The sequence below is a fragment of the Triticum aestivum genome, chromosome 6A (assembly GCF_018294505.1).
Source record: "Triticum aestivum cultivar Chinese Spring chromosome 6A, IWGSC CS RefSeq v2.1, whole genome shotgun sequence".
In the NCBI taxonomy this organism is placed as follows: Eukaryota; Viridiplantae; Streptophyta; class Magnoliopsida; order Poales; family Poaceae; genus Triticum; species Triticum aestivum.
Genome location: NC_057809.1, coordinates 10,873,977 through 10,946,065, shown reverse-complemented (window position 1 = coordinate 10,946,065; position 72,089 = coordinate 10,873,977). Strand labels below are relative to the sequence as shown.

General features: G+C 45.2%; 1 protein-coding gene and 1 pseudogene across 1 annotated transcript; one reads left to right on the top strand and one right to left on the bottom strand.

Annotated features, from left to right (window-relative positions):
• Positions 1-53,997: 53,997 nt before the first annotated feature.
• LOC123129962 (disease resistance protein RGA2-like) lies at positions 53,998-58,400 on the top strand (annotated as a pseudogene).
• Positions 58,401-60,177: 1,777 nt separating this feature from the next.
• Positions 60,178-62,011, bottom strand: LOC123129960 (uncharacterized). The gene is made up of 2 exons (XM_044549917.1): positions 61,570-62,011; positions 60,178-61,182 (listed from the first exon to the last, which is right to left on the bottom strand). The coding sequence occupies exons 1-2, from the start codon at positions 61,923-61,925 to the stop codon at positions 60,552-60,554; spliced, it is 987 nt and encodes a 328-aa protein (XP_044405852.1). The 5' UTR covers positions 61,926-62,011; the 3' UTR covers positions 60,178-60,551.
• Between the last annotated feature and the right edge of the window lie 10,078 nt (positions 62,012-72,089).

Here is a 72,089-nt window from a genome sequence, read left to right as displayed (position 1 = left end):
TTAACCATAATGTAAGCAAGCAAAATTTTCAAGAGCAATAGGCTGCTGAGGATTTTCGGAAGATCGAATGGTATTTTGAAGATTGGTGACGTACATGAATCCACTGTGGATGAGTGGATACTCAGTAGGTGCGAGAAATTATCCGTAGGGGTTTTCGATTGAATGGAATTGCAAAACTGATGGCACAAAGTATTCTTGGACAACCATGAGTATTTCGGGGTATCTTGTAATAACAAGCGCAACTAGGGACTGATTGTAAGAAGGACAAGTGTACGTGGTTATCCATAACGATTTATCAGTGGGCGGGAATAACAGAAGTGGTGGGCACAAAGTCTCGAGAGAATATCAGGGAGTATCTTTGAAATCTTCTGGTGAAGCAGGCCATCATCTGTGATAAGGGGCTCTCCGGGTGAAAGTGATCACGAGATCCTAATGTTAGATTTTAGCAAATTCGTTTAACCCGAGTAGAAGAGAGTTCAGAGTCCTAGAGTATAGACAAGAGTAAAAGACTCTAATACCACCCAATGGCGACGTGGGCCCGTAAGCCACACAGCCATGTTAGTAAAAGTTTTTCAATGACTAGACTCGACTTTGGCCAAGGAGTGTGGAAGGGGGATTCCTACAGGCAGTCGGCTCTGATACCAACTTGTGACGCCCCCGATTCATCGTACACTAATCATACACACAAACGTGTACGATCAAGATCGGGGACTCACGGAAAGATATCACAACACAACTCTACAAATAAAATAAGTCATACAAGCATCATATTACAAGCCAGGGGCCTCGAGGGCTCGAATACAAGAGCTCGATCATAGACGAGTCAGCGGAAGCAACAATATCTGAGTACAGACATAAGATAAACAAGTTCTCCTGCCTGGGATCCTCCTAAACTACTCATGGTCGTCGTCAGCGGGCTGCACGTAGTAGCAGGCACCTCCCAAGTAGTAGTAGTCATCGCCGACGGTGGCGTCTGGCTCCTGGGCTCCAACATCTGGTCGCAGCAATCGAGTATAGAAAGGGGGAAAAGGGGAAGCAAAGGAACCGTGAGTACTCATCCAAAGTACTCGCAAGCAAGGAGCTACACTACATATGTATGCATTGGTATCAAATGGAATAAGGGTATCATATGTGGACTGAACTGCAGAAAGCCAGAATAAGAGGGGGATAGCTAGTCCTTTCGAAGACTACGCTTCTGGTAACCTCCATCTTGTAGCAGGAGAAGAGAGTAGATGGTAAGTTCACCAAGTAACATCGCATAGCATAACCCTAACCGATGATCCTCCCCTCGTCGCCCTGTGAGAGAGCGACCACCGGTTGTATCTGGCACTTGGAAGGGTGTGTTTTATTAATTATCTGGTTCTAGTTGTTATAAGGTCAAGGTACAACTCCGGGTCGTCCTTTTACCGAGGGACACGGCTATTCGAATAGATCAACTTCCCTGCAGGGGTGCACCACATAACCCAACGCGCTCGATCCCATTTGGCCGAACACACTTTCCTGGGTCATGCCCGGCCTCGGAAGATCAACAGGTCGCAGCCCTACCTAGGCACAACAGAGAGGTCAGCACGCCGGTCTAAATCCTATGGCGCAGGGGTCTGGGCCCGTCGCCCTTTGCACACATGCACGTTGCGAACGCGGCCGGAGAGCAGACCTAGCAACCTCCATTACAAAGGAAGTTGCGTTACACGGTCCAACCCGGCGCGCGCCGCTCGGTCGCTGACATCATGAAGGCTTTGGCTGATACCACGACGTCGAGTGCCCATAACTGTCCCCGCGTAGATGGTTAGTGCAGATAGGCCAGTGGCCAGACTCAGATCAAATACCAAGATCTCGTTAAACGTGTTATCTTGAAATAACCGCGAACGCCGACTAGGGCCAGGCCTACCTCTCTCCTAGGTGGTCTCAACCTGCCCTGTCGCTTCACCACAAAGATCCACACAGAGGGCCGTTGGGACAAAGGTCCTTTCAGCCCCCAATCCGTGAATCACTCGCGGGTGCTCCACAAGCCGACCTGACTTTAGTCACCACATGTATCATGTATAAATTATATAGTATATACCCGTGATCACCTCCCGAGTGATCACGGCCCGATAGTATAGCATGGCAGACGGACAAGAATGTAGGGCCACTAATGATAAACTAGCATCCTATAATAAGCATTAGGATTGCAGGTAAAGGTAACAACAGTAGTAGCAAGGACAGGCTATGCATCAAGATAGGATTAACGGAAAGCAGTAACATGCTGCACTACTCTAATGCAAGCAGTATAGAGGAGAGTAGGCGATATCTGGTGATCAAGAGGGGGGGCTTGCCTGGTTGCTCTCACAAGAGATAGGGGTCGTCAACTCCGTAGTCGTACTGGGTAGCAGCGGCGTCGGTCTCGGTGTCTAGCGAGAGAAGAGGGGGAAGAAACAATAAATATTTAAGAAAACACATGCATAGCGATGCATGACATGACAAGCATCGGTGCTAGGGGTGCCATAATGTGGTATGAGGTGATACCGGCGAAGGGGGAAAACATCCGAGAAAGTATCCCCGGTGTTTCGCGTTTTCGGGCAAAGGAGCCAGAGGGGGAAAGTTGCGAGTTCGATAGGTTAGGGATGCGTGGCGGATGAACGGGCTACGTATCCGGGTTCGTCTCGTCGTTCTGAGCAACTTCCATGTTGAAAATAATTTAATCCGAGTTACGGATTAAAAGGTATGATTTTCTAAAGATTTTATTAATTTCTGAAATTTAATTAATTATTTAATTTAATTCGAAATTGGGAATTATGACATCAGCATGATGTCATGCTGACGTCAGCAGTCAACAAGGGTTGACTGGGTCAAACTGACGCGTTGGTCTAGTGGGACCCACCTGTCATACACTGTTAGGTTAATTAGGGTTTAGTTAATTGATTTGGTTAATCTAATCAGGATTAATTAGTTTAATTAATTCTTTAATTACCTAATTAAGATTAAATAAATAAATTAATTTATTATTCATTATTTGAACCTTTTTTTAACGTTCTGGGCGTGGGCCCCCTGTGTCATTGGGAGGGGGGTCTTGGCGGGTTTGGGCGTAACGGGCGCGGGCGCCCGTGCACCCGAACGGGAAACAGGGGGGCGCCGGCGGAGGCCGTAGCCCAGCGCGGCGGGGCAAGGCACGCCGGCCGGAGCAGCATCGTCAGCCAGCGGTGGAGGAGCCCTAGCGGCGAGCAGCAGGGGCGGCGCGGGGGCGGACGTGGCAGGGCAAAGGCCAGGGAGGCAGAGGAGGGCCGTGGGCGTTGGCAGCGGGGCGAGGGTGAAGCCAGGGCGCTCGCCCGCAGGGAGTGCGGCGAGGCTAGGCCGGTGGCCAGGGCGGCCGCGGTGCTCGTCGGCGCTGCGGCGATAGGGTGGCAGGGAGGCGGGGGAGCAGCACCAGGGGTGCGGGGGCGCGGCTGAGCCCCGAAGCGAGCAGCAGGGGCTTCGGCGGCCGCAATCGCCGATGACGGCGAGTGCGGGGTGCCGCCAGGCTACGGGGGCGGGCGTCGGGCGCGGGCCAGGCAGCGGAGGAGCGCGGCGGCAACGCGAGCAGGCGGCGCAGGGATGGAGGCGGAGCAGGGGAGTCCAGCGAGCTGCAGCAGGTGGCGACGGCAGCGGGCGCATGCGCGGTCGAGCGGGCGCGGCCGTGGCCGTGGTGGCCACGAGCCAAGGCGGGGCGCGGTCGCCGTGCGGTGAGCGCAAACGCATGCGCGGGGACGTGCAGGGGAGGAGAGGAGAGGCTCACGGCGGGGAGTAGGGGAGTGGCAGCGGGGGTCGAGGTGGTGAGTCGGGGACGACCAAGCGACGGGGAGGCAGGCCGGCGACGGTGTCCTGGCGAGGGGGCGGCGCGATCGACGTGGCTCCGGGCGCGGGGCGGCGTCGGGCGTCGTTGCGACCTCCTCTCGATCCCGATCCAATCGGGGGAGAGAGGGGGGGCAGATATTTCGCGGGGGGGAGTGTGGGGGTGATGGTGGGGGTCCGATGGAGTGAGGGGATAAGGGAGTGGGGGCGCGGGGTGGGTCGGCCCATTCGGGTGGCTGGGGGTCCACGTGGATGGCCAGCTGGGCCAAAAGGCCCAGCGGGGGGGAAGGGGGGGCTTTTCCCTTTTTTCTGTTAGTTTGTTTTCTCTTTTGTATTTCCTTTTCTGTTTTAATCCATTTTAAAATACGTTGGCACTATATAAAAATGTGTTTATTACACCATAACTAAATATGCAATTTATGGCACTGCCCGAACATTTTTGTTTTAACTTTTGAAAACTTTTATAATTTAACTTTATTTTAAATTTGAATTCGACTCGGTTTGACCTAACGGTAGATTATCAACAGTAACCATGGTGACATGGCATGATTAGCGTTGGATTACTGTAGCGCGATTATCCTGGCGTTACAGATATTTAGTTAACTCGTTTTGCAGATGATTAATAGATAAATTACTCATGTCCAGAAATTTATTTGAGAATTTTTGGGATTCCAGATCTTGCGCTAGCTACAGATTACTACAGACTGTTCTGTTTTTGACACATTCTGTTTTTCGGGTGTTGTTTGCTTATTTTGATGAATCGATGGCTAGTAAAATAGTTTATAAACCATAAAGAAGTTGGAATATAGTAGGTTTAACACCAATATAAATAAATAATGAGTCATTACGGTACCTTGAAGTGATCTTTTGTTTTCTTTTGCTAACGGAGCTCACGAGATTTTCTACTTTAGGTTTTGTGTTGTGAAATTATCAAGTTTTGGGTAAAGATTTGATGGATTATTGAACAAGGAGCGGCAAGAGCCTAAAATTGGGGATGCCCATGGCACCCCCAAGATAATCTAAGGACACCTAAAAGCCAAAGCTTGGGGATGCCCCGGAAGGCATCCCCTCTTTCGTCTACTTCTATCGTTAACTTTACTTGGAGCTATATTTTTATTCACCACATGATATGTGTTTTGCTTGGAGCGTCTTGTATGATTTGAGTCTTTTCTTTTTATTTTAACACAATCATCCTTGCTGTACGCACCTTTTGAGAGAGACACACATGATTCGGAAATTATTACAATACTCTATGTTCTTCACTTATATGTTTTGAGTTATATAGTTTCGCTCTAGTACTTCACTTATATCTTTTAGAGCGCGTTGGTGGATTTGTTTTATAGAAACTATTGAACTGTCATTCTTCACTTAAATAGCATGGTAATTTGCTTAAATAATCCTAATATGCTAGGTATTCAAGATTATCAAAAACTTTCTTATGAGTGTGTTGAATACTAAGAGAAGGTTGATGCTTGATGATTGTTTTGAGACACGGAGGTAGTGATATTAAAGTTGTCCTAGTTGAGTTGTTGTGAAGTTGAGAAATACTTGTGTTGAAGTTTGCAAGTCCCGTAGCATGCACATATGGTAAACGTTATGTAACAAATTTGAAACATGAGGTCTTCTTTTGATTGTCCTCCTTATGAGTGGCGGTCGGGGACGAGCGATGGTCTTTTCCTACCAATCTATCCCCCTAGGAGCATGCACGTAGTGCTTGGTTTTTGATGACTTTTAGATTTTTGCAATAAGTATGTGAGTTCTTTATGACTAATGTTTAGTCCATGGATTATACTCACTCTCACCTTTCCATCATTGCTAGCCTCTTCGGTACCGTGCATTGCCCTTTCTCACATTGAGAGTTGGTGCAAACTTCGCCGGTGCATCCAAACCCCGTGATATGATACGCTCTTTCACACATAAACCTCCTTATATCTTCCTCAAAACAGCCACCATACCTACCTATTATGGCATTTCCATAGACATTCAGAGATATATTGCCATGCAACTTTCCACCATTCCGTTTATCATGACACGTTCATCATTGTCATATTGCTTTGCATGATCATGTAGTTGACATAGTATTTGTGGCAAAGCCACCATTCATAATTCGTTCATACATGTCACGCTTGGTTCATTGCATATCCCGGTACACCGCCGGAGGCATTCGTGTAGAGTCATACTTTGTTCTAGTATCGAGTTGTAATCTTTGAGTTGTAAATAAATAGAAGTGTGATGATCATCATTAATAGAGCATTGTCCTAAATAAAAAAGAAGAGAAAGGCCAAATAAAAAAGGGGAAAAGGCCAAATAATAAAATAATAAAAAATAAAAGGGACAATGCTACTATCCTTTTTTCCACACTTGTGCTTCAAAGTAGCACCATAATCTTCATGATAGAGAGTCTCTTGTTTTGTCACTTTCATATACTTGGGGGAATTTTTCATTATAGAAATTGGCTTGTATAGTCCAACAATGGGCCTCCGGAAGTGCCCTAGGTCTTCGTGAGCATGCAAGTTGGATGCACACCCACTTATTTTCTTTTGTTGATCTTTCATATATTTATAGCTCTAGTGCATCTGTTGCATGGCAATCCCTACTCCTTACATTGAAATCAATCGATGGGCATCTCCATAGCTCATTGATTAGCCTCGTTGATGTGAGACTTTCTCCTTTTTGTCTTCTCCAAGTAACCCCCATCATCATATTCTATTCCACCCATAGTGCTATATCCATGGCTCACGCTCATGTATTGTGTGAAGGTTTATAAAGTTTGAGATTACTAAAGTATGAAACAATTGCTTGGCATATATTGGGGTTGTGCATTATGGAAGCATTATTGTGTGATGAAAATGGAGCATGACTAAACTATATGATTTTGTAGGGATGAACTTTCTTTGGCCATGTTATTTTGAGAGGACATAATTGCTTAGTTACTATGCTTGAAGTATTATTATTTTTATGTCAATATTGAACTTTTATCTTGAAGCTTTCAGATCTGAATATTCATACCACAATTAAGAAGAATTACATTGAAATTATGCCAAGTAGCATTCCACATCAAAAATTCAGTTTTTATCATTTACCTACTCGAGGACGAGCAGGAATTAAGCTTGGGGATGCTTGATACGTCTCCAACGTATCTATAATTTTTTATTTCTCCATGCTATATTATCTTCTATTTTGGACATTATTGGGATTTATTATCCACTTTTATATTATTTTTGGGACTAACCTATTAACCGGAGGCCCAGCCCAGCATTGTTGTTTTTTGCCTATTTTAGGGTTTCAAAGAAAAGGAATATCAAACGGAGTCCTAACGGAATGAAACCTTCGCGAACGTGATTTTTGGAACGAACAAGATTGAGGAGACTTGGACCCTACGTCAAGCAACCAACAGGGAGGCCACGAGGTAGGGGGTGCGCCTACCCCCCCCCCCCCAGGCGCGCCCTCCACCCTCGTGGGCCCCCTGTTGCTCCACCGACGTACTTCTTCCTCCTATATATACCTACGTACCCCCAAACAATCAGAGACGGAGCCAAACTGTAATTCCACCACTGTAACGCCCTATATCCACGAGATCCCATCTTGGGGCCTGTTCCGGAGCTCCACCGGAGGGGGCATCGATCACGGAGGGCTTCTACATCAACACCATAGCCTCTCCGATGAAGTGTGAGTAGTTTACCTCAGACCTTCAGGTCCATAGTTATTAGCTAGATGGCTTCTTCTCTGTTTTTGGATCTCAATATAAAGTTCTCCTCCTCTCTTGTGGAAATCTATGTGATGTAATCTTCTTTTGCGGTGTGTTTGTTGAGACCGATGAATTGTGGGTTTATGATCAAGTTTATCTATGAACAATATTTGAATATTCTCTGAATTCTTTTATGTATGATTGGTTATCTTTGCAAGTCTCTTCGATTTATCAGTTTGGTTTGGCCTACTAGATTGATCTTTCTGGCAATGGGAGAAGTGCTTGGCTTTGGGTTCAATCTTGCGGTCTCCTTTCCCAATGATAGTAGGGGCAGCAAGGCACGTATTGTATTTTTGCCATCGAGGATAACAATATGGGGTTTTCATCATATTGCATGAGTTTACCCTTCTACATCATGTCATCTTGCTTAAGGCGTTACTCTATTTTTATGAACTTAATACTCTAGATGCATGCTGGATAGCGGTCGATGTGTGGAGTAATAGTAGTAGATGCAGGCAGGAGTCGGTGTACTTGTCTCGGACGTGATGCCTATATACATGATCATACCTAGATATTCTCATAACTATGCTCAATTCTGTCAATTTCTCAACAGTAATTTGTTCACCCATCATAAAATACCTATGCTCTTGAGAGAAGCCACTAGTGAAACCTATGGCCCCCGGGTCTATCTTTATCATATTAAATCTTCCAATACTTTGCTTTTATTTTACTTTGCATCTTTATCATAAAAAGACCAAAAATATTATCTTATTATATCTATCAGATCTCACTCTCGTAAGTGACCGTGTAGGGATTGACAACCCCTTATCGTGTTGGTTGTGAGGATTTATTTGTTTTGTGTAGGTGCGAGGGACTGGTGCGTAGCCTCCTACTGGATCGATACCTTGGTTCTCAAAAACTGAGGGAAATACTTACGCTACTTTGCTGCACCACCCTTCCCCCTTCAAGGGAAAACCAACGCAAGTGCTCAAGAGGTAGCATGTCTTTCCTTAGGTGCGGCTTGAAACCGTGCAAAAATTCCCACACTCAACATGATATCCGCTCTAGATGCACCAAGGTAAAGCAAGGAGCCAATCATGGAGAGATATACCTTTTGATCCACTATTTTACCATTGGGATCTAAGTCAAGTTGGCATTTGACAGGCATTGGAGTGGAAGCCGGCTTGACATCACTTAGCTTGAATCTCTTGAGCATGTCTTGAGTGTATTTCGCTTGGTTGATGAATGTTCCTTCTCTTCGTTGCTTGATTTCAAATCCGAGAAAGAACTTCAACTCTCCCATCAAGGACATCTTGAACTTCGAGGTCATGAGAGCAGTAAATTCCTCATTGAAAGCTTTGTTAGGAGAACCAAAGATGGTGTCATCAACATGTAGTTGGCACACAAACAACTCCCCTTTGACCTTCTTAGTAAAAAAGAGTGGGGTCGATTTTCCCAATTTCAAACCCACGATCTTGCAACAACTCGTTAAGGTGGTCATACCACGCACGTGGGGCTTGTTTAAGGCCATAGAGTGCCTTATCGAGTTGGTACACATGATCAGGGAAATAGGGATCCTCAAACCCGGGAGGTTTTTTGACATACACCAACTCATTAATTGTACCATTAAGAAAAGCACTCTTCACATCCATTTGTTGCAACTTGAAGGTATGAAGAGAAGCATAAGCAATCAACGAACGAATAGATTCAAGGTGAGCAACGGGAGCAAAGGTTTCACCGTAGTTGATACCCTCGACTTGGGAGTAGCCTTGAGCTACCAAGAGAGCCTTGTTATGGAAAATAATCCCTTGAGCATCTTGCTTGTTCTTGAATATCCACTTGGTTCCAATGACATTATGGTTCCCCATTGGCCTTGGCACCAATCTCCACACCTTGTTGTGCTCGAAGTTGTTGAGTTATTCATGCATGGCATTAAGCCAATCTGGATCTTCGAGCGCCTCATAGACCTTTTGGGGTTCAACACAAGAGACAAACGGATTATTTTCACAATAGTTTGCCAATTGTCTACGAGTGCTTACCCCCTTTCGTATGCTTCCAAGCACATTTTTCATGAGATGACCATTGGTAGATAGCTTGGATGCAATCTTGGCGGCACGGCGCTCGAATTCCTCCTCAGGAGTGAGTTGAGGAGCGGTTACTTGATCATCTTGAGCGTTGTCTTAAGCTTGTTCTTGATCTTGAGCTTTCTCTTGATATTGAACTTGCTCGGATGAGAGAACTTGACCTTGGGCATCACTTGGTGGTTCAACACCATATTGATGTTGATCTTGACATTAGTCTTGTTCATGAGGTTGAGGGCCTTCACTTTGTTCTTTGGAAGCATGTGAGTCTTGGGTTGGTGATGGTTCCACTTGAGTGGAACATTGTCCTTCTCCTTCAGCCACAAGGGGTTCCTCAATGGGTAGGATAAAACCAACACCCATTATTCTTATGGCTTGGGGAGGAATTTCATCACCTACATCACAAGTACCACTTTGCTCCACTTGGGAGCTGTTATTCTCATCAAACTCCACATTACACGTCTCCTCAATAAGTCTCGTGGACTTATTGAGGACATGGTAAGCATGAGAGTTTGTAGCATAACCAACAAATATGCCCTCATGAGCTCTAGCCTCAAATTTAGATAAACGAACACCTTTCTTGATAATGAAACACTTACACCCGAAACACCCGGATGTACTTGAGGTTGGGCTTGTTATCGGTAAGTATCTAATATGGACTCTTGTTCAAGCCTTTGCGGAGGTAGAGCCGATTGGATGCATGACCGACAGTGTTCATGGCTTTGGCCCAAAAGTTGTTTGGAGACTTGAAATCCTCCATCATGGTTCTTGCCGCATCCATCAATGTCTGGTTCTTCCTTTCCGCTACATCATTTTGTTGAGGGGTGTATGGTGCGGAATATTGGTGTTTGATCCCCTCATCACTAAGAAACTCATCCAAGGTGTATTTCTTGAACTCGGTGCCGTTGTCACGTCTTATTGTCAAGATCTTTTCATTGTGTTGACGTTGAGCTTCATTTGCAAAATTGATGATGGTTTGTTGGGTCTCACTCTTCCTCTTGAAGAAGTATACCCAAGTGTATCTTGAATAATCATCCACAATCACCAAGCAATACTTTCTACCACCAAGACTATCAAAGGATGGAGGCCCAAAGAGATCCAAGTTAAGGAGATCCAAGGGCCTCTTCAAGTAGATGATAGTCGTGGGAGGGTGTGCATTCTCATGTAGATTTCCTTCAATACAAGCACTGCAAGCACGATCTTTGCCAAAACTAACATTTGTTAGTCCACGGACATGGTCCCCTGATACGTCTCCAACGTATCTATAATTTTTTATTGTTCCATGTTATTATATATTCTGTTTTGGATGTTTAATGGGCTTTATGATACACTTTTATATTATTTTTGGGACTAACCTATTAACCCAAGGCCCAGTCCAAATTGTTGTTTTTTGCCTATTTTAGTGTTTCACAGAAAAGGAATATCAAACGGAGTCCAAACGGAATGAAACCTTCGCGAGCGTGATTTTTGGAACAAACGTGATCCGGAGGACTTGGAGTGGACGTCAAGCAACCAACAAGGATGCCACAAGGCAGGGGGCACGCCTACCCCCCTGGGCGCGCCCTCCACCCTTGTGGGCCCCTCGTGGCTCCACCGACCTACTTCTTCCTCCTATATATACATACGTCCCCTGAAAACAAATTTCCATCGCCGCAACCTTCTGTACCCGAGAGATCCCATCTTGGGGCCTTTTCCGGAGCTCTGCCGGAGGGGGCATCGATCACGGAGGGCTTCTACATCAACACCATAGCCTATCCGATGATGTGTGAGTAGTTTACCACAGACCTTCCGGTCCATAGTTATTAGCTAGATGGCTTCTTCTCTCTCTTTGGATCTCAATACAATGTTCTCCTCGATCTTCTTGGAGATCTATTCGATGTAAATCTTTTTGTGGTGTGTTTGTCGAGATCCGATGAATTGTGGGTTTATGATCAAGATTATTTATGAACAATATTTGAATCTTCTCTGAATTCTTTTATGTATGATTGGTTATCTTTGCAAGTCTCTTTGAATTATCAGTTTGGTTTGGCCTACTATATTGATCGTTCGTGCAATGGGAGAAGTGCTTAGCTTTGGGTTCAATCTTGCGTTGCTCGATCCCAGTGACAGAAAGGGAAATGACACGTATTGTATTGTTGCCATCGAGGATAAAAAGATGGGGTTTATATCATATTGCTTGAGTTTTTCCCTCTACATCATGTCATCTTGCCTAATGCATTACTCTGTTCTTATGAATTTAATACTCTAGATGCATGCTGGATAGAGGTCGATGTGTGGAGTAATAGTAGAAGATGCAGAATCGTTTCGATCTACTTGTCACGGACGTGATGCCTATATACATGATCATGCCTAGATTCTCTCATAATTATGCACTTTTCTATCAATTGCTCGACAGTAATTCGTTCACTCACCGTAATGCTTATGATATATTAAGAGAAGCCACTAGTGAAACCTATGGCCCCGGGTCTATTCTCCATCATATAAGTTTCCAATCTATTTTATTTTGCAATCTTTACTTTCAATCTATATCATAAAAATACCAAAAATATTTATCTTATTATTATTATCTCTATCAGATCTCACTCTCGTAAGTGACCGTGAAGGGATTGACAACCCCTTTATCGCGTTGGTTGCGAGGTTCTTATTTGTTTGTGTAGGTACGAGGTGACTTGCGTGTGGCCTCCTACTGGATTGGTACCTTGGTTCTAAAAAACTAAAGGAAATACTTACGTTGCTTTGCTACATCACCCTTTCCTCTTCAAGGGAAAACCAACGCATGCTCAAGAGGTAGCAAGAAGGATTTCTGGCGCCGTTGCCAGGGAGGCGTACACCAAGTCAAGTCAAGATTTGATATCCCACGGACGTGCGATTTCTGGCGGCGTTGCCGGGGAGATCTATGCCAAGTCAAGACATACCAAGTACCCATCACAAACTCTTATCCCTCACATTACATTATTTGCCATTTGCCTCTTGTTTTCCTCTCCCCCACTTCACCCTTGCCGTTTTATTCGCCTCTTCTCCGTTCGCCTCTTTACCATGTACCTTCTTTTTCCTTGCATCTTCACTTGCTAAAAGTTTATGGATCCTCATCCGCTTGCCAATCTTTTTAAGAGATCCAATTATGATGAACCAATTGCTAGTGAGTTGAGTGCACTAGATTATCTTTATGTGGTTTTTCTTGAAATTCGTGAATCTAAAAATTGTGATAAAGTGATTCACGATAGATCTTTGAATAAAAAGCATGATTGCAATGATGTTATTATAAATTCTTTTAATTTCATTTGTGCTAATAATATGCAAAACCCTAAGGTTGGGGAGGCTTGTTTTGCTATGTCCACTACTTGTTCCAATGATCATGATTGGGGTGGTTCTTCTTTTGATCTTGAAAAGTTATTTAAGCCCCGTGATGAATATGAGATTGATAATAGTGTTTGCAATAATATTGAAAGTGGGTTTGGAAGAGTGTCAACTTTATATCCCACATATTTGGAGAATGTTCAATCTTGTGAAGTTTTTGATAAAAGTGGGTTTGGAGAGGTCATGACTTTAGTTAATGTTAATCCCGCTATTTTGGAAGAGTGTCAACTTCGCATGCATGTGGATCGTGTTGAGAATATGTTATGTGATAGCTATTTTGTTAAATTTGCTTATGATACTACATGTAATTATTATGAGAGAGGAAAATATGGTTGTAGAATTTTCATGTTACTAAATTACCTCTCTTCATGATGAGATTGCTATTGTCTCTTTCTTCTTCCTTGCATATGCTAGTTTTTGCTTTCCTTGATAATTTGGTTGCCTATAAGATGCCTATGCATAGAAAGTATGTTAGAATTAGATGTGTTTGTCACATACTATATGATGCTCCCTTTGTGCTTCAATTCTTGTCTTTCGTGTGAGCATCGTTGAAATTTTATGCCTAGCTAGGGGCGTTAAACGATAGCGCTTTTTGTTCCTGTTTAGTAATAAATATTTTGTCTAGACTCTTTTATGGTTGTGTTTTTTGCGTTTAATTAGTGTTTGTTCCAAGTAGAACCGTTGGGAAGACTTGGGGAAAGTCTTTGTAATCTTGCTGTAAAAAACAGAAACTTTAGCGCTCACGAGATTAGCTACAACTTTTTACTGGAGAGTGATATTTAGTTGATTCTTTTTGCAGATGATTAATAGATATATTCCTCACGTCCATCAGTTTATTTTAGAATTTTTGGGGTTCCATAAGTATGCGTTTGATACAGATTACCACAGACTGTTCTGTTTTTGCCAAATTCTGTTTTTCGTGTGTTGTTTGCTTTTTTTGATGAATGTATGGCTAGTAATAGAGTTTATAAACCATAGAAAAGTTGGAATACAGTAGATTTAACACCAATATAAATAAATAATGAGTTCATTACAGTACCTTGAAGTGGTGTTTTGTTTTGTTTCGCTAACGGAGCTCACGAAATTTTCTGTTATGTTTTGTGTTGTGAAGTTTTCAAGTTTTGGGTAAAGATTTGAGGGATTATGGAACAAGGAGTGGCAAGAGCCTAAGAGTGGGTATTCCCAAGGCACCCAAAATTAAAATCCAAGGAAAACCAAAATCCTAAGCTTGGGGATGCCCCGGAAGTCATCCCCTCTTTTGTCTTCGTCCATCAGTAACTTTACTTGGAGCTATATTTTTATTCACCACATGATATGTGTTTTGCTTGGAGCATCTTGTATGATTTGAGTCTTTTCTTTTTAGTTTACCACAATCATCCTTTCTGTACACACCTTTTGAGAGATACACACATGATTCGGAAATTATTAGAATACTCTATGTGCTTCACTTATATCTTTTGAGTTATATAGTTTCGCTCTAGTACTTCACTTATATCTTTTAGAGCACGATGATAGATTTGTTTTATAGAAACTATTGAACTCTCATTCTTCACTTAGATTATTTTGAGAGTCTTAAATAACATGGTAATTTGCTTAAATAATCCTAATATTCTAGGTATTCAAGATTATCAAAAACTTTCTTATGAGTGTGTTGAATACTAAGAGAAGTTTGATGCTTGACGATTGTTTTGAGACACGGAGGTAGTGATATTAAAGTTGTGCTAGTTGAGTTGTTGTGAAGTTGAGAAATACTTGTGTTGAAGTTTGCAAGTCCCGTAGCATGCACGTATGGTAAACGTTATGTAACAAATTTGAAACATGAGGTGTTCTTTTGATTGTCCTCCTTATGAGTGCCGGTCAGGGACGAGCGATGGTCTTTTCCTACCAATCTATCCCCCTAGGAGCATGCACGTAGTGCTTGGTTTTTGATGACTTTTAGATTTTTGCAATAAGTATGTGAGTTCTTTATGACTAATGTTTAGTCCATGGATTATACTCACTCTCACCTTTCCATCATTGCTAGCCTCTTCAGTACCGTGCATTGCCCTTTCTCACATTGAGAGTTGGTGCAAACTTCGCCGGTGCATCCAAACCCCGTGATATGATACGCTCTTTCACACATAAACCTCCTTATATCTTCCTCAAAACAGCCACCATACCTACCTATTATGGCATTTCCATAGACATTCAGAGATATGTTGCCATGCAACTTTCCACCATTCCGTTTATCATGACACGTTCATCATTGTCATATTGCTTTGCATGATCATGTAGTTGACATAGTATTTGTGGCAAAGCCACCATTCATAATTCGTTCATACATGTCACGCTTGGTTCATTGCATATCCCGGTACACCGCCGGAGGCATTCGTGTAGAGTCATACTTTGTTCTAGTATCGAGTTGTAATCTTTGAGTTGTAAATAAATAGAAGTGTGATGATCATCATTAATAGAGCATTGTCCTAAATAAAAAAGAAGAGAAAGGCCAAATAAAAAAGGGGAAAAGGCCAAATAATAAAATAATAAAAAAATAAAAGGGACAATGCTACTATCCTTTTTTCCACACTTGTGCTTCAAAGTAGCACCATAATCTTCATGATAGAGAGTCTCTTGTTTTGTCACTTTCATATACTTGTGGGAATTTTTCATTATAGAACTTGGCTTGTATAGTCCAACAATGGGCCTCCGGAAGTGCCCTAGGTCTTCGTGAGCATGCAAGTTGGATGCACACCCACTTATTTTCTTTTGTTGATCTTTCATATATTTATAGCTCTAGTGCATCTGTTGCATGGCAATCCCTACTCCTTACATTGAAATCAATCGATGGGCATCTCCATAGCTCATTGATTAGCCTCGTTGATGTGAGACTTTCTCCTTTTTGTCTTCTCCAAGTAACCCCCATCATCATATTCTATTCCACCCATAGTGCTATATCCATGGCTGACGCTCATGTATTGTGTGAAGGTTTATAAAGTTTGAGATTACTAAAGTATGAAACAATTGCTTGGCTTATCATTGGGGTTGTGCATTATGGAAGCATTATTGTGTGATGAAACTGGAGCATGACTAAACTATATGATTTTGTAGGGATGAACTTTCTTTGGCCATGTTATTTTGAGAGGACATAATTGCTTAGTTAGTATGCTTGAAGTATTATTATTTTGAGAGGACATAATTGCTTAGTTAGTATGCTTGAACTATTTTCAGATCTGAATATTCATACCACAATTAAGAAGAATTACATTGAAATTACGCCAAGTAGCATTCCACATCAAAAATTCAGTTTTTATCATTTACCTACTCGAGGACGAGCAGGAATTAAGCTTGGGGATGCTTGATACGTCTCCAACGTATCTATAATTTTTGATTTCTCCATGCTATATTATCTTCTATTTTGGACATTATTGGGCTTTATTATCCACTTTTATATTATTTTTGGGACTAACCTATTAACCGGAGGCCCAGCCCAGCATTGTTGTTTTTTGCCTATTTTAGGGTTTCGAAGAAAAGGAATATCAAACGGAGTCCAAACGGAATGAAACCTTCGCGAATGTGATTTTTGGAACGAACAAGATCGAGGAGACTTGGACCCTACGTCAAGCAACCAACAGGGAGGCCACGAGGTAGGGGGTGCGCCTACCCCCCCCCAGGCGCGCCCTCCACCCTCGTGGGCCCCCTATTGCTCCACCGACGTACTTCTTCCTCCTATATATACCTACGTACCCCCAAACAATCAGAGACGGAGCCAAACTGTAATTCCACCGCCGTAACACCCTGTATCCACGAGATCCCATCTTGGGGCATGTTCCGGAGCTCCGCCGGAGGGGGCATCGATCACGGAGGGCTTCTACATCAACACCATAGCCTCTCCGATGAAGTGTGAGTAGTTTACCTCAGACCTTCGGGTCCATAGTTATTAGCTAGATGGCTTCTTCTCTGTTTTTGGATCTCAATACAAAGTTCTCCTCCTCTCTTGTGGAAATCTATTCGATGTAATCTTCTTTTGTGGTGTGTTTGTTGAGACCGATGAATTGTGGGTTTATGATCAAGTTTATATGAACAATATTTGAATATTCTCTGAATTCTTTTATGTATGATTGGTTATCTTTGCAAGTCTCTTCGAATTATCAGTTTGGTTTGGCCTACGAGATTGATCTTTCTTGCAATGGGACAAGTGCTTGGCTTTGGGTTCAATCTTGCGGTCTCCTTTCCCAATGATAGTAGGGGCAGCAAGGCACGTATTGTATTGTTGCCATCGAGGATAACAAGATGGGGTTTTCATCATATTGCATGAGTTTATCCTTCTACATCATGTCATCTTGCTTAAGGCATTACTCTATTTTTATGAACTTAATACTCTAGATGCATGCCGGATAGCGGTCGATGTGTGGAGTAATAGTAGTAGATGCAGGCAGGAGTCGGTGTACTTGTCTCGGACGTGATGCCTATATACATGATCATACCTAGATATTCTCATAACTATGCTCAATTCTATCAATTTCTCAACAGTAATTTGTTCACCCATCGTAAAATACCTATGCTCTTGAGAGAAGCCACTAGTGAAACCTATGGCCCCCGGGTCTATCTTCATCATATTAAATCTTCCAATACTTTGCTTTTATTTTACTTTGCATCTTTATCATAAAAAGACCAAAAATATTATCTTATCATATCTATCAGATCTCACTCTCGTAAGTGACCGTGTAGGGATTGACAACCCCTTATCATGTTGGTTGCGAGGATTTATTTGTTTTGTGTAGGTGCGAGGGACTGGTGCGTAGCCTCCTACTGGATTGATACCTTGGTTCTCAAAAACTGAGGGAAATACTTACGCTACTTTGCTGCACCACCCTTCCCCCTTCAAGGGAAAACCAACGCAAGTGCTCAAGAGGTAGCATGTCTTTCCTTAGGTGCGGCTTGAAACCGTGCAGAAATTCCCACACTCAACATGATATCCGCTCTAGATGCACCAAGGTAAAGCAAGGAGCCAATCATGGAGAGATATACCTTTTGATCCACTACTTTACCATTGGGATCTAAGTCAAGTTGGCATTTGACAGGCATTGGAGTGGAAGCCGGCTTGACATCACTTAGCTTGAATCTCTTGAGCATGTCTTGAGTATATTTCGCTTGGTTGATGAATGTTCCTTCTCTTCGTTGCTTGATTTCGAATCCGAGAAAGAACTTCAACTCTCCCATCAAGGACATCTTAAACTTCGAGGTCATGAGAGCGGTAAATTCCTCATTGAAAGCTTTGTTAGGAGAACCAAAGATGGTGTCATCAACATATAGTTGGCACACAAACAACTCCCCTTTGACCTTCTTAGTAAAAAAGAGTGGGGTCGATTTTCCCAATTTCAAACCCACGATATTGCAACAAGTCATTAAGGTGGTCATATCATGCACGTGGGGCTTGTTTAAGGCCATAGAGTGCCTTATCGAGTTGGTACACATGATCGGGGAAATAGGGATCCTCAAACCCGGGAGGTTTTTTGACATACACCAACTCATTAATTGGACCATTAAGAAAAGCACTCTTCACATCCATTTGTTGCAACTTGAAGTTATGAAGAGAAGCATAAGCAATCAACGAACGAATAGATTCAAGATGAGCAACGGGAGCAAAGGTTTCACCGTAGTCGATACCCTCGACTTGGGAGTAGCCTTAAGCTACCAAGCGAGCCTTGTTATGGAAAATAATCCCTTGAGCATCTTGCTTGTTCTTGAATATCCACTTGGTTCCAATTACATTATGGTTCCTCGTTGGCCTTGGCACCAATCTCCACACCTTGTTGTGCTCGAATTTGTTGAGTTATTCATGCATGGCATTAAGCCAATCTGGATCTTCGAGCGCCTCATAGACCTTTTGGGATTCAACACAAGAGACAAACGGGTTATGTTCACAATAGTTTGCCAATTGTCTACGAGTGCTTACCCCCTTTCGTATGCTTCCAAGCACATTTTTCATGAGATGACCCTTGGTAGATAGCTTGGATGCAATCTTGGCGGCACGGCGCTCGAATTCCTCCTCAGGAGTGAGTTGAGGAGCGGTTACTTGATCATCTTGAGCGTTGTCTTAAGCTTGTTCTTGATCTTGAGCTTTCTCTTGATATTGAACTTGCTCGGAGGAGAGAACTTGACCTTGGGCATCACTTGGTGGTTCAACACCATATTGAGGTTGATCTTGCCATTACTCTTGTTCATGAGGTTGAGGGCCTTCACTTTGTTCTGTGGAAGCATGTGGGTCTTGGGTTGGTGATGGTTCCACTTGAGTGGAACATTGTCCTTCTCCTTCAGCCACAAGGGGTTCCTCAATGGGTAGGATAAAACCAACACCCATTATTCTTATGGCTTGGGGAGGAATTTCATCACCTACATCACAAGTACCACTTTGCTCCACTTGGGAGCCGTTATTCTCATCAAACTCCACATTACACGTCTCCTCAATAAGTCTCGTGGACTTATTGAGGACATGGTAAGCATGAGAGTTTGTAGCATAACCAACAAATATGCCCTCATGAGCTCTAGCCTCAAATTTGGATAAACGAACACCTTTCTTGAGAATGAAACACTTACACCCGAAACACCCGGAAGTACTTGAGGTTGGGCTTGTTATCGGTAAGTATCTAATATGGAGTCTTGTTCAAGCCTTTGCGGAGGTAGAGCCGATTGGATGCATGACCGAAAGTGTTGATGGCTTTGGCCCAAAAGTTGTATGGAGACTTGAAATCCGCCATCATGGTTCTTGCCGCATCCATCAATGTCCAGTTCTTCCTCTTCGCTACATCATTTTGTTGAGGGGTGTATGGTGTGGAATATTGGTGCTTGATCCCCTCATCACTAAGAAACTCATCCAAGGTGTATTTCTTGCACTCGGTGCCGTTGTCACTTCTTATTGTCAAGATCTTTGCATTGTGTTGACGTTGAGCTTCATTTGCAAAATTGATGATGGTTTGTTGGGTCTCACGCTTCCTCTTGAATAAGTATACCCAAGTGTATCTTGAATAATCATCCACAATCACCAAGCAATACTTTCTACCACCAAGACTATCAAAGGATGGAGGCCCAAAGAGATCCAAGTGAAGGAGCTCCAAGGGCCTCTTCGAGTAGATGATAGTCGTGGGAGGGTGTGCATTCTCATGTAGCTTTCCTTCAATACAAGCACTGCAAGCACGATCTTAGCCAAAACTAACATTTGTTAGTCCACGGACATGGTCCCCTGATACGTCTCCGACGTATCTATAATTTTTTATTGTTCCATGTTATTATATATTCTGTTTCGGATGTTTAATGGGCTTTATGATACACTTTTATATTATTTTTGGGACTAACCTATTAACCCAAGGCCCAGTCCAAATTGTTGTTTTTTGCCTATTTTAGTGTTTCACATAAAAGGAATATCAAACGGAGTCCAAATGGAATGAAACCTTCGCGAGCGTGATTTTTGGAACAAACGTGATCCGGAGGACTTGGAGTGGACGTCAAGCAACCAACGAGGATGCCACGAGGTAGGGGGCGCGCCTACCCCCCTGGGCGCGCCCTCCACCCTCGTGGGCCCCTCGAGGCTCCACCGACCTACTTCTTCCTCCTATATATACCTACGTCCCTTGAAAACAAATTTCCATCGCCGCAACCTTCTGTACCCGAGAGATCCCATCTTGGGGCCTTTTCCGGAGCTCTGCCGGAGGGGGCATCGATCACGGAGGGCTTCTACATCAACACCATAGCCTATCCGATGATGTGTGAGTAGTTTACCACAAACCTTCCGGTCCATAGTTATTAGCTAGATGGCTTCTTCTCTCTCTTTGGATCTCAATACAATGTTCTCCTCGATCTTCTTGGAGATCTATTCGATGTAAATCTTTTTGCGGTGTGTTTGTCGAGATCCGATGAATTGTGGGTTTATGATTAAGATTATCTATGAACAATATTTGAATCTGCTCTGAATTCTTTTATGTATGATTGGTTATCTTTGCAAGTCTCTTCGAATTATCAGTTTGGTTTGGCCTACTATATTGATCGTTCTTGCAATGGGAGAAGTGCTTAGCTTTGGGTTCAATCTTGCGTTGCTCAATCCCAGTGACAGAAAGGGAAATGACACGTATTGTATTCTTGCCATCAAGGATAAAAAGATGCGGTGAATATCATATTGCTTGAGTTTTTCCCTCTACATCATGTCATCTTGCCTAATGCATTACTCTGTTCTTATGAATTTAATACTCTAGATGCATGCTGGATAGAGGTCGATGTGTGGAGTAATAGTAGAAGATGCAGAATCGTTTCAGTCTACTTTCCACGGACGTGATGCCTATATACATGATCATGCCTAGATTCTCTCATAATTATGCACTTTTCTATCAATTGCTCGACAGTAATTCGTTCACCCACCGTAATGCTTATGATATATTAAGAGAAGCCACTAGTGAAACCTATGGCCCCGGGTCTATTCTCCATCATATAAGTTTCCAATCTATTTTATTTTGCATCATATAAGGTGCTCGATCTTCTCATGTGGCTTGAAGATGGCCTCCTCGGTGTTCTTGGCATCCGGCTTGTAGTTGTTAGTGAACTCCGCGAGCATCGAGTGGCTAGCGTTGATTCCACACTCCACCATCCCCTGGCACTTGAAAACTTGTTGCTCCATTGCTTCGAGCCTCGTCTCCACGCTTCTGGTTCCCTTTGGTCCCTCAGCATCATGGATGTGCAGCAACCTATCACGCATCTCAATGGTTTGAGGGTGTCGCAGCACCTCCGCGAGGTAAGGGTTGATGACCTTCTCGAAGAACTTGTCCTTGGAAGCACTTGGGGACGTCATGATAATCTAGATTTGTCAGAAAAACAGCTCGAAACAAGAACAGAGAATATTTGCGTGATACGGGAGTCAAAACCTTCGGGAGAATATATAGTGAATTTTACCGACCAAAATATGTATCGTGCAAGAAAACGGAGTCCGGAAGGCACACGAGGATCTCACGAGGTAGGGGGCGCGCCCAGGGGGTAGGGCGCGCCCTCCACCCTCGTGTGGCCCTCGTGTCCTACCCGGACTGCTACTTAATTTTCTATTTTTCTAAATATTCCAAAACAGAGAAATATCGCCTTAAAAATTGTTTTGGAGTCGGTTTACTTACCGTACCACATACCTATTCCCTTAGGAATCTGAAACATTCTGGAAAGTGTCCCTTATGTATTCCTCCGGGGTTACGGTTTCAATAATATTGGTTTCAATATTTATGGGATTACCTGAGATATAATGTTTAATTCTCTGGCCGTTTACCACCTTTGGATTTGTGCCTTCGAAATTGTTGATTTTTATGGCACCGGAATGATAGACCTCCTCGATAACATAGGGGCCTTCCCATTTAGAGAGAAGTTTTCCTGCAAAAAATCTTAAAAGAGAGTTGTATAGCATAAATAATCACCTACATTAAACTCACGCTTTTGTATCCTTTTGTCATGCCATCTTTTAACCTTTTCTTTAAACAACTTGGCATTTTCATAAGCTTGGTGTCGGTGTCAAAACCGGCGGATCTCGGGTAGGGGGTCCCGAACTATGCGTCTAAGGCGGATGGTAACAGGAGGCAGGGGACACTATGTTTTACCCATGTTCGGGCCCTCTTGATGGAGGTAAAACCCTACGTCCTGCTTGATTTATTCTTGATGATATTAGTATTACAAGAGTTGATCTACCTCGAGATCGGAGAGGCTAAACCCTAGAAGCTAGCCTATGGTATGATTGTATGTTCTCCTACGGACTAAAACCCTCCGGTTTATATAGACACCGGAGGGGGCTAGGGTTACACAAGGTCGGTTACAAAGGAGGAGATATACATATCCGTATTGCCTAGATTGCCTTCCACGCCAAGTAGAGTCCCATCCGGACATGGGACGAAGTCTTCAATCTTGTATCTTCATAGTCCAACAGTCCATCCAAAGGACATAGTCCGGCTGTCCGGAGACCCCCTAATCCAGGACTCCCTCAGTAGCCCCTGAACCAGGCTTCAATGACGATGAATCCGGCGCGCAGTGTTGTCTTCGGCATTGCAAGGCGGGTTCTTCTCCATATTTCGAACGTTTGTAAAGCAGTGTCCGACCCCATAAATGTTTGGACCTCTTGGCTTCTGTGCCTAATAAGGGCTATTTTCCACGCGTAGAATCAATATGAGGCGCCAGGGCGTTTTTACATTCGCCCCCCTAGCCAGGTAAATAAATTGTCTATTGAAAGGACGGGGATTCTCAGATCCGATCCACACCATCCTCCCCCAGCGATAATCCATCAGAGCGTGCTTCGGAAAGATCCATTCCAGCATGGCCGACCTCCGCAGCTCCTCCTACCGCCCCGTAGCCCTAAGCCCGGTGATTGGGAGAGGTGTTCCATCCCACACAGTCGAGTAATCAAACTGCAGACTAAGGGATTCCTCCCTCCAGCATACATGGTGCCCGTTCGAGCCAGGCTTGCCACCTATAATGGCGGGGAGCAAGTGGAGAGCTTCCCCAGTCCCTCTACGGGGGAGCGGGTCTGCCTTGTTCCCTATTTATTAAGGGGACTCGGATTTCCACTTCATCTGTTCCTCCGCGGGCTCCTGGAGTTCTACGGCCTCCAATTACACAATTTCACCCCTGCCTCCATTCTACACATCGTCGGCTATGTTGCTCTCTACGAGTTGTTCCTGGGCTGCGAGGCTCACTTCGAGCTGTGGAAAAGGCTATTTTGCCTCGTCCCTCGCACACAGAGAGGGTCACTTTATCAAGCGGGCGGAGCCGAAATATGGCGCATCGCTGGAACCGGATACTTGTCCGGTACCCCGAAGAAGTCGTCCGAAGACTGGCCCTCGGGATGGTTTTATATGGAGGACGTTCCCCTTCCGGACCCTGTTCGGCGGGGTCTTCCTGAATTCAGCAATGCTCCTCTGAAGAAACGCCGAAGTTGGCGCCCACGGAGCCCCCAGGAGGAAGACAATGGAGAAGTCCTTTACCTGATGAACCGGATTAAATTATTGGCTCAATCGGGATTGATAGTAATTGAAGTTATGTTGATTTGCATAATGCGGGGAGTGCAACCACTTCAATATCGTGCGCGCCTGAGGGAGTCCTGGATTAGGGGGTGTCCGGGTAGCCGGACTATACCTTCAGCCGGACTCCTGGACTATGAAGATACAAGATTGAAGACTTCGTCCCGTGTCCGGATGGGACTTTCCTTGGCGTGGAAGGCAAGCTTGGCGATGTAGATATTCAAGATCTCGTACCATTGTAACTGACTCTATGTAACGTAACCCTGTCCGGTGTCTATATAAACCGGAGGGTTGTAGTCCGTAGGACAGAATCAACTCCATATACAACAATCATACCATAGGCTAGCTTCTAGGGTTTAGCTTCCTTGATCTCGTGGTAGATCTACTCTTGTACTACCCATATCATCAATATTAATCAAGCAGGAGTAGGGTATTACCTCCATCGAGAGGGCCTGAACCTGGGTAAAAACATCGTGTCCCTTGTCTCCTGTTACCATCTGGCCTTGACGCACAGTTCGGGACCCCCTACCTGAGATCCGCCGGTTTTGACACCGACATTGGTGCTCTCGTTGAGAGTTCCTTTGTGTCGTCGCCTTCAGGCCCGATGGCTCCTTCGATCATCAACAACGATGCGGTCCGGGGTGAGACTTTTCTCCCCGGACAGATCTTCGTCTTCGGCGGCTTCGCTCTGCGGGCCAATTTGCTCGGCCACCTTGAGCAGATCGAAAGCTACGCCCCTGGCCATCAGGTCAGGTTTGGAAGCCTAAACTACACGGCCGACATCCGCAGGGACTTGATCTTCGATGGATTCGAGCCACAGCCAAGCGCGCCGCACTGTCTCGATGGGCATGATTTAGCTCTGCCGCCGAACAGTGCTTTGGAGGCCGCACACGCACCGGTTCCGACCATCGATTCGGAGCCTACTGCGCCGATCGAGGATCAGCAGTTGGACGCTACCTCAGGGGCTGCAATCTCAGAGGCGATCGAGCCGAACTCCAGCCCTGCACTCTGCACGACCCGTGACTCCGAGGATCCGGACTCCTTCCCAGACTCCGAACCCCCCGCGCCCCTGCCAATCGAATCTGATTGGGCGACGATAATGGAGTTCACCGCCGCAGACATCTTTCAGCATTCGCCTTTTGGCGACATCCTGAATTCTCTTAAGACTCTCTCTTTATCAGGAGAGCCCTGGCCGGACTACAGTCAGTGAGGGTGGGATACGGACGATGAGGAAATTCAAAGCCCACCCACCACCCACTTTGTAGCCACTGTCGACGATCTAACCGACATGCTTGACTTCGGCTCCGAAGACATCGACGGCATGGACGACGATGTAGGAGACGAACTGGAACCAGCACCTGTAGGGCGCTGGAAGGCCACCTCGTCATATGACATTATATGGTGGATACTCCAAAAGATGGAGATGGCGATGGAACAGTGGGGGATGACGCCCCCAAGAAACAGCCAAAGCGCCGGCGGCGCCGCTCTAAATCCCGCCAAAGCAAAAACGGTGATTCTGGCACGGGAGATAATACTACCCCGGATAACGCCGAAGAACACCCACCTCAGCAAGATTCGGCACAGGAAGATGGAGAAGCCAACCCTCATGAGAGAGCGGCAAACCGAGAGGTCGAGGATGATAACTATACGCCCCCCTCCAAAGACGAGGCAAGCCTCGATGACGATGAATTCATCATACCATCAGACCCCGCCGAACAAGAGCGTTTTAAACGCATGCTTTTAGCCACGGCAAGCAGCCTCAAGAAAAAGCAGCAACAGCTTACAGCCGCCCAAGATTTGCTAGCTGATAGATGGACTGAAGTCCTTGCGACCGAAGAGTATGAACTCGAACGCCCCTCCAAGAGTTACCCGAAGCGCAGGCCGCTACCCCGATCAGAGGAGGAAGCACCTACATCACCAGCGCATGACATGGCAGACCGGCCACCTCGCGGCCGCGACAAAGAGGCCTCTCGGCCCTCCACCCAAGCCATGCCCCGACGCCGCTCAAATAAGGCACGGGAAAATGCGCCGGACCTGTGAGACATACTTGAGGATAAGGCAAGACAAACAAGATCGATCTACGGATCGCGCAGGCGCCCTACGGCATGTGACAATGATCTTCACTCCGGATACAACAAATCCGGCTGGGCCGAACACAACAGACATAGCTCTTCCGAGCTGCGTCGTGATATAGCCCAGTATAGAGGCGCCGCACACCCGCTATGCTTCACGAATGAAGTAACGGATCATAAAATCCCAGAGGGTTTCAAACCCGTAAACATCGAGTCATACGATGGCACAACAAATCCGGCGGTATGGATCGATGATTATCTCCTTCACATCCACATGGCATGCGGCGATGATCTACACGCCATCAAATACCTCCCGCTCAAACTTAAAGGACCGGCCAGGCATTTGCTTAACAGATTGCCAGCAGACTCAATCGGTTCTTGGGAGGACCTGGTCTGACGCCCCGAGACCGATGTGCCAGTTGTCCTCCAGTTTTTCGTTGTTGTTGCTTTGGCATTTGCTTGCGTGTCGCATCTTGACATGTCATCATGTGCATTGCATCATCATTTTTTCAAAACTTGCATCCGTCCCGGTCTCCTTGTTCCATCCGTTATCCGTTCTGAGCCCAGACACACTTGCACGCGCCCGCAGCACGTCCGAAATATTATTTTATAAGTGGCAGGAAAATGTTCTCGGAATGGGTTGAAAGTTGGCATGCGGTGTTTCTATGTTGTAGGTAGGCTGTCTGCCAAGTTTCATCATATTCGGAGTTCGTTTGATAGCCCAACCGTTAAACTATAGCGGCAGTATAGCCGGTCTTTTCATCGGACGTTTTCGGTCTCCGGAAACAGATGCCGGGCTCTCTCTCTCTCTTCTCCCCCTCGCAGTCTCACCACAGCCTACCTAGTCCATCCTCCTTCCCCTCTTCGCTTCTGGAGTTGTCCGATGTGACTGCACGGTCCGAAACCCTCTCTGCTCAGTGCATCGAACCCCTCACGTGAGCGTCCAAAAGTTGTCCCGGACCCGACCCGGGCTGTCGTCATCGTTGGATCCGGATCATCCCCAAACGTCTACAAAACGTCTCCGTTTATTAATTGGACTTACCAACCTAGTTATCTCGGCCCTTCCGATTCTGATCGGAGGGACCAAATCGCGCTACACCTAGATATCCAATCATCTTCGGTTTAGTTTTGCTCTCACCTAGTCTATTTTATTTCTTTCCCAACCGCCCAATTTAGATCGAAGGGTCCGAATCTACCCTAAACTTCCCCCTCTTTCCATATATAAAGGACTCCTAGTCTAAATCTAGACCAAACCCTAAAAACTAGGGGTCTTGTCTCATCCTCCGCCGCCGCCAGCCACTATCTCCTACTCCTTGGGATCCCCTCCCGATCCAAACTACCAACCACGACCGCCCCCGCTCCTCCTCAGTTTCCGCGCCAACCAACTAGTGCCTCCTCTGGATCCCGCGTCCACCCAACCAGCGCAGCCACCAGACCGGAGCCCCTCGCCGGTAAGGCCTCGCCACCGCGCGCCCCGGTTCTCTCTCTCCTTGGCATCTGACCTCCCCTGCGCTTTTTTTTTCTCTTTGAACAGAATCGGGAGCTCCCATGGCTGCCGCCGCCGAGCCGCCCGAGCACCTCCTCTTCTTAAACCGCCATGGCGTCCGAGGCCTCCTTGCAAGACCACCACCGCCGCCATGGACAGACGCCGTCCAGGGTCCTTGCCGCTGTGCCCTGCTTCTTCCTCCTCCTCGAGGAGATGCCCTCGCCTCGAGCATCAGCGCGCCAAGGCCTGCCTTCTGAAGTCCGTTGTTGTCGGAGCTGCCCACCACCAGCAGGTCGTTGCACCTTCTCCTCCGTCCCCTCCTTCCTATCGATCTCTCTCACCGGACTCCCTCTGTCTCCTCTGTAACAGAGAACATCATAGGCCGCCGCTAGTTCCGACCCGGTCCGAGGCCCTCCGTCCTTTCGCCGACGTTCCCCTTCAGATCCCGTCGCCAGAGCTCCGTCCCTGCTGCTCCTCGCGGTCGTCTTCTTCATGTGCGCCGCCAATGCCAGGTCCAGCCTCTGCTTTGAGCAGAGGAGGAGGGCGCCCGTGTCTCGCCGCCCGAGCACCGCTGCCTGCCCTCGTCCCCGACGCCGGCGAGCACACCGCCGCCCCGTTTCTGCCGCCATCTGCCCGCTCCTTGCGGGAGAACGACGCCCCGCCCTGGAACCGCTCGTCTCTGCCGCTGCTGTTACCTCTGAACCCCGCCCCCGCTGTAGTGTTCGTTCTTCAGAGACGAGAGCAGAGTCGCTCGCTCGACTCGTTCGCGTTGACCGCGGCCCGATCCAGATCGACTCGTCCCACCGCGTCGAGCAAGGCCCAGCTGGCTCCCCTGTGAGCCCCGCACGGCCTACCTCTCCTCCAGAGCCAGGCCTCCTCTATGTTCTTTTGAACGGGCCAAGCCCATGGTAAGCCAGATCAGCGCCAGGGTATGCTTCATCCTGAGAATAAGTCCTTCTCAGCGTAGTTCCATCATAGCCCAACTGGTTAACAGCGCGTGCACACATCCAAGGGGTCTGTGGTTCGAGTCCCAGCTGCCCCAGTTTTTGCTCTTTTTTCCTGTATACTGTTGCACGCACACAGCCACATCCACTTCGGGCCAGATCTGCCGTTGGGCTTCCACAGTGAGCAGCTTTCGGCCCACTTTTTTTTTTGTTCGCTATGATTTATCTAATTCCAAGGGCATGCATATTTACAGAATATGCCATCATTTTGATTTGTTCATAACTAAATATCCGTACATCATATTAAAATGATTTATATATGAAACTTGCTCAGAATTTTGTCTAGTTTAATAATATGTCACTTTCACCCATGTTTAAAATGTTTAAATTGTTGTTTGTTTAAATTTGCTCCTATGTCATGCTAAAATGATTTAATTCATAACTTAATAACCGTAGCTCGGTTTTAAACAAACTTTATATGTAAATGGGGTAGAGAAATGCCTAGTTCAACATGGTCTATTTTTTTTGCATGTTTAACAACTCTAAAATTATGTTTAGGGCAGAACAGTACCAAACCTAATATATGCACATGAGGAGTTTCCGGACTTGTTGTTTGTTGTTCCGGCCTCATTTAAACTTGCCTGGATAGGTAGTTTTCACTTGCTTCAGCCCTTGCCGTGTTAATCAACATTTAATTTTGTTGAGTACATAACCGAGAGAGAACTAAATAATTGATGTGGTGTTCCGTTAATATGCAACCCGTTGCATATTGAGCTCCACTTAATTTGTAGGATTGTTTGTGCACTTTGCCATGCCATGCATATTTAAACCGGACGTGCACCATACTTGGTTGTGCATCATGCCATGTTTATGTGATGGTTGTTTACTATGTTGTGTGCTTCTTTCCGGTGTTGCTTCTTCGGGTTGGTTCCGTTATCGTCACGTTTGTGAGGATTCATTCGACTTCGTCCGTTTGTCTTCTTCATGGACTCGTTCTTCTTCCTTGCGGGATTTCAGGCAAGATGACCATACCCTCGAAATCACTTCTATCTTTGCTTGCTAGTTGCTGGCTCTTTTGCTATGCCTATGTTGCGATACCTACCACTTGCTTATCATGCCTCCCATATTGTTTGAACCAAGCCTCTAACCTACCTTGTCCTAGCAAACCGTTGATTGGCTATGTTACCGCTTTGCTCAGCCCCTCTTATAGCGTTGTTAGTTGCAGGTGAAGATTGAAGTTTGTTCCTTGTTGGAACATGGAGATGTTGTTCCTTGTTGGAACATGTTTACTTGTTGGGATATCACATTATATCTTATTTAATTAATGCATCTATATACTTGGTAAAGGGTGGAAGGCTCGGCCTTATGCCTGGTGTTTTGTTCCACTCTTGCCGCCCTAGTTTCCGTCATATCGGTGTTATGTTCCCGGATTTTGCGTTCCTTACGCTGTTGGGTTATAATGGGAACCCCTTGACAGTTCGCCTTGAATAAAACTCCTCCAGCATGGCCCAACATTGGTTTTACCATTTGCCACCTAGCCTCTTTTTCCCTTGGGTTAGGCCAGCCCAAGGGTCATCTTATTTTAACCCCCCCCGGGCCAGTGCTTCTCTAAGTGTTGGTCCAACCCAGAGCACCGTGCAGGGCCATCCCTTGGCAACTTGGGTTACGTCGGCTCCTGTACGCTTAGCTTATCCGTTGTGCCCTGAGAACGAGATATGTGCAGCTCCTATCGGGATGTCGGCGCATCGGGTGGTCTTGCTGGACTTGTTTTACCATTGTCGAGGATGTCTTGGAGTACCGGGATACCGAGTCTGATCGGAATGTCTCGGGAGGAGGTCTATTCCTTCGTTGACCGTGAGAGCTTGTGATGGGCTAAGTTGGGACACCTCTGCAGGGATTTGAACTTTCGAAAGCCGTGCCCGCGGTTATGGGCAGATGGGAATTTGTTAACGCCCGGTTGTAGAAAACCTGAAGTCGACCTTAATTAAAATGAGTCAACCGCGTGCGTAACCGTGATGGTCTCTTTCCGGCGGGGTCCGGGAAGTGAACACGGTTGTTGGAGTTATGCTTGGCGTAGATTGTTATAGGATCACTTCTTGATCATAGATTTCTCGATTGTGCTTTGCCTTCTCTTCTCGCTCTCTTTTGCATTTAGTAGCCACCATATATGCTAGTCGCTTGCTGCAGCTCCACCTCATACCTTTACCTTACCCATAAGCTTAAATAGTCTTGATCGCGAGGGTGCGAGATTGCTGAGTCCCCGTGGCTCACAGATTACTATTACACCAGCTTGCAGGTGCCGATGAGTCCGTGCAGATGACGCAACCAAGCTCAGGAGGAGCTCGATGAAGATCTTGTCCTTTGTGTTGTTTTGTTCTAGTTGATCAGTAGTGGAGCCCAGTTGGGGTCGATCGGGGACCTTTGTCGCTTTTGGGGTTCTTCTTTTATTTTGGTTCCGTAGTTGGACCTTGATTGTATCTGGTTGATGTAATGCTTTATTCATGTATTGTGTGAAGTGGCGATTGTAAGCCAACTATGTATCTCTTTCCTTTATGTATTACATGGGTTGTGTGAAGATTACCTCACTTGTGACATTGCTTTCAATGCGGTTATGCCTCTAAGTCGTGCTTCGACACGTGGGAGATATAGCCGCATCGAGGGCGTTACACCCGGAAGCCGCATTCCTCGACAACTTCCAGGGCACTTACATGCGACCACCGGATGCCGACGACTTAAGCCACATAATTTAGCAGCTAGAGGAATCGGCCAGACAATTCTGGACACGGTTCCTAACAAAGAAAAACCAGATAGTCGACTGTCCGGACGCAGAGGCCCTAGCAGCCTTCAAGCATAACATCCGCGACGAGTGGCTTGCCCGGCACCTGGGACAGGAAAAGCCGAAATCCATGGCAGCCCTCACGACACTCATGACCCGCTTTTGCGCGGGAGAAGACAGCTGGCTAGCTCGCAGTAACAACTTATCAAAGAACCCTGGTAATTCGGATACCAAGGACAAAAGTGGCAGGACACGTCGGAATAAGCAAAAACGCCGCGTTAGCAGCGACAGCAATGAAGACACGGCAGTCAATGCCGGATTCAAAGGCTATAAATCCGGTCAGCGGAAAAAGCCATTCAAAAAGAATACTCAGGGCCCGTCCAGTTTGGACCGAATACTCGGTCGCTTGTGCCAGATACATGGCACCCCCGAAAGGCTAGCCAATCACACTAACAGGGATTGTTGGGTGTTCAAGCAGGCAGGCAAGTTAAGGGCCGAAAACAGAGACAAGGGGCTGCATAGCAACGACGAGGAGCCCAAGCCGCCGAACAACAATGGACAGAAGGGCTTTCCCCCACAAGTGCGGATGGTGAACATGATATACGCAACCCACATTCCCAAGCGGGAGCGGAAGCGTGCGCTATGGGACGTATACGCGATGGAGCCAGTCGCCCCAAAGTTCAACCCATGCTCCTCCTGCCCGATCACTTTTGATCGAAGGGACCACCCCACTAGCATCCGTCATGGCGGCTTCGCCGCATTGGTTCTCGACCCAATCATTGACGGATTTCATCTCACAAGAGTCCTCATGGACGGCGGCAGTAGCCTGAACCTACTCTATCAGGATACAGTGCGGAAAATGGGCATAGATCCATCAAGGATTAAGCCCACAAGAACGACCTTTAAAGGCGTTATACCAGGTGTAGAAGCCAACTGTACAGGCTCAGTAACACTTGACGTGGTCTTCGGATCCCCGGACAATTTCCGAAGCGAAGAGTTAATCTTCGATATAGTCCCGTTTCGCAGTGGCTATCACGCCCTGCTCGGACGAACCGCATTCGGAAAGTTCAATGCGGTGCCGCACTACGCATATCTCAAGCTCAAGATGCCAGGCCCTCGAGGAGTAATTATGGTCAACGGAAACACCGAACGCTCCCTCCGTACGGAGGAGCATACGGCGGCTCTCGCAGCGGAGGTACAAAGTAGCCTTCTCAGGCAACTCTCCAGTCCGGCCATTAAAAAGCCAGACACTGTCAAGCGCGCCCGGAGTAACCCACAACAGGACCGCCTGGCACACTCTGAGCAAGCGTAGCAATGCGGCCCCAACCCCAGCTTTCGCGACATAGCAAAACCAGTACCTCGCGTACATAACTACGCCCTTGAAATACCATGGGCACAGGGGAAGGGGCACAATAAACGGCACGCCCAAAATGCGGCTTAAAATGTACTAGGGGCTGCCGGATTCTTTTTTTTAATTTTTTCTTACTTTCAGGACTCCATACTTCGGACGACCTGTTCGGCAATTCGACTGCCGCACAAACGATGCAAGATCCAGGGAGGCAGACAAGCCATGCCGCATTATGGAACTCCCAGGTGGTCTCTGTTACGAGCGGTATACCTGTTTTAAATACAATTCCGCGGCCTACCCCTGGTCAGGAAATACTGAATAGTCCAATATCTTTTGCTTACCGCACTATTTGTATCGTTCGGCTTTGATAAATAGCCTCTCTACAAACAATGCTTAGCTTCTTGTCCATTTTTTTGCATTGTCTTCTTTTCACATTTATGTTTATTAAATGACATGATTGCACCCGTACACCATGGTACGGCAAACACGCCAGGGGCTTCAGTACCCCTCATAATGGTGTGAGAAGTCCGTACACTTTCACAAGTGCGGCACCCCGAACTTATAGCACTATATGCATCGGCTCCGAATCATGATTTGGGTCAATAGTTGGGTTTGCCCGGCTCCTATGTTTTGGTGCCTTACGTTCCGCTCTATCGGCTAAGGTAGCACTAGGAGAACCACTGCGATTGTGCCCCGGTTCAGCTGGGTTAAGCACCTCAGTGGAGAAAGCTAAAACTGACTTTCATGATGTGGCGAGAGACCGGTCGCTGTTCGAGAGGTTTTTTGAGTCCCTAAAGGCTTATGCCGCTTCGAGCGAGGAGCCGGCTTTGTCCGGCCAAGGCGTGGATAGCACCCCGAACTCGGTCTTCCGAACTAGGGGCTTCGCCGAAATTTAAAATTATAGAGTTCTATGGCTAAGTGAGAGTGTTCAAGCATTATAGTCCGATTGCCTGGTTCGTTGTGCTGAGCGCCTCCCTCGAAGGACCCAACTATGGGAAAAAGAGCGCTCAGGTTTATCCCGAACACCCCAGCACTAGTGGCATGGGGGCAGAAGCCGACGACTGGCCATCTCTCAATTTTTGATAAACGGCCGCACAGAAAGTAATATTTTAAATTCAATAAGCATTGCTTAGCGCATATGAACAAGTTTTCAGCGCACATGATAACATGAGCGAGTTCATCCAAAAATTACATCCTTGGTACATTCATCCGCCACAAGGCGGGCACCAGCAAGAACATCCTTGTAATAGTTCTCGGGCTTGCGATGCTCCTTCCCCGGCGGCGGCCCGTCCTTCACAAGCTTCTCACCATCCAGCTTACCCCAATGCACCTTTGCACGGGCAAGGGCCCTACGGGCACCTTCGATGCAGACGGAGCGCTTGATGACCTCGAGCCTTGGACAAGCCTCCACCAGCCGCCGCACCAGTCCGAAGTAGCTCCCAGGCAGGGCCTCTCTAGGCCACAGCCGAACTATGAAGCCCTTCAGGGCCTGTTCGGCCGCCTTGTGGAGCTCGACCAGCTGCTTCAGCTGGTCGCTCAAGGGCACAGGGTGTCCGGCCTCAGCGTACTGAGACCAGAACACCTTCTCCATCGAGCTGCCTTCCTCGGCTCGGTAGAATGCGGCGGCATCGGATATGCTGCGGGGAAGATCTGCGAATGCCCCTGGAGAGCTCCGGATTCGGGTAAGTAACAGGTAGTTCACCTTTATATTTCTGCTTTGCATAAAGAATGCCTTACCCGCTGCTATCTTCCTCATCTCCTCCAACTCTTGGAGGGCCTTTTGGGCTTCGGCCTTGGCAGACTTGGCAGCCTCTAGGGCCGTTGCAAGCTCGGATGCTTGCACCTTCGACTCCAGCTCCAAACTCTCATGTTTTTTCATGAGAGCCTGCAGCTCTTGCTGCACCTCGCTGACCTGAGCCCCAAGTCTGTCTAGCTCGGTGCGCTCCGCGGCCGTTTTCTTTTTGGCCGCAGACAGCGGCTGCTTAAGGGTTGCCACCTTAGTCGTGGCCCCTACAATAAGCAGTACAATCCTGTTACTCTTTTTTGCAATCAAGCCTTTTTATAGGCACTTTTTCTGTAAGGTATTTCTTACCTTCTTCCTCCTCGAGCCGCCGCTTGGCAAGGCCGAGCTCTTGCTCGGTCCGCTCGAGGTTCTGCTTCAGGACACCCACCTCCGCAGTCAGTGCGGCGGTGGATAGCAGCAAAGCCTGCATATGCATATTGACTATTTTTTGTTAGACTCCTGCGATATTTAATAGATTCTCTATTCGGCTTTTCTTTCCGAACGCCAAACAAAGCATCAGGGGCTACTGTCTATGTGGTAATATTTTTACATATTTTTACTTACCTCGAAGCCTGTTAGAAGGCTAGCGCAAGCTTCAGTCAGTCCGCTCTTAGCGGACTGAACCTTCTGGATCACCGTACTCATAATAGTATGATGCCCCTCGTCGATGGAGGCATCGTCAAGCACCTCCAGCAGATTGTCCGGCACCTCCGGTTGGACGGAGGCTGCCGGCTTAGAAGGCTTGCTCCTCTTGGAAGCAGTTCGCCTACCGCGGTCCGGAACTGAAGATTCCAGCGCGGCGTCCGGCACAAAGCCGGACTGAGAGCCCTGGGGAGCCTTATCCCCTTCACTCCTGGAGTCCGGGAGGTTGCCTTGCGGCTCCTCCGGGACCACCTGCTCCTGCCCCAGAGCTTGTCGCGACGCCACTTCGGCGTCGTCTGCAGTGCGGGGGGAGACAGCAGGCCGAACTGAGTTCACGTCCGATGAGTCCAGGGAGCTACCCGATGATTCGTCGAATTCGGCCCGGGGCGGACTGCATAATTACATTCGACATTAGGGGAAGCTGTGCAACAAAGGAACATCATGAGTTACTCTGATATCCGAACTTACGATTTCGCAGGACGCTTGGCCCTGTTTGGCCACTCCTCTTTGCCCTCTTCGGCGTTGGGGGCATAGTCCGGCGGAGGGGTCTTCCTTTTCCTAGACCCCTCGGCCTCCCCCGTTGGGGCGGCCTTCCTCTTCACTCCTCCCTCCACTGGGGGGGAGAGTTTTCTTCTTCCTCCTCCTCGTTTTCATGGGAGGAGGGCGTCTCGGACTCGTCACATGATGAGTCCGACACCACCATGTTGCGGGCACTCCTTCGAGTCCCCGCGGTCTTCTTCTTCTTGGCCTTCTTCTCCGGCACCACATAAGGCGCCGAAGCCAGCAGCTTCGCTAGTAGAGCTGGGGCTGGGTCTTCGGGCAGCGGAGCCGGACAGTTAATCGGTCCGGATATCGCCCGCCAAGCCTGTCAAAGGTAAGGGAGTTTAGATCCTGCATAGAGTCAAACTATGAAAAAAGCTTAACATCCTGTAAAAGGTGTAGATGGCATACCTCGCTAGCGTGACGCTGCGAGCTGTATCCGCGGTCCTCGGAAGCGGATGCGGGAGCCTCGGCGCCCTTGAATAGCATCTTCCAAGCGTCTTCGTACGTCGTGTCAAAGAGCCTGCTGAGGGTTTGATGATGCGCCGGGTCGAACTCCCACAGATTAAAATCCCATTGTTGGCACGGGAGGATCCGGCGGACGAGCATAACCTGGATTACGTTAACAAGCCAGACTGGCTTGTTCACCAGGGACTGGATGCATGTTTGCAATCCGGTCACCTCTTTTTCGTCACCCCACGACAGGCCCGTCTCTTTCCAGGACATAAGCCGCGTGAGGGGTCCGGATCGGAACTCGGGGGCTGCGGTCCATTCCGGATCGCACGGCTCGGTGATGTAAAACCACCCGTCTTGCCATCCCTTTAGGGTCTCCATGAAAGAGCCCTCGAACCATAGGACGTTGGCCATCTTGACCGCCATGGTGCCTCCGCACTCCGCCTGGCTGCCGCGCACCACCTTGGGCTTGACGTTGAAGGCCTTGAGCCAGAGGCCAAAATGGGGGCGGACACGGAGAAAAGCCTCGCACACGACGATAAACGCCGAGATGTTGAGGATGAAGTTCGGAGCCAGATCGTGGAAATCCAGGCCGTAGTAGAACATGAGCCCCGGGACAAATGGGTGGAGTGGAAAACCCAGTCCGCGGAGGAAGTGGGGGAGAAATACTACCCTCTCATGGGGCCTTGGGGTGGGGATAAGCTGCCCCTCTTCGGGAAGCCGGTGCGCGATGTCCTTGGACAGATACCCGGCCTTCCTTAGCTTCTTGACTTTGCCCTCCGTGATGGAGGAGACCATCCACTTGCATCCCGCTCCGGACATTGCTGGAGAAGGTTGAGGTGGGAAGTGCGGGCTTGGGCGCTGGAGCTCGGGTGCGCGAGAGATGGGTAGGCAAGGGAGGAAGAAGGCGTAGGTAAAAAGGTGGATCCTTGTCCCCTTATATGGGCAGATGCGGTTGTGCGTCCCTGCCTGCCTAGTAAAACTCGCTTGCCTCCCAAGCGCCGTGATAAGTGGCGCGGTTGGGTTACCCACGTCTGTATTGATGAGAATCCCGTAAAAGGGTGGTACACGATCTCTGCTTTGACAAGACGTGCCAAGGAAACCGCCTCGCAAAACATGTTGAGGTGGAAAAGTGAAAAGATTCGAGTGAAGGACTTGGCTGTAGTGTGATGACGCACTGCGGAATACGTCAGTAGATTTGATTCGTGTTAATATTATTCTCTCTATGGCAATATGTGGAAGCTTATTTTGCAGAGCCGGACACTACTCTTGGTGTTTACAATCTTCTATGAAGGACTTGGAGGAGGAACCCGCCTTGCAATGCGGAAGACAATTTGCACGCCGGACTCGTCGTCATTGAAGCCTGGTTCAGGGGCTACTGAGGGAGTCCTGGATTAGGGGGTGTCCGGGTAGCCGGACTATACCTTCAGCCGGACTCCTGGACTATGAAGATACAAGATTGAAGACTTCGTCCCGTGTCCGGATGGGACTTTCCTTGGCGTGGAAGGCAAGCTTGGCGATGCGGATATTCAAGATCTCCTACCATTGTAACCGACTCTATGTAACCCTAACCCTATCCGGTGTCTATATAAACCGGAGGGTTGTAGTCCGTAGGACAGAATCAACTCCATATACAACAATCACACCATAGGCTAGCTTCTAGGGTTTAGCCTCCTTGATCTCGTGGTAGATCTACTCTTGTACTACCCATATCATCAATATTAATCAAGCAGGAGTAGGGTATTACCTCCATCGAGAGGGCCCGAACCTGGGTAAAAACATCTTGTCCCTTGTCTCCTATTACCATCCGGCCTTGACGCACAGTTCGGGACCCCCTACCCGAGATCCGCCGGTTTTGACACCGACAGCGCCCCTTGTGGTGTTTTAACGGGACGGATGATGCCACCCGCTGCGGGCGTAAGGGTCCGGACAATGCTGCCGCTTTAGCAAAACAAATCAATGCGTCACAAAAACAAAACAGGACGCCAAAATGGACAAGCTCTTGCTGCTTGAATAACAATACCTGAACCCTGGGCAGGAAATCCTTTCCAACAACGCTCTCCAGCACTGAAGATTTGCCCGAACTCTACAGTGTGCCAAAGGAATTCAATGTCACAACACAGAACCGCATCTGGTAATTGTATACCCACTTGTACTGAGATGCGCTTGAACCACTCTTAACAGCGCGAGTTCATGCATAACTGCTTGCTTGAAACTAGGAGGATTCTCATTACGCGAAACAACATGCCCCCTAGTTGATCCCAAGTGGTAGTAGTACCTAGCTTCCTAGCACTACACAATTACTGGTCATGTAGGCAACTACGTGCAACCAAACTATATAGCAAAAGATTCAAACAAGCAACAGCGACCCAAATCTAGCTGACAACCCCTACAACAACCGCAGTACCAAGCATAGCTAGACCGCATGCATGGTGCAACAAAGATGAGTAATCATTAGGAAGCATTTCAGAGTTGTGCAGTTACTAGTGCGTGGTCCTGTGTTTACCCTAGCGCACGCCAACCATGGGCACGAGAAAATTGGCACACACGCCACTAATAGTCTGCTAGTCTTACTTAGAACATATGGTGGCACATGATGGCAGGCAGTAGTATGTATACATGAGAACAAAGTAGATGAACAGTAGAACAAAAATTGCAATGTGATTAACATGAGTACATCTTGAAAATTATGAAAAAAACTGCTGCATATAACCATTGTAAGAACTGTAGATTATACCACTATAAATGAGTGTAAGTTTGTGAACCTCATTCGTAATTTACAGTAGTGAATCGGTTGAATGCACTAGTATATTTATAGTTCTACAGCGGAGTTACAGTGTAAATGTGCAGTTTACATGACTAGTGTGAATCAACACACACGGTGAGAAGATGCATAATTTTCTGCATCAATGAATCAATCATTCAGAAAAAGAGAAGGGGAATATACAAATAGCATGTTGACACAAGGAAGGGCCGCTCCATGGCCCGGCGTCCTCCTGCAACAGCATAACATGACCAATTTGTGTCCGGAAGAAGAAGAATCGCTAGCGTTCATGTGCAAATCAAATCAAATCAATCAGGGGGGCTGGGTAGAGCTCACCAAGTTCGTCAGATAGGGGGTGGGTTGGAGGAGGACGTCTAGCTGCAGCAGCCGCCATGAGGGCTTCCTTGTGCACCACCTTGAGTAGAGCAGCTTCTACAGATCAGATCGGACACAAAACAAATCACACACACGCAGGCAGGCAGGAGGAATCAGATGAAGAAACAGAAAAAGACAAGGGAGGGATTCACGCTCACCCACCATGGCCAGCCGGAGAGGAGATGCGCGTCGTGGAGGTGGAGGTCAGCGTCGTCGAGAGAGAGAAGGCCACCACATCAGGAAGGACGCTCCGGTGGGTGCGGATCCGGCCAGGTCGTGATCCCCTGTAGTGAAGCGCGAGCGCGCGACAGTGGCCGCACCAGGGCGCGTAAAACTCGACCATGACGTGGCGGCGGGCGGACCAGTGGCCGCACCAGGGTTCTCGGAGGAATCTGAGGAAGGGGACGTCACGGCCGGGGATCTGGAGCTCGAGGGGAGCGTGGGGAAGGGGGGTGGGAAGTGAAATCAAGGTCGGAGACGCCGGATCTGTGCCTATGGGGTTGGTGTGATTGCAGAGGGGCTGGCGGGGAGGGCGCGGCGCTAGGGTAGGGGAGGGAGGGACGAGGTCGGCGTTGGTGAGGAGGACGACGAGGTCGGCGGTGGGTGGGAGACGACGGGGAGGAGGTGGATCGGGAGATTGGGAGGAGGAGGTGGCGACGGCGGCGAGGAGATTGGGAGGAGGGAGGAGGGGTGCGATGGGGGGAGGGGTTTGATCTAGGGTTGGGGGTGCGTGGGGTGTCTCTTTTTCTTTTTTGTTTCTTTTTTCTGTAGGTGGATGGATGGATGGATGTGGGATGAAGAGATGAATGGATGGATGGATGGACGCCATGTCATCGATCCGTGGGAAGAGCCCTGATTGGTTCGGAAGATCGGTGATTTAAAATAGTTTCTAAGTACTAAAAATAGGGGAATTTTGTGAAGCAACTATCAAAATATTTTGCAAAATGGCACAACTAAATTTTTCACTCAAGTTAGACCCCATTTTTATGGATGATCACCGATTTGCATGCATTTTTTATATTTCTAGATATTTTTAATCATTTTCTTGTTGTAAAAATGGTTTTTTTGTGAAGAACCTACCAAATATTTGTTGTAAATTGGACCAACTCAATTTCCTAAAATACTAGGCCATATTTAATGCACAATTGACAAAATGGTTGTGTGTAAAAAGTTTTGATCCACCTCTCGTGAAAAAGACAAATTTCCGCCGATTCAGCTGGAAGCGGGTCAAATTTGAACTGCAGCTGCCTCATCGTTTGCTATTTATTTTTTCCAAAAGTCATTTCTAGGTACATAAGTACCTATTTGATCATAGAAACACCAGAAAAATTCCAAGATTTAACCACTAGCTAGGAACGGTCATTCCCGCCGTTTTGACCGCATTTTGAAACGGGCATAAAAAATTCAAAACAAATCAAAAAATTGGGAAACCTTCGCATTGTGTCATTATATGTGGCCAAGTTCCGAGGAAAAATAACAAACTTGTAATACGACAATTATTTTAAAAAAGTGTTCTCAGAAACGAGCTATCACGTGTGGAGATCAATGGCTTTCAAGCCAAATGATCAATCTTATGGCCACATTCATGGCATAGTTTGTTCAAATGATATCATATTGTGCACAAGGGTGCATATTGGAATGGCAAACAATGTTGCTTAAGGAAGTTTTCATTTTCTTTGGACGAAAAAACCATTTTCCATTTTTCGAGTGCCCAAAAGGAGGTTTTTTTATGAAGGACCTCCCAAATAATTGTTGCAAAATTGGACCAAATCATTTTTATAAAATACTAGGCCATATTTAATGCACAATTGACAAAATGGTTGGGTGTAAAAAGTTTTGATCCACCTCTCGTGAAAAAGACAAATTTCCGCCGATTCAGTTGGAAGCGGGTCAAATTTGAACTGCAGCTGCCTCATAGTTTGCTATTTATTTTTTCCAAAAATCATTTCTAGGTACATAAGTGCCTATTTAATCATAGAAACACCAAAAAAATTCTAAGATTTACCCACTAGCTAGGAACGGTCATTCCCGTCGTTTTGACCGCATTTTGAAAACAGGCATAAAAAATTCAAAAAAATCAAAAAATTGGGAAACCTTCGCATTGTGTCATTATATGTGGCCAAGTTCCCAGGAAAAATAACAAACTTGTAATACGGCAATTATTTTAAAAGAGTGTTCTCAAAAACGAGCTATCACGTGTGGAGATCAATGGCTTTCAAGCCAAATGATCAATCTTATGGCCACATTCATGGCATAGTTTGTTCAAATGATCTCATATTGTGCACAAGGGTGCATATTGGAATGGCAAAAAATGTTGCCTAAGGAAGTTTTCATTTTCTTTGGACGAAAAAACCATTTTCCATTTTTTGAGTGCCCAAAAGGAGGGTTTTTTATGAAGGACCTCCCAAATAATTGTTGCAAAATTGGACCAAATCATTTTTCTAAAATACTAGGCCATATTTAATGCACAATTGACAAAATGGTTGGGTGTAAAAAGTTTTGATCCACCTCTCATGAAAAAGACAAATTTCCGCTGATTCAGTAGGAAGCGGGTCAAATTTGAACTGTAGCTGTCTCATAGTTTGCTATTTATTTTTTACAAAAATCATTTCTAGGTGAATAAGTACCTATTTAATCATAAATACATTGTTTGGTGGCGATACGTCGAGGTTTGGGCGGTGGCCGAGGGCCCCAACTCTAGAGCGCGTAAACTCGCATGCCCGCCGCGTGGTCACCGCGTGACCCTGGCATTGCCATGTGTTCTGGGCGGCATAGGCATGTCTAGTGGGTTGGGCACTCCCCGGGTAGGTGCTAGTAAGAAAATTACAACATAAGATTCTCACGAGGAGATCGATCGATGCTCAAACATGAATAAGCAGCCAAGTGTTTGATTAGCGGTACGGGAAATGCACATGGCCAATGGGCGTGAGTTTTGGCCGAGGATGATCATCTACTAAGGAGAATGTATTCACAAATTTTCAGCTCAAAAGGAGGATTCTAGGTGGTACTTGCTTTGCAAAGTACCACACTGGACAAAAATATGAATGTTGAAGCTGGGCTCAAAATGATGAATGGATTGAGCTGAAATTTGGTGGAGGATGGTTATTTGGGCATAGGAAAGCATTGTAGAAAATTGATATCATTTTGACATGCCAAAGTAGTACTTCCTTCACAATGCTCTTCTATGGACAAAAACTTGGGAAAAATAGTGAGAGAGATTGGATGAATGAAATAAGCTAAAAATTGGTGTAGGTAAGTTACATAGGTATGGTCATGCGCTGGTAAATTTTCAGATCATTTGGGTAAGCCTAGCTAGTACTTACTTCACAAAGCTTCTCTCGAGGTAGAAACTTTGGAAATTTCCTGAGAAAGATTTACTAGGAAAATTGAGCTGAATATTATCATGTGGCAATGATTTGGGTATGGAAGAGTGTCCGAAAAGTTTGAGGGTAATAGGAGGGGTCTATATAACACTTGCTTTGCAACGTGCCAATTTGGCCATAAAATATAAATTGAACCTAGGCTCATATAAATGATTTGACTGAGCTACAATTTGGAGGAGGGTGATAATTTGGGCATATGAAGGAACTGTATAAATTTCATGTCATTTAGAGATATAAAAAAGGTACTTCCTTCACAATGCTTCTAGGTGGACAAAAACTTTGGAAATTTGCCGAGGAAGATTTGCTAGGAAAATGGAGCTGAATTTTGTCACGCGGTAATGATTTGGATAGGAAAGAGTGCCCAAAAATTCCGAGGGCAATCAAGAATATAAAAATAGCACTTCCTTCATAAAGTGTTGTTGTGAACAGAATAGGAAAATGAATATTGTTGAATTAGTTTTGAACTAGGCAAGGAAGGATTTTTACATATTTGATGAAGATATGCCCCAAAGAATTTATGAGATTTTTTGGGAATTTTGGGAATGATAGAAATATAGGTTGCTTCACAACCTAGGGCAAAAACTGCCACATGGACATGACACATAGGCAAAACTGATGAGATGGTGCCTAGTCATCACAATCCACCACAATCTACAAGGCTATGACCATCTATATTGGTCATTAACAACTAGAAATAAGGCAGCGGACTAGCACTGTTTGCTTTGTGACCATTTCGTGTAAGGAAATTACGACCTTTCTGACCAAAATGGTCGCAATGGTTTAGGGTTTGGAGCCCCCTGAACAGCTTTTGACCAATTGGTCTAAAATGGTCATAAATTTATGACCAATTCTTCGAGGGTCACTGACAGAAGGTCATAAGTTGACATATTTCTTGTAGTGTTGCCGCATTGAAGGAACCGAGAAAGTCCCCCGCTGGTAACATTTACTTTAAAGAATAATGGTTACCATACAGTGTGCGGCGTGGCTGCAGATCTCACAATAGATGTTGCAGATGAATCCGGAGAAAATCCGGAGGACCAGCATGTCGTATGACAGCTAGAGGCTGTCAAACGTGTGCTGACTGAGGTCAGGCGGGAGAAAAACAATCTCCAAGACGCCAATAAGCTGAGCGTGGAACCACTAGTAGAAAACGGAGCTTTAAAACCGGTTCGTAAGGGCCTTTAGTGTCGGTTCCATAACCGGCACTAATTGGTGGGCACTAAAGCCCCCCCCCCTTTAGTACCGGTTCGACATGAACCGGCGCTAAAGTGCCACCACGTGGCGTGAGCTCGCGCCCTGGTATGGGGGACCTTTAGTACCGGTTGGTGTTACCAACTGGTACTAAAGGGTTTTTTTTGAATTTTTTTTTGAAAATTTTGGAAATTTTTTTTGATTATGTTTTTTCGATTTTTAATTTTTTTGAATTATTTGCTGATTTAGTCTCTAATCACCTCTCTTAACTTCTCAAGTGTGGATCACTCATTCCAAATCATCTAACTTCCCGACAGGTCACCCATCCCTCTCACTACTCCAGCCCGAGCACGCTTAACTTTCGGGTTCTATTCTCCTTCATTTCCAAGTTTGCACTTGTTGTTTTCCTGACAATGGTAAGATGTCAATCCTATTAACCCTCAGGAGTTTAGCTTGAGCATGAAGTCACACATTTCACTGTTTGAGTTTGAAACTATTATTCTAAAAACAGTAATTATTTAGTAACACTAATATTTCTTGAATAAGTTTGACCATAGTTTGACCACAGTTTGACCATAGTTTGACCAGATTTGACCAAAATTCAAAAAATAGAAATAATTATTTAGTAACACTAATATTCTTGAATAATTATGTAGTAACATTAATACTTGTTGAATAAGTAGTTTGACCAGATTTAACATATTTTTTAAAAAAAACTTAAATTTTACCATATCTTTTTTTCCTTTTGGAATTTGAGGATTCTAAAAAATTGCAAACAGGCCGTAGGCTGTCTCCTTTGGATGTGGATTTTCGTGCTGAATTTTTTGATATATTATATGTTTTTTCAGACATCGTATGCAAAAGTTATAGCCGTTTTACATTTTCCCTACACTTTTTGCAAAACATGTCCAAATTTAAGTTTTCAAAATTTCCTAACTAGTAGATGTAGTAATATAACTACCTCTTGAAGGATTTTATTTTTTGAAGTTTTTATCATTTTCTTTTGATTTTTTCAGAACTGAAATGGCGACACACGGGGCCGGGGGGTAGAGTTTGAAAATTGCCCTATAGTGCCGGTTTGTGTCACAAACCGGTACTATAGGTCAGACCCCTTTAGTACCGGTTCGTGGCACAAACCGGTACTAAAGGTTAGCCCTTTAGTACCGGTTTGTGACACGAACCGGTACTAAAGGTGATAGTGGGGCCCCAGCCTGACGCCAGCCTGCCATCACCCCTTTAGTACCGGTTCGTGGCACGAACCGGTACTAAAGGTTCAACACGAACCGGCATTAATGCATAGCCGTTCGAACACTAATGGTACCATTAGTGCCGGCTCAAATTCAAACCGGCTCTAATGTGCTTCACGTTTGACCCTTTTTCTACTAGTGAACTGAAAGACGTTCGAGCCCAGCTTGCAGACTCCGAGAAGGAGAATAAGCGGCTTCGATGCGGCATTTTCAGTAAGTGCTTGAACGAATCCTTTTGAAGGAGTTCGGCGAAGAAGTCGACTAATAGCGTTATGTCTGTAAGTATGCTGACGGCTCGTCCCGCGGAGAACATGCCCGGGTCTGCGGGTGATCTTCTATCCGAGCTCTCACATCTGCATGAACAAGTTCGGCAGGTGTTGCAAGGTGTTGCCCAGGCCTTGTGGCCCTCCGTCTCGCTGCCAGAAGGCGTTGCAGAGCTTACGGAGAAGCTCAAGGGAGCACGGCGGCGCTTCCGATTATGGAAGATATCGGCCTGCCGTCAAGGTGCCAGAGAAGCCTGGGCCATGGTGAAGACGCGGTATACCAAGGCTGACCCAAATCACATGGCCGAGGTCAGACCTTTGGGGCCCGACGGAAAAGAGATCCTCGTTAGCTTAGTTTATGGGCAAGTAGAATTAGCCACAAAGTATTCTCAACAGGATTGTAGGGTAGACCGCCTGTTGGATGGTATAGAAGAGGAATTTAGTCAGTCTGCATGACTATGTAATTAAAGTGACATGTATAATGCCTTCTAGCCGGATTATAGATCATTTGTCTTGGCGGACCTTTTCGCTTCAACCTCGGGACCCGATAGTCTGGAGTGTATCCGAATACCCGCTCAGTTATATAAGAACCGGGGTATGCATGGAGACCAGGCGTAGGGGTCATTAGTGCTTGAACAGATAAGTGCCCAACTAGTTATGTTATACTAGTCGTCAACCCGTGCATTCCACGGGCTAGTCAATAAGTCTAATCATTTTTTTGGCATAAATAATATCTATCATGAAAGAGAAAAAGGTAAAACTCCCATCCAAGCACATCAACCTGAAGCACATGGAGGGTGTCTCCATTTTTTTTAATTTGTCCAATTCTAAGTGACAAAATATGATCCGAAGAATGTCTTGTAACTCTTTCGCTTTTAGTATATTTTGCTTCCAGAAACCTTCTTTCCCTATATGTGCCCAAAAAATAATTCTAATTCCTTTTTGCTATGCTTATGTTTTCTCAGTGTCAAAGTCATTACATACTTCAGAAATTTGAAGAAATTGAATATAGAGACCTAAATGAGAGTAGATTTATTGGAAATAATTGATTTGAGGCTTGTATAGACTACTTGTAGAAATATATATGAGGGTGATATCCTCACATGCATACTAATTTGGTCGATCCATGACACTTTTTCGCATTGGACCATAGAAGCGTGACATATGACATTCATGCATTTCTAAGTATATAATAATCATGTCAGATAAATTAAGTGGTTAGGCTTAATTATTTTACATGTTAAATTAGAAATGAATATATTATATCAAAATTATCATGTAGCTAGATTACATGTGTAAAAGTAAGGCTGCTTTTTAGGGCAGAATTAGATTAGCTGGTAGTAGCAAAACAAAACATAAGATTCTTCATTGTGTTTGGTGAACTTATTTATCTTTTATTGAGTTAGAAGGATAAATAGGTTCGTATTGTTGGGAGTGGGTGTTGGGTGTCATGTCATCTAACCATTATGTACTTTGGTGAGGGGCCACTAAGAAGAACAAAGCTTTAGAGGACACTTTAACGGGTTCATGGTATGAACATGGATTTATTGTAGAAAAGTCAGCTACTTATTGGTAAGAGAGAATGCCAACTACTTGTTAGCCTAGTAATTATATTAAGCAAAATGTTGCTTCACATATACGCAAGAACTATATATGGAACCTATCATTCTTCTAGTTAATACACAGTTTATTTAGTACACAAAAAAAGGTATTTCATATGATATTTTCTTAACTATGAGTTGTACTTGCGTAACATTTTCAGAGGTGTACCTGAAAGCCAAATACCGATTGCCGATAAATGTGATCTCTAAGTGCATTTATAACTCTATATATACTTTGAAAATTAAGGTAATCCCATAAATCATACCGTGTCGACGCACTATGTTAGCTTCAACATATATGTGTTAAGTATGATCACCATATTGATAACGTGTTTTTACGACATTGGTTTTTGCATTTTATCCAACAAACAGATCTTCAGTGCTTTTTATCTGTCGTTTGCATCCACATTGGATACATTTGCATGTGGTGATATCCTTGTAGTTCAAAAAAAACTAGATCATTCATGTTTTCTCTCTCAGTTTTAAGGGTACACCCTCTATCTCCATACGACTTGTAGACCAGCCTTGCTTTATTGTACTTAGGACTGCATAATTCTCACTATTTATATGAAACATACAGTATGCACAAGGTCCAGTTACTAAATTAAAGTTATTTATTTTTTACCAATTAGATTGTTGCAAGCTAACAGGCCATACCATCGTTCTCCATGATATATGGCTTGGTATTCAGGAAAAAGTTGATGTCCTTCGAACTTGTCCTTTTTCTCTGAATATATGAAGCTGAAGTCTAAACATTTAGACCTTCTCAATGTTGGCTTGGTGGTGTTGGGTGTGTGGCATCGTCCTCGAAGTGAAGGCGCAGCGACCTTGAGTCGATCGCAACCTCAAGTGCTTTCTCACATGCTTGTCTTGATTGGTTGTTCCCCTACTTGTAGTGACATCTGCCATTCTTAACTAATGCTTCCGAGTCGTTAACATATGATAATTTCATATAATTTGGTCAGCAAAATCGATTTCACCTACTGAACTATGTTAATGATGGCGTACGTGACCCACTGACCAGTCACGCCAATGTGCATAATAACAAGGCTGATGCCACAAGATTGAAGGGTGATGCCACAAGAACCGATGAGGAAATCAAACTGAGGTCAGCACCCCTCCCCTATATCTTCTTGCCTGTGCATTTACATAGTTGAAAAAATTGATCTGTATTCTGAAAAAATAATCCTAAATTTTTTCATGTTGCTTGTTCGACCTTTGAGTTACAGTAGTACTTGAAAAAGGCAATCTGTACTTTGAACTATAATCCTAAAATTTCCTGGTTTCTTGTTCGACTCTCGAGCTACAATTTCAATTGGAGGTGAATATCCTTGTTGTTACATGATTGTAATGCTACAAATGTAATCTATATTTTTCAGGGTATATACGGTTATCCTATTGAGATCCAAGCTCTATTGTACATGAAATTAAGATGTACTCTTCAAATGCTTAAGCCGGATGGTGAAGGGGAGGACTTCATAGAAAAGGTAGGGCAACGACTACATGCATTAACCTACCATATGAGAAATTACTTTAGGCTTGATTTCCCACATCTAAATAACATCTCTAGATACAAAACAGAAGAGTACTCCCACACTGCTGTGAACAGGTCATCATTGTTTAATTTCCTTTTTCTTTTTCTTTTGATCCGACTGGCATGGAAAATGATGATTCACTTTATAATGTCATCTTTTTTTTCTGTATATCTTGCTAAGTAAAGCTTGACTTTTGTTAATTACGCCAAAGCTTTCATTCCCTTTACATAAGAAAACAAATAACTTGATGCTAACATGAGTTAGTTTGCTATCTGTGGAAAAAGAATGTGTGTGAACCCGTCTAAAAATGCTTAGAGAAGTATCTAGGCGCTCCAGCAATACAAGTGCGCACAGAGGTTCGAAACATGCCTGGCACCTTTATAATATCTTTAATTAACACATTAACTTGACTGTGTTAATACAAATTGGGTGCAACCTGAATTACATAGGAATCACCTTTATAATATCCCTCATAATTATTCTGTCTTCAATAAATCCAGCACTAGGTTGTTCAAACTACAACATTCCTGAATACTACAGTATGATGTATCACTTCTTTTAGATTCCTCTCATTGGTTCTCTTTATGTTCCCACTACTTTAAGGTTCACTACACAGAAGACTACCTCCAAAAGTGCATTAACCAAGATCATGATGCATTGCCAATCAAGCTTGCAGATGGCGAGGTCTCTGTCGTCTCTCGCCTCATCACAGGGGATGACAGGATGACCACCATCACAACCAACTGGACAGAGTTCCACTGTCGTACAAACATGCATGAGGGTGACATCTGCGCCTTCTACTTCAGACGCAAGGCAAGGTGTACCGCCAATGATCGCGATTATCTCCTATAAATATAATTCACGTATCGTGCTCATGTTTATTGAACCTTCTACCTCTGTTCCTTGCCTTACTTTTGAACCACCTTAATTATCTAGATATCAACATGCTACCTATGTGTTGTATGTGTTTATCACCGGGATTAATTTCCTTTCTTCCACTGTCACTTCTCTTATACTCATGTGCATTGCTGCCGATACATTACAATTTGTTCCTGATGCCTGCATGAAGCCAGTTATTACTGTCATGCAAATGCGTTAACAGGTACGGTGGCCTAATTAGTAGCGCACAATAACGCATCATGAGGCGCCACCAGGTGGCGCCCCAACCACTAGTATGTATATAAGGGAAAAGGGGAGAAAAAGGGATATGTTTACCCGACGCTCGAGGGACTAAATAAAATCATAAAACGACCTCTACAGATCCCGTAGTAAAACCTGTAGCAAAGCGATGGTTTGTTTTGTTCATTAGATACAAATCGGTTTTAACTTTTGTGAACATTTTATAAAATTTCATGGAGATTGTTTTCAAATTTCTGAATATATTTTGAATACACAATCATATTTTAAAAATCATGAAGAAATTTCATTTCATGATTTTTTTTATAATATGCGAACAATTTTTTAAATCACAAACATTTTATGATTTCCCGAGTGTTTTTTGAATTCACGAATATTTATGATGTATTTATATATATATTTCGGTACTCGCAACTTTTTGAAATTAGGATTTTTTTGGAAATCCTGGACTAATTTAAAGAAGGAAAAACAGATACAAAAATGAGAGAAGAAAAGCAGAAAAAAGGGGCATCACGACCGGCACATGCCATACTTACGAATTGGTTTTACTTTTTGTAAACATTTTCTAAATTTCGTTGGCGTTGTTTTCAAATTCCAGAATATATTTTGAATACACAATCATATTTTAAAAATCTTGAAATTTTTTATTTCATGATTTTTTTTTATAATTTGTGAACTGTTTTTTTTAAATCACGAACATTTTATGATTTCCCGAAAGTTTTTTGAATTCACAAACATTTTATGATGTATCTATTTGTTTCCAGTACTCGCAACTTTTTGAAATTTGGATATTTTGGAAATCCCGGACTAATTTAAAGAAGGAAAAACATAAACAAGAATGAGAGAGGAGAAACCAGAAAAAAAAACAGGGGGCGTCATGACCGGCATATGGGGCGGCCCATTACCACCTACAGGGCCTGCTATATGTATAAGATAAGAGGGGAGTAAAAGGGATACGACCAGGGATCAAACCCTAGTCTCCCGTGCGGAAGGCTAAGGGCGCGTTTGGAACCTTTCGGAGCTTCTCCAACTCCACAAATCTGGCTTCTCTCTCTAGCTTCTGGCTCCTCTTGGTGATGAGCGCGTTCGGCTCGAGTGACAGCTTTTCTGAGCGTGTTATGGGTTGGTAGCCCAGCTGGGGGTCATTCTGGCATGTTCGGTAGCACTTTGGGCCGGCAGAAACCAGCCCATGTTGAGCGAGACAGGAGAGGAGCGTACCGATTCGCTGAATAAACAAGGAGAGAGAGGACAAAACTTACCGATTCGCTGAATCGTTTTCTTTGGCGGTGGCAGGTTCGATGTAAACACAAACAACTCCAGCTCTCCGGTTCTGTGAAGCTGGGCTGCCGCGGCTTCTCTTTTTTACACGTAGGGAGCGCTTAGCTTCTCGAACCTCAGGCGTTCGGCTCGGCTTCCACTCGGAATTTTCTGAAGTGTGGAGCGAGAGAAGATCCGAACACGCCATAGGTCAGTAGCCATTGCGCTGGCTACGTGCTAGTGTTATATTAGTGTATAAGGTTGTATAAGAACCAAATTCAGCGACGATTTTGAAAAAAAAATCGAATCGTTTTAGTTACTTACCCGTGGCATGGTGGATAATTATGAACAACTTCAGGGGCAATCTATATGACAGACGACCAGCAACAATAGCCTCTTTATTATTATATTATAGGGGTAGATAGAATAAGCTTTTGATTTTAATTTTGGGATTCGTCATGTAGTACAAGTAAATCTGAGATTAGTTTTTGGTTAACTCTTTTTTGAGGGATAGTTTTTGTTTAACTTCTTTTTGAGGGACAGTTTTTATTTAACTTTTTCTTTAGAAGAAGTTTTATTTTAACTGGGTAATAATGGTGCGGTTTCTGTATATGGGCTTTTTTAGGTTTGGGTGCTAATGGGCTGGTTGGGTGAACGGTTTGGTTTAGTTCATTCAGTTTCGTTATAAAAACAACAGTTGGGCGTGGTCGGGTTTGGGCTCCAACGGTTCCACCAGGTTCTTCCTACAGGCTGCTCAACCCGTGGTTGTTGGCATTGGTTTAGCTCGCTCGTCTGCTCCTTCTCTTCCCCCGGTTCCTGCAGCCACCGCCGCCGCCGCCGGCGGCGACCTCTTCGAGCAGGCCCAGATCCGCCACGGGCCACGGCAACCGCGCAGACCAAGCAGGCTCCGTTCCTTCGTTTTGATTTGACTTCTATTCTAAGGCTGATGTTGTTCCTTCTTTTCGATTCGATTTGGCACACGTGCAGCGCGAAGGTGCACGACGTGTGGTTACTCTTCCACTCTGGTGGTCACCATTCTGCTTCCTCCCCTCCCCTCCCCTCCCCTGGTCCAGCAGCAGCATGTGCACTTTCAGATTCAACAGAGAGCATGCCTCAGTTTCAGATTCAGTCATAGTCAATGTACAAACATTCCAATTCAGTCTAGTTAATTAGTACACCTGTTCAACACTCAGAGGTTTATAGAATTATAAGCGATTTGGAACCTGTGATTATAGAATTAAGCCATGCGAACAGTGGAGGTGGGCAGTAAGGACGCAACTAAACATTTGGAACCGATAAAAGGTAAAAAATGTAATCCTGATCATCGGTGTCCTTTCTTGAGTTCTTCGGTGTCCTTTCTTTAGTCTGTTAATTTTACTAGAGAAGGCTAAAGAATCACATCCACGCTCTTGTATCATCCAGGCTATTCCCTCTGTCATACCCTATGTTTTCAAAGCGGTAAAGCGAAGTGAGGCGCTGGGGGGCATTGATTCTAAGTGCTAAAGCGTAAAGCGAGGCGACGCTTTAGATAGACTCTGAACCTGATGGGCAGTAGAATAGAGTACCATTTAGTGAGACATACATACATTGATTCTAATCCACTAGTGAGCACATATATTCTAATCCATCCACTAAGCAGTAAGCAACTAGCCAACTACTATAAGAGAGGCAGTAGCAGCACCTAACAGCAGATGAGCTGTGCATAGCATAACACATAACAGAGCAGGAAAGGCATGACATGATGGTGCAGATCTGAGCATGGAAGAAAGAGCAAAGGGAGGGGAAGGGGAAGAAGAGAGGGCAGGAGCCATACATTGTGGTTGCGCAAGAGTGGGGGTGAGGAGCTACAGCCGGAGAGGAGAGGGAGGAGTTGTGGCCGGAGAGGAGGAAGCTGGTGCAGATCTGAGGAAGCTGCTGCCAGAGGTGAGAGGAAAGAGCTGAAAGCCTGGAGATTTGCATGCTCTGGTTTTGGTTCTCTCTCTTTCTTTCCTCTACTGTAACTGTTTCACATGTGAGCCCAGTTTTCCCGCCCCTGTGTTTCTGCCCAGCCCTTTTTCCCCGCCAGAGATCTCTGTTCCCCTGCCTGGCAAGTCTAAGGCGTCCCATTTTCCCTAAGGCGCCAATCAGGACACCTAAGCGGGCGCTTCAAACGCTTTAATGTCTAAGGCGGACGCCTTAGACACATGTCTAAAGCGAGTTGGACGCTTTGAGCCTGGAGGGCGCTCTAACGCTAGCGACGCTTTAGGGACGCTTTACAAACAGATGTCATACCCACCTACTTTACATAGTGTAAAGCAGCCATATGTTGCCAAAAATTACATAAACCTGAGATTTTATCAAACCTGAGAGAAGCTGGAGCATGGCATGAGAAACTAGTGATCCAGCTTGACTCATAGCTTGAGGATTTTCATGTGTATGGTACACTGCAATGCCTTATTTGACCTAGGAAACAATGTACACCATATTTGTTTCGGCTTCTTCTCAGGGGAAACCTGTTTGATTAAAACAACAATTTTTGAAATTGGCTAGAGATGACTTGCCATATTGTGAATGAGTGAAATTTCAGAAGTGTCAATGTAAAGATATATCATGGTTACAAGTTCTAAAAATTGTGTCTTTTCAGATAAAGGTACACGCTGACTGCTACCGCCATGAGAACTCAGTGACATCCATCGTCGGCAGATGGCGTAACACAATCCCGGCTTGGAATCAATTATCACCCTTAATTCAGCTCAGTTTGTTATTACCTCTGTACTTCAAGTCTCGGTAGTGCAGAATATGTAAGCTGTCAAGGGCAATATCTGTACTTCAGAATCTGGATTTTGCACTACATGTCATGAAGCTGTCAAGTGTTTATCTATTTAAGTGTTGGTAGTGCAGAATATGTAAGTCGTCAAGTGCAATATCTGTACGTGTTATTAAGCTGGTGCTATGCTTTTAGCTATCAAGTGCAGGATCGTACATATAATGAGCTGTACATGTATGGTGGGGAACTGATCTAGAACCATAGGTTAAAACCATAGTTCCTACAATGGGTTAGATCGGTTTTGGTGAGGTTGTCATGTGGTTTAGTTTGGGCTGGGCGCCAATGCCAATTACGTGGGGTTAGTTTGGCTTGGTTTCCAAAACTTCATCACGTGGGTTCAGTTTAGGTATGGTTCGATTGCCCAACCATTCTCAGATTGAAGTACAAGATCTTGATAAAGATAACTAATTTTCTTTGACCCATGTTTTTGGCAGCAGCAGCTCGAGCAACTAATGGCAGGGGTTCTGAATGCCTTGGCGTCTTACGTGACCAAGACTCTCGCCGACATGGCCAGAGATGAGGTGGCCATGCTGATCGGGGTCTCTGGCCGGATCGACGACCTGAGCATCAAACTTAGGGACCTCAATAACTTCCTTGCGGATGCAGATAGGAGGAACATCACTGACGAGAGTGTTCGTGCGTGGGTGGACGAACTGAAGCATGCCATGTACCTCGCCACCGATATCCTTGATCTTTGTCAGCTCAAGTTCATGGCGAAAGGTACATCCAAGGACATGGGGTGCCTTAACCCCCTGCTCTTCTGCATGCGAAGTCCCCTCCACACCCATGACATAGGCACCCGCATCAAAGCACTCAACCAGAAGTTGGATAGCATCTGCAAGAGGGGACGTAGTTTCAACTTCATCAAGTTGGAAGCCTATCAAGACCAGAAGATCGCCCGACCTCATGGTAGTGACCGCAAGACACATCCTTTGCTCGAGCGGTCGGGGGTGGTTGGGGAGAAGATTGAAAGTGACACAAGAGCAATTGTGGAGATGCTCACAAAGGTAGTTGACAAGAGTGATAGCATCATGGTGTTAGCCATTGTTGGTGTTGGCGGGATTGGCAAGACCACCCTTAGTAGGAATATCTACAATGATGATGTCATCCAATGCAAGTTTGCGGAAAAGATATGGTTAAGCATCACACAAGAGTTTAGCGAGGTTGAGCTGTTGAGAACAGCCATCATTGCCGCTAATGGAGAATTGCCCAGGTCTGGGGGTGGGTCTCAAGATAAAGCCTTAGTTGTGCCGGCTCTTGCCAATGCCATCAAGGACAAGAAGTTCCTTCTTGTGTTGGACGACATATGGGGTACGGAGGAATGGAATGACTTGTTGATGACACCCTTTAGCCATGGTACCCCTGGTAGCCGGGTCCTGGTCACCACAAGACATGAAACTATTGCCCGAGGCATGAAAGCGATGCAACCGTACCACCATATTGAGAAATTGGGAGCCGAAGATGCTTGGTCATTGCTCAAGAAGCAGGTTGGTGTGCAACTACCAGTACAATACTCTATCTTTAATAATGATCTACTAATTACATTTTCATGTATTTTGTGTTCCCTACCTTAATTGCTCCTGCTATTTATCGTGTCAATGCTGCTTGATGAAAATTACTAGTACTCCAAAACTATATACTCACTACGAATAGCAGAGCAAGTGTCTCCACACTCCACTCCAAGCAAACTGCTTGTATGTCCACCATGGTTGAAGTTCATATTAGCTTCAAAAACTACTAGACTATGCCTTTACTATTCAATTCTTGGAAAACAATTACATGCATGTACTTGCTGTCTAAATCACCAGTATGTAAATTTATGCTGAGAGTCACTAGCTAGTTAGATCATTTCATGTGTTAGAAGAATTACAAGGACATCAATCCATCTAGAAGTCTGGAAAAACAAGGCTTTATCTTGAAAGATTATTAATCAATGGATTATTCTGTTCTTTATTTGATTCTTGCCAACCTAATTTATGTAGTAGACTTGCCATTAGCCACTCAGAAATGTTAGTGTTCCTTATTGACAGTATGGCCTTAAACTCCTTGCAGATACTTGCAATGGAGAAAAGTGAACCAGCAATTGATATGCTAAAGGACATCGGATTGCAAATTATAGAAAAATGTGACAGGTTGCCGCTTGCCATAAAAGTAATGGGAGGCCTCCTATGCCAGAAGGACAAAGAACGACGTGCGTGGGAAAAGGTTTTGAATGATGCTACCTGGTCAGTATCTCAAATGCCGGATGAGCTGAACTATGCAATATATCTTAGCTACGAGGACTTGTCACCTTGTTTAAAACAATGCTTTTTGCACTTTTCACTCAAACCTAAAAGGACAATAGTACATGACAACGAAGATGTTGGCATGTGGATTGGTGAAGGATATGTTCATGGGGACCCAGAAAAAATGGAAGAACTAGGATTTGATTACCATAAAGAGCTAATACTAAGGAACCTTATAGAACCGGACACATCATACTCTGGTCAATATGTTTGCCAAATGCATGATGTTGTTCGTTCATTTGCTCAATTTGTGACTAGAGATGAAGCACTGGTAGTTCACAATGGAGAAACTGTTAACAATAAACTTAGTTTGTGAAGGTTTCTTAGGTTGTCTATAGAAACGAAAGGAGTTGAATTGGATGAATTTGAGTGGAGAAGTCTACAAGAGCAGAAATCACTGAGATCCATAATATTAATTGGGAATTTCAAGATTCAGCCCGGTGATTCCTTCATTACCATTTCAAGTCTACGAACCCTACATGTAGAATCTGCAAATTTTGCTCCATTGGCTGCATGTTTGCATCAGCTCATACACTTGAGGTATTTGGGAGTAAAAAAAATGCAATGACATAAAAAGCTTGCCAGAGGACATTTGGCAAATGAAATTCTTACAACACATTAGTCTAGAAGATTGTAAGAATCTTGTGGAACTTCCTGGTGGTATTGCAAAGTTACAAGAACTGAGATGTCTTGACCTTGATCGCACAAGGCTAATTAGTATGCCTAGGGGTTTTGGTGCTCTAAATTTTTTGAAGACATTGTATGGGTTCCTAGCTCACATGGATGGCAATTGGTGTAGTTTGGAAGAGATTGGACCTATTTCCCAGCTTAGGCGCATTGGATTAGTGGGTCTGGAGAATGTAACTGATGCCGCATTCGCCAAAAAGGCTAGGCTCGGTGAAAAGGTATGTCTTTCCATCATGACCTTAAGCTGTAGCACCAGACTAGGTAATTATGGATTAGTCAAAGAACGAGTCTTGGAGAAGGATCAAGGAATAATTGAGAAGGTCTTTGATGAGCTTTGTCCTCCAGCTCGCATAGAAGATATCCATATAACTGGATATTTTTGGCGTCAACTCCCAAGATGGATGATGTCGACAACAATGATACCCCTCAATAGCTTGAGGATATTACATATGAATGACTTGGATTACTGCACCCACCTCCCTGATGGCTTGTGTCAGATTCCATGTTTGGAGTTCTTGGAGCTCCGACATGCTCCAACAATCAAGTGTGTTGGGCCTGAATTCGTGCAGGGCTACGATCGCTGTCGTCATGCTTCATCCCAGGAGGTGTCTGCTTTTCCAAGACTGCACACAATGATTTTACATGGAATGTTGGAATGGGAGGAGTGGCAGTGGGAGAAGGAAGTGCAAGCTATGGCCGTCTTGAAAGATCTTTTTCTTCAAAGTTGCAAATTGAGGTGTATCCCTTCTGGCCTTGCCACCCATGCAAACACCATGAAAAAGTTAACCATCTACAGCATTCGACAACTCCATTATATAGAGAACTTTGCTTCTGTAGTTGAGCTCGACTTGTATGAACTATCCAACCTGACTAGGATCTCCAATTTCCCTAAATTGCAAAAGCTTGAGATTAATCGGTGCCAAAATCTCGAGTCACTGCAAGAGATGAATGCACTACGGAGATTTGTGTTGACACTTCACTACAGTGAGACACAACTCCCGATGTACCTGCAAACTGTAAAGCCAAGTCAGTTGCTGCTTGACAGCAGCCTAAGGGTACTCGCTTCCATGGCTTTGGAGAAGTATGGGGCCGGGTGGGAAATGTTCAGTCATATCCGGCATGTCGAGGCTTATACCAATGGTCAAGGCATTGAAAAGAGATGGCACCTATTGTACACGAGCGAGCCCTACAGCATGGAGACAAACATTGACATGGAGGTAATATATATACATACTGTTAATTTGTTTCTCTTTTCAAACATGTATAGTTAATCTGCTTTCTTAATCCGGTGTTTATTTGATTCCATGTTTCGCAAAAAAGAGAGGAAGATTCCATTCCATGTTAGTAGTTAATCTGCTTTCTTAATCCGGTGTTTATTTCATTGCATGTTTTGCAAAAAAAGAGAGGAAGATTCCATTCCATGTATAGTTAATATGCACTTACCATTGTTTTGTTTTGCTTGCCATTGCCAGGAGTGCTCATGGTCATTTTCTAAAAAAGAAAAAGGGAGTGGTCATGGTCCAAATCAAAGTCTGAAGATAAGGAGGGTGTAGAAGAAGATAGCCAAGACAAAAAATGAGGAGAATGCATGAGCAGTCATCCCGGACGTTGGGACTCTAGGAGAGGAAGATGAGAAGTAGTACTAGTGTAAAAAATGCTCTTATATTATGGGCCGGAGGGAGTAGCAAATTAATTAAGGAGACAAGAATATTGTCATTTTCCTGCTGCTAGCTACGTGCAGCGTAGAGATCCTTCCCTAAAAAAAAAAAAGACTCACTGTGTGTAGTGGCCGTGGTTCCTTTAGTAATTTGGCATGTATATAAGCTATCTAGCTGCTGGAATGAAATAGCTGCATGCTCTGCTGCTGCTTATATATGTTGGTACATATGGTTCCCATTTCTGTCCTCATTATATGAGATGGAAGGGTCTCTGATTATGGTACTTGTGGGTTATTCTGCTGTTGTTGTGCATGCAGATGCAGATGCAGTTAGTCAAATGAAGCTTCAGTTTGGCAGATGTTGCTCTTAATTTGTGTCGAGCTTGATTTACAACGGTCATGTGATGATCACTTCAGTGTTGTTGGTACCCAGGCCGTGTGATGTTATGATTGATAATTCAGTTTATATTGTGGCAGCGTGAAGCTTCAGGGCTAGTAAGCTGTGAGGAATCATCACATTGTGAAATTCTCCTACCAATCAGGATCAAAACAGTGACAGAGGCAAAACAGTGGTGAATCAATCAACAATCAGTTGCATCAATCTGTTCCAACCCACACACACTTCAGAGCACATCTCAAATGGCAACACTAATTAAGGTTAAGATGAAGATGCAGATGCAGTCCCCATCCATTCATTCCAGACTAGAAAGAGCTCAGATCTTTGTTTTTTAAGGAAAAAAAAAAGAAGAAGAGCTCAGATCTTTGTTTTAAAAATAAATAAATAGAAGAGCTCAGATCAGACCTAACTTCGTGCCGGTCTGGAATAATCCATCAAAGGTGTAGAAACCTGGACCCTGCAAGCTAGCTGCAACAGCAAAATATAGCTAATAATATTTCATTCTGATTGATAAGAAACCATCTGGCTTGCTGCCTGCACATTGTTCAGGCTAAGCTAAAATCAATTTTCTTTCTGAAACCATCTCGGGGCCTGCACACTGTTCTTCTTACAAGTCAAAAACCAGAGAGAAAAGAGAGCACAAGCAGAAACCACAGAGCTAAGAACAACAACTATAGCAGGCTGCAACAGAGTTAAGAATGCCAACAGAGTTAAGAATTAAGATGCAGTAAAACAACAAATGGACACTCCACAAATAATCAGACGGCAAGACAAAGAAAAGAAGTGTTAACCCTGCAAACCAGTTGTTTCGCTCACTCCTATTGAACTCCAACATCTTGAAAAAAATGCAGACTACAGAGGACTAAAGAGTTCTCCCACCCAGCCGCACATAGAAGATTAGTGTAAAAGTACCCACTTTTCCTTCTGGAATAATCGGCCTGAAGAAAAATGTTACAGCTTTTCATAGCAAGCATACAAGTAATGAACCATTCATAAACTGAACCGTTTACCTGTTGCAGCTCGCAATGCACAAAAAATGAAATTAGTTACCAACCAAACTGTTCTCTCTAGTTACTGAAACCTCCGTATGTATGTATAATATAACCTCGGTTTGTTTGGCAAAAATGACAAGACTAATTCATGTCACCTTCATTGGTTTAGTTTTGATGATCAATGACAGATGTAAATGATGGGACTAATTCAAATAGGTCACCTTTTCTCAGCAGAAGTAAAATTCAGTTACAGGATTTAGGAACAAAGATAATTAATCTTAGAAGGATAAGGGGACAGAAATCAAAAGGCATAGAAGGTACCGAACAGAAAAATATTTTCTATGAACAATTTAGATATAAAATACTGAACTGCAATAACTTAGTACTGACTTACATATGGTGGAATACAAAAGACACTGAAATGAAAATGGAAACAGAGAATCTGGAATGAACGGAAACCATACTGATATACTTAGTGCAAAACGATGCAGAACAGTTCTGTTGCTTCGTTTCATTGTCGTATACGGAAGTTGGAAACACAAATATATCCATTGACCCTCATTTTTCAGAGATAGTAGGCAATGCTTTCTTGTCTACTAAATGACAACACCTCAGGGTTCAGGAATTAAATTATCAGTTTCATTAGTCATTAACAATGACCAAACCAGTATGCCAGTGGCAGAGATACTACAACAGAAAACCAACATCCATTTAGGACGAAGAAAACACTAATGTGAATTACCAGCTTATAGTGAAAACTCTGCCATGTCATACAAAGTTACCAATTTTCATTGCCCATCCTTGGCTCATGTGAATTTGAAATTAGCTGGCACTTCCCCCCTGTGTGCAGTATCATAGTCTTCAGCGAGGTGTGGCGCAGCATCCTTGTAAGGGCATATGTACCTCTGAACAAATACCTTCTCGACATAAGCGAAAACTGAATAGTAGTCCCTGTCGCGATCTAGCAATCCATTTGCCTTAAGAAACTTTACAACATAGTACCGGGGCCTGAGCCGGCCATCCAGGCTATAATTGAGCATTGCCGGCCGATGAGCGATGTACTCCGGTTCCAACCCGACCTCGGAGATAAGGAACTCTGATTTGCTCTGAGTGCGTCCTTAGAACGCCTCAGCACCGATGGAGCCCTAGACAAAGCAATGCCCACCTCAGCATCTGACCACCTGAACGTCTTCTTCAGGTAGTCCACTTTGGTGGCGATCTTCTCCTCACTTTTGAATGAGACAGCATCTAGCGCGTGCTTGAACATTGCAGAGCCACGGGGCACACCAAGGCCTTCGGCGCACTCCACCATCGCCTGGATGCTCTCCAGGCTGGTGTTGAGCATCCTCGGTGCGGAGCGGCACAACTTGGCAATATCACAAGCACCTAGCCAGCACTCCTGTAGGAGCGCAACGTTGGGCTTGACCCTCCTCTCGATGTCGGAGCCTAGGAGGTAGAAATTCCTGTTCAGAACCCGGAGGAGGTTCTCGGAGGAGCCCAAGAGGGGCAGGTAGTAGTGCAGTTTGGAGACGATGGCTCTACAGCGGAAATGGCCGGCGGCGGATGTGAGCGAGATAAGCCGCACGACCTCGGGACGCGAGAGACCGAGGCCGGTTAGCCAAGGTTTTGGTTACCGAATGAGGCAATTTTACCGAGGGGGACGGGTAAATGTGGTTACCACGGTTACCGACAAATATCGAGAAATACTGAGAATATTTCGAGCGAATTTTATAGTTGAATTTTGAATTCAAATAAGTGAATGAACGAATATTCGAACCAGAGACCTCTCAAAACAGGAACTAGGTTGCTACGAACATGCCAGAACCAACTCTAATGGCATTAATTATATCCTACGTACTTTACTGTAAATCGAGTGTTTAAATTCAAAAATTTCAAAAAACTGGTATTTTTTGCTCGGTATGGCGATTTACCGAGGGGCACGGAAATACGCGGTAACCATGAGAAATCTTGAAATTTCGACTGGTAACCAAAACCTTGCGGTTAGCTCGTCTACGTTACGGGCCAGGGTCTTCTCCACGCTGGCACAGAGGAACTGCGGGTCCTTTGCGACGAGGGCGGCGACGTCGGCGCTGGAGAGGCCGAGGCCGGCGAGGAAGGAGCGGACGGCGTCGGGGTTAGCGGGGGACTTGAGGTGGGAGAGCTTGGGGGTGGTCTTGAGGGCCTGCGGGCGGGTGAGGCCGCACGTGGAGACGAGGTACTCCTCCACGTCGAAGCTGCTAGGGTCTGGGGAAACGGCGGGCGCGGCCGCGGCCGCGGAGAGGAGTCGGTGGAGAGGGGAGATGGGGGAGGCGGAGCGCGGCGAGAGGAGTTGGGCGAGGAGGCAGCTTCGGAGGCGGAGCATGGCAGCGCGAGGTCGCGGCGGCGCCGGCGGCGAGGGAAGGGCTGGAGCTAGAGGAAAGTGATCAAGATTTGATTTTTGCGTGGAAGTGGTCCGGTTCGACCTGGATGCTGACCAAGTGACCCCACGCGTCAGTGTATCTCATAGAGGAGGAGGGCTGGAGCGACATGTACAGTTGAAAACTTAGGGCATGGGCATCCTTCAAGTTGGACGGCTGCTCCACAGGAAAAGCTGATGATGTGAAAGAAAAAAGAAAAAAAGTTAGTGCTTGAAGAGAAAAACGGAATCTTGCAGAGGAGACCGGTGCTTCATCCAAAAAAGTGAAATAAAGCAAAAGAGAAGAGTTGGTTGTGCGAGATGTGATGCATGTGTAAAGAAAAAAAGTAAAAAGATAGTAAGGAAAATGATGGAGATGTGGTCCGGTCAAGCTATGGCTGCTTCGGGGATAGAAAAATTATACAGTGGTTTCAACCTACATGGAAGATGGGGCACCTACATGGTGTTGCCTCCATTGTAGATGCCCTTAAAGGTAGAGTTTTTCTTTTTCTTCTCCAAATAATTGTCTCAAAGTCAATTTTTAGCATGCTCTCTCTTACCTCCCATTTTCACATAAAAATAAGAGTACATAATAAATCCGAGACATTGGTTTGATTACGTTTGTCTCAACACATAAGAAGGAACATGTTAAAATTACTCGATCCAACGATCAAGAAATTGGATAAGTGAGGACTCGTTGAACCAGATCTCAAAACCGACAACTCAAGCCGAAGAACAACTCGGAAAAATTGAGGAGACTGCTCCAGTGGCTACTAGCGGTGTCTCGGTTGTGATCTCTCACCACGTCGTCTCCTGGCCTAGTGGGCCGGGCCAAGGATCCTATGTCGGTTCACCAGTGGGTCATGTTGAAGCGGCCCATGGCATATGAAATGAAGGCTCCTGAAGACTTGTCGTATACTCCACAATGTAGGAAGTCATGTATACGAGTTCTCTTCGTACGCCGACTAGGATATAGCCCTATATAAATCGAGGGATGAGGCTCGTGAGAAACACACAACAATCTCAGGGTAGATCGACTGTACTTTGTACTTCCATCCTAAAGAAACAAAATGCAAACAAGATGTAGGGTTTTATCTTCAAAGAGAGTCCAAACTTGGATAAAAACTTGTGTCATTGTTACCATCATCTCAAGACCCTTAGTGCAGAACCTCCTACCCGAGATCTACCGAATATAGCTCTATCACACAACGCACATTAAATCGGGTGATTTGTAGCCGGTCATCCCCCTTATCCTCCCCCTCGGCCCACAGCTTCGCTTCCTTCTCTTGAGAAAACCATGGTGGAGGTCCCTCACGTGCAGACACCAGTGAGCCAGCTTCCTCACCTCGTCGGCGCCGGTCGCTGACTTGCCTTTGACGCTCGCCAACGCCGTCGATGACAAATTCCTGGTCGGTTGAAGAAAATATAGGTGGCAGACAACAGCTTTTCCTAGTGTCGCCGTTCAACCTTGGTATCACCATCGCCCCCGATGGTTGCTCTGCTCCACATCAATGGCCATCCCAACAAATCGGGTCGCCGGTTTGCAGCTTTCGTCGTGAATCCATCGATGTAACCAGTCATTGTGGAAGCAACCACCAGTCATCGTTGTAGCTGGTCGCCGACTGGTTGCAGTACCGGAGATCGCTTGTTGCAACATTTCCATAGCATGTTTCCCCATAGCACAGGTTCCAGCACGGACGCACACTGGTTCTAGTATTTTCATTGCATGGTTCTAGTATTGTCATAGCATGGTTCCAGCATTGCCGTAGCACAGTTCCAACACGGGCATGCACCGGGTTTTAGCATGATCGTGCATCGGTTCTAGCATGGGTGCACACTGGTTCCAGCATTGCCATAACACAGTTCCATCACCGGCGTGCACCCGGTTCCAGCACGAGTACGCACTGGTCCAGCATCGGAAAACCTCTAATTCCAGCTTCCGGTGGTGCCTGGCACCACGATGGCTGGTTGTAGCATCTCGGCCTTGTGGTCACCATCCCAGCAGAGGTTGCCTACGTTTCCAGCAATGGCTCTCACCATCCGGTCATTCCTCAGTCATTGTCATGGTGGTTGCAACACGGTGGTCCCCTCCATGTAGCTCTGCCCATCATCAGTCGCAGCATCCCCGCACAGCAAGGGCTTGCGGTGCCTGGAAGCTTTGCAGCTCTCGGACTTGTGGTTGCAGCTCCCTGCGGGGGTGGTTGCAGCTTTCTGGCTAGGTGGACGCAATATCAGATGAGTTCACGGCAAGGGCATTGGTGGTATTTGGGGAGGCGTCGACAGCAGGAGCGCAGTGGTCGGTGGTTGCTGGTGCTGCAGGAGGGAGGTGATGGGGGAGAAGACGAGGGGCTGTTGTGGCCTGCAAAGGAGAGAAGGACCATGGAAGGAAAGCAAACGAGTTGGGTCACAGCGCATGAGGGGATTGATCAGGGCAAGGTAGGGTCGCGTGACAGGATTGATCGTTGGCGTGAAATAGGAAGGGCCACAACAAGTGGGCCAAGCTTTCGGCCGGCTGGCTGATTAGAATCATTCACCCTCAAGTTAATCAGTTACTTTCTTTTTGCAGGGCAAGTTACTCAATAAATTTTTTTCGGGGCAAGTTACTCAATATCTTAGCACTACTAGCATGTCTTTCAGCAGTACAATGGAAACTATTTCAGTTTTTCATCATTTCAATAGTATGAGCACTAAGAGCATCTATAGCCGAGCACGCCAAACATGTCTCAAATGTCCGGGCGGATGGCCCGGTTAGTGACCGGTCAAAAAACCGATCCAGACGGACGCCTCAAACCGGCCTCAAACGCACAGACTGACCGGTACCCCTCATATGCAGCCCAAATATGAGGCGGATATGGGGAGGCCCAGGAGTAACTGGACTCGTCCGTCACATCAGATCCGCCCCACACTAACCCACCAGACCGCATATATTTGTCCTCATTCACTCACTGGATCAAACCCTAGTCGCTTCGCCACCGAAGCTCCCGTCCAGCGATCTCCAACTTTCTTCGGCATGGCGGGGCAATAGTGTTGGGGAACGTAGCATAAATTCAAAATTTTCCTACGTGGCACCAAGATCTATCTATGGAGTCATCTAGCAACGAGGGAGGAGTGGATCTACATACCCTTGTAGATCGCGCGCGGAAGCGTTCAAGAGAACGGGGTTGATGGAGTCGTACTCGTCGTGATCCAAATCACCGATGATCCTAGCGCCGAACGGACGGCACCTCCGCGTTCAACACACGTACGGAGCAGCGACGTCTCCTCCTTCTTGATCTAGCAAGGGGGGAGGAGAGGTTGATGGAGATCCAGCAGCACGACAGCGTGGTGGAAGTAGCGGGATTCCAACAGGGCTTCACCAAGCGCTGCGGGAGGAGGAAGATGTGTCATGGGAGGGAGAGGGAGGCGCCAGGGCTTAGGTATAGTTGCCCTCCCTTCCCCCCACTATATATAGGGCCAAGGGAGAGGGGGGCGCAGCCTTGGCCCTTCCTCCAAGGAAGGGTGCGGCCAAGGGAGGAGTCCCTCCTCCCCAAGGCACCTCGGAGGTGCCTTCCCCCTTTAGGACTCTTCCTTTCCCTCTTCTCTTGGCGCATGGGCCTCTTGGGGCTGGTGCCCTTGGCCCATATAGGCCAAGGCACACCGCCTACAGCCCATGTGGCCCCCCGGGGCAGGTGGCTCCACCCGGTGGACCCCCGGGACCTTCCGGTGGTCCCGATACAATACCGGTGACCCCGAAACTTGTCCCGATGGCCGAAATAGCACTTCCTATATATAATTCTTTACTTCCGGACCATTCCGGAACTCCTCGTGACGTCCGGGATCTCATCTGGGACTCCGGACAACTTTCGGGTTACCGCATACTAATATCTCTATAACCCTAGCATCACCGAACCTTAAGTGTGTAGACCCTACGGGTTCGGGAGACATGCAAACAGGACCGAGATGACTCTCCGGCAATAACCAACAGCGGGATCTTGATACCCATGTTTGCTCCCACATGTTCCATGATGATCTCATCGGATGAACATCGATGTCAAGGACTTAATCAATCCCATATACAATTCCCTTTGTCTAGCGGTACGATACTTTCCCGAGATTCGATCGTCGGTATCCCGATACCTTGTTCAATCTCGTTACCGGCAAGTCTCTTTACTCGTTCCGTAACACATCATCCCGTGATCAACTCCTTGATCACATTGTGCACATTATGATGATGTCCTACCGAGTGGGCCCAGAGATACCTCTCCATTTACATGGAGTGACAAATCCCAGTCTCGATTCGTGCCAACCCAACAGACACTTTCGGAGATACCTGTAGTGTACCTTTATAGCCACCCAGTTACGTTGTGACGTTTGGCACACCCAAAGCACTCCTACGGTATCCGGGAGTTGCACAATCTCATGGTCTAAGGAAATGATACTTGACATTAGAAAAGCTTTAGCATACGAACTACATGATCTTGTGCTAGGCTTAGGATTGGGTCTTTGTCCATCACATCATTCTCCTAATGATGTGATCCCGTTATCAATGACATCCAATGTCCATGGTCAGGAAACCGTAACCATCTATTGATCAACGAGCTAGTCAACTAGAGGCTTACTAGGGACATGGTGTTGTCTATGTATCCACACATGTATCTGAGTTTCCTATCAATACAATTCTAGCATGGATAATAAACGATTATCATGAACAAGGAAATATAATAATAACTAATTTATTATTGCCTCTAGGGCATATTTCCAACAGTCTCCCACTTGCACTAGAGTCAATAATCCAGTTCACATCGCTATGTGACTAACACTCAAGGTCACATCCCCATGTGACTAACACCCAAAGAGTTTACTAGAGTCAATAATCTAGTTCACATTACCATGTGATCAACACTCGATGAGTTCTGGGTTTGATCATGTTATGCTTGTGAGAGATGTTATAGTCAACGGGTCTGAATCTTTCAGATCCGTATGTACTTCGCAAATCTCTATGTCATCTTGTAGATGCAGCTACTACGCTATATTTGGAGCTATTCCAAATAAATGTTCTACTATACGAATCCAGTCAGAATAATCTGGATTAGTGTCAAAGTTTGCATCGGCGTAACCCTTTACGACGAACTCTTTTACCACCTCCATAATCGAGAAAATTCCTTAGTCCACAAGTTACTAAGGATAACTTTGACCGCTGTCCTGTGATCCATTCTTAGATCACTCTTGTACCCCTTGACTGACTCATGGCAAGGCACATTTCAGGTGCGGTACACAGCATAGCATACTGTAGAGCCTGTGTCTTAAGCATAGGGGACGACCTTCGTCCTTTCTCTCTATTCTGCCGTGGTCGAGCTTTAAGTCTTAACTTCATACCTTGCAACTCAGGCAAGAACTCCTTCTTTGACTGATCCATCTTGAACACCTTCAAGATCATGTCAAGGTATGTGCTCATTTGAAAGTACCATTAAGCGTTTTGATCTATCCTTATATATCTTGATGCTCAATGTTCAAGTAGCTTGATCCAGGCTTTCCATTGAAAAACACTTTCCAAATAACCCTATATGCTTTCCAGAAATTCTACGTCATTTCTGATCAACAATATGTCAACAGCATATATTTATCAGAAATTCTATAGTGCTCCCACTCACTTCTTTGGAAATACAAGTTTCTCATAAACTTTGTATAAACCCAAAATCTTTGATCATCTCATCAAAGCGTACATTCCAACTCCGAGATGCTTACTCCAGTCCTTAGAAGTATTGCTGGAGCTTTGCATACTTATTAGCATCTTTCAGGATTGACAAAACCTTCCGGTTGTATCACATACAACCTTTCCTCAAAATCGTCGAGGAAACAATGTTTTGATATCCTATCTGCAAGATTTCATAAATAATGCAGTAATCGCTAATATAATTCCAACAGACTCTTAGCATCGCTACGAGTGAGAAAGTCTCATCATAGTCAACTCCTTGAACTTGTCGAAAAACATCTTAACGAGAAGTCAAGCTTTCTTAATGGTGATACTTACCATCATTGTCCGTCTTCCTTTTGAAATCCATATGTACCTAACAGCCTTACAACCATCAAGTAGTTCTTCCAAAGTCTACACTTTGTTTTCATATATGGATCCTCTCTCGGATTATATGGCCTCGAGCCATTTATCATAACCCGGGCCCACCATCGCTTCTCCATAGCTCGTAGGTTCATTGTTGTCTAGCAACATGACTTCCAAGACAGGATTACGTACCACTCTGAAGTAGTACGCATCCTTGTCATCCTACGAGGTTTGGGAGTGACTTGATCTGAAGTTTCATGATCACTATCATAAGCTTCCACTTCAATTGGTGTAGGTGCCACAGGAACAACTCCTGTGCCCTGCCACACACTAGTTGAAGAGACGGTTCAATAACCTCATCAAGTCTCCACCATCCTCCCACTCAATTCTTTCGAGAGAAACTTTTCCTCGAGAAAGGACCCGATTCTAGAAACAATCCCTTATTGCTTTCGAATCTGAGACAGGAGGTATACCCAACTGTTTTGGGTGTCCTATGAAGATGCATTTATCCGCTTTGGGTTCGAGCTTATCAGCCTGAAACTTTTTCACATAAGCGTCGCAGCCCCAAACTTTTAAGAAATGACAGCTTAGGTTTCTCTAAACCATAGTTCATACAGTGTTATCTCATCGGAATTACGTCGTGCCCTATTTAAAGTGAATGTGGTTGTCTCTAATGCCTAACCCATAAACTATCGATAAGAGACATCATGGTATGCATCATATCCAATAGGGTGCAGTTATGATGTTCGGACACACCATCACACTATGGTGTTCCAGGCTGTATTAGTAGTGAAACAATTTCCACAATGTCTTAATTCTATGCCAAACTCGTAATTCAGATATTCATCTGTATGATCATATCATGGATATCTTATCCTCTTGTCACGACGATCTTTCAACTTCACCCTGAAATTACTTGAACCTTTCAATAATTCAGACTCGCGATTCATCAAGTAAATATACTCAACATCTACTCAAATCATCTGTGAAGTAAGAACATAACGATATCCACTACACGCCTCAGCACTCATTGGACTGCACACATCAAAATGCATTACTTCCAACAAGTTGCTTTCTAGTTTCATTTTACTGAAAATGAGGCTTTCAGTCATCTTGCCCTTATGGTATGATTTGCATGTCTCAAGTGATTCAAAATCAAGTGAGTCCAAACGGTCCATTAGCATGGAGTTTCTTCATGCATATACACCAATAGACATGGTTCACATGTCTCAAACTTTTCAAAAATGAGTGAGCCCAAAGATCCATCAACATGGAGCTTCTTCATGCGTTTTATACCGATATGACTTACGTGTGAGTGCCACAAGTAGGTGGCACTATCATTACTATCTTTTGGCATGAACATGTGTATCACTACGATCGAGATTCAATAAACCATTCATTTTAGGTGTAAGACCATTGAAAGTATTATTCAAATAAACAGAGTAACCATTACTCTCTCCTTAAATGAATAACCGTATTGCGATAGACATAATCCAATCATGTGTATGCTCAACGCAAGCACCAAATGACAATTATTCAGATTTAATACTAATCTTGATGGTAGGGGGAGTGTGCGATGTTTGATCACATCAAACTTGGGAACACTTCCAACACATATCGTCAGCTCACTTTTAGCTAGTCTCCGTTTATTCCGTAGCTTTTATTTCGAGTTACTAACACTTAGCAACCGAACCGGTATCTAATACCCTGGTGCTACTAGGAGTACTAGTAAAGTACACATTAACACAATGTATATCCAATATACTTCCAGCCTTCTCATCTACCAAGTATCTAGGGTAATTCTGCTCCAGTGGCTGTTCCCTTTATTACAGAAGCACTTAGTCTCGGGTTTGGGTTCAACCTTGGGTTTCTTCACTAGAGCAGCAGCTGATTTGCCGTTTCATGAAGCATCCCTTTTGCCTTTGCCCTCCTTGAAACTAGTGGTTTCACAAACCATCCACAATTGATGCTCCTTTTTGATTTCTACTTTTGTGGTGTCAAACATCGCGAATATCTCAAGGATCATCATATATGTCCGTGATATATTATAGTTCATCACGAAGCTCAAGCAGCTTGGTGGTAATGACTTCGGAGAACCATCACTATTTCATCTTGAAGATCAACTCCCACTCGATTCAAGCGATTGTTGTACTCAGACAATCTGAGCACAAGTTCAACAATTGAGCTTTTCTCCCTTAGTTTGCAGACTAAGAAAATCGTCGGAGGTCTTATACCTCTTGACGTGGGCACGAGCCTGAAATCCCAATTTCAGCCCTCGAAACATCTCATATGTTTCGCGACGTTTCAAAACGTCTTCGATGCCTCAACTCTAAGCCGTTTAACTGAACTATCACATAGTTATCAAAATGTGTATGTCAGATGTTCGCAACATCCACAGACAATGTTCAGGTTCAGCACACTGAGCGGTGCATTAAGGACATAAGCCTTCTATGAAGCAATGAGGACAATCCTCAGTTTACGGACCTAGTCCACATAATTGCTACTATCAACTTTCAACTAAATTTCTCTAGGAACATAACTAAACAGTAGAACTGAAGCGCGAGCTACGACATAATTTGTGAAGACCTTTTGACCATGTTCAGGATAATTAAGTTCATCTTATGAACTCCCACTCAGATAGACATCCCTCCAGTCATCTAAGTGATTACATGATCCGAGTCAACTAGGCCGTGTCCGATCATCACGTGAGACGGACTAGTCAACATCGGTGAACATCTTCATGATGATCGTATCTTCTATACGACTCATGCTCGACCTTTAGGTCTCTTGTGTTCCGAGGCCATGTCTGTACATGCTAGGCTCGTCAAGTCAACCTAAGTGTTTTGCATGTGTAAATCTGTCTTACACCCGTTGTATGTGAATGTTAGAATCTATCACACCCGATCATCACGTGGTGCTTCGAAATAACGAGCTGTCGCAATGGTGCACAGTTAGGGGGAACACTTTCTTGAAATTATTATGAGGGATCATCTAATTGAATACCGTCGTTCTAAGTAAACAAGATGCAAAAACATGGTAAACATCACATGCAATCAAATAATAGTGACATGATATGGCCAATATCATATAGCTCCTTTGATCTCCATCTTGGGGCTCCATGATCATCTTGTCACCGGCATGACACCATGATCTCCATCATCATGATCTCCATCATCATGCCTTCTTGAAGTTGCCTCGCCAACTATTACTTCTACTACTACAGCTAACGGTTAGCAATAAAGTAAAGTAATTACATGGCGTTGTTCAATGACACGCATGTCATATAATAAATAAAGACAACTCCTATGGCTCCTGCCGGTTGTCATACTCATCGACATGCAAGTCGTGATTCCTATTACAAGAACATGATCATCTCATACATCACATATATCATTCATCACATCCTTTGGCCATATCACATCACATAGCATACCCTGCAAAAACAAGTTAGACGTCCTCTAATTGTTGTTTGCATGTTTTACGTGGCTGCTATGGGTTTCTAGCAAGAACGTTTCTTACCTACGCAAAGACCACAATGTGATATGCCAATTGCTATTTACCCTTCATAAGGACCCTTTTCATCGAATCCGATCCGACTAAAGTGGGAGAGACAGACACCCGCTAGCCACCTTATGCAACTAGTGCATGTTAGTCGGTGGAACCAGTCTCACGTAAGAGTACGTGTAAGGTTGGTCCGGGCCGCTTCATCCCACAATGCCACTGAATCAAGATTGGACTAGTAACGGTAAGCATATTGAACAAAATCAACGCCCACAACTACTTTGTGTTCTACTCGTGCATAGAAACTACGCATAGACCTAGCTCATGATGCCACTGTTGGGGAACATAGCATAAATTCAAAATTTTCCTACGTGTCACCAAGATCTATCTATGGAGTCATCTAGCAACGAGGGAGGAGTGGGTCTACATATCCTTGTAGATCGCGCGCGGAAGCGTTCAAGAGAACGGGGTTGATGGAGTCGTACTCGTCGTGACCCAAATCACTGATGATTCTAGCGCCGAACGGACGGCACCTCCGCGTACAACACACGTACGGAGCAGCGACGTCTCCTCCTTCTTGATCCAGCAAGGGG

What these genes read in the sequence shown, in the direction of transcription:
- LOC123129960 (XM_044549917.1), bottom strand. Translation starts at nt 61,925, where the DNA reads ATGCTCCGCCTCCGAAGCTGCCTCCTCGCCCAACTCCTCTCGCCGCGC. An exon ending in CTGGCCCGTAACGTAGACGA is followed by an intron (nt 61,183 to 61,569) that starts GCTAACCGCAAG and finishes ACCAAAACCTTG; the next exon opens with GCTAACCGGCCTCGGTCTCT.